The sequence below is a fragment of the Gobio gobio genome, assembly GCF_949357685.1.
Source record: "Gobio gobio genome assembly, chromosome: 21".
Lineage (NCBI taxonomy): Eukaryota > Metazoa > Chordata > Actinopteri > Cypriniformes > Gobionidae > Gobio > Gobio gobio.
Window position 1 is genome coordinate 19,409,463 of NC_137117.1, and position 60,948 is coordinate 19,470,410.

At 37.5% G+C, this 60,948-nt stretch overlaps 3 protein-coding genes across 7 annotated transcripts in view; 2 read left to right on the top strand and 1 right to left on the bottom strand.

The window, feature by feature from the left end:
• Window positions 1-9,565, bottom strand: part of myb (v-myb avian myeloblastosis viral oncogene homolog) — a gene marked incomplete at its 5' end in the record, with an annotated part of 10,725 nt that extends 1,160 nt beyond the window's left edge. Inside the window, 16 exons of one of the 2 annotated variants that reach the window (XM_079801940.1) lie at window positions 1-225; window positions 555-659; window positions 774-857; window positions 1,113-1,235; window positions 2,308-2,419; window positions 2,596-2,720; window positions 3,431-3,592; window positions 3,718-3,909; window positions 4,214-4,318; window positions 4,726-4,794; window positions 4,937-5,156; window positions 5,239-5,459; window positions 5,885-5,977; window positions 6,672-6,743; window positions 7,504-7,621; window positions 9,420-9,442. The exon at window positions 1-225 is cut by the window's left edge and continues 1,160 nt beyond it. In XM_079801940.1, the coding sequence (XP_079658066.1) occupies window positions 112-225; window positions 555-659; window positions 774-857; window positions 1,113-1,235; window positions 2,308-2,419; window positions 2,596-2,720; window positions 3,431-3,592; window positions 3,718-3,909; window positions 4,214-4,318; window positions 4,726-4,794; window positions 4,937-5,156; window positions 5,239-5,459; window positions 5,885-5,977; window positions 6,672-6,743; window positions 7,504-7,621; window positions 9,420-9,442 (1,938 nt within the window). In that variant the 3' untranslated portion in view covers window positions 1-111. Of the gene's footprint in view, window positions 226-554; window positions 660-773; window positions 858-1,112; window positions 1,236-2,307; window positions 2,420-2,595; window positions 2,721-3,430; window positions 3,593-3,717; window positions 3,910-4,213; window positions 4,319-4,725; window positions 4,795-4,936; window positions 5,157-5,238; window positions 5,460-5,884; window positions 5,978-6,671; window positions 6,744-7,503; window positions 7,622-9,419 lie in introns of both variants that reach the window. The other variant, XM_079801939.1, reaches the window with a different exon arrangement.
• Window positions 9,566-15,092: 5,527 nt separating this feature from the next.
• Window positions 15,093-49,516, top strand: hbs1l (HBS1-like translational GTPase). 3 transcript variants are annotated; one of them, XM_079801929.1, is made up of 18 exons: window positions 15,093-15,271; window positions 15,828-15,893; window positions 16,801-16,941; window positions 20,860-21,069; window positions 33,460-33,568; window positions 36,015-36,241; window positions 36,423-36,588; window positions 36,679-36,796; window positions 38,028-38,174; window positions 38,318-38,392; window positions 39,530-39,647; window positions 41,323-41,391; window positions 41,734-41,838; window positions 44,231-44,321; window positions 44,497-44,605; window positions 44,712-44,812; window positions 46,300-46,444; window positions 46,586-49,516. In XM_079801929.1, the coding sequence occupies exons 1-18, from the start codon at window positions 15,229-15,231 to the stop codon at window positions 46,595-46,597; spliced, it is 2,052 nt and encodes a 683-aa protein (XP_079658055.1). In that variant the 5' UTR covers window positions 15,093-15,228; the 3' UTR covers window positions 46,598-49,516. The 3 variants fall into 3 exon arrangements, with proteins under 3 accessions (XP_079658055.1, XP_079658056.1, XP_079658057.1); XM_079801930.1 differs by having other exon boundaries at window positions 15,099-15,271; window positions 33,466-33,568; window positions 46,586-49,511; XM_079801931.1 differs by lacking the exons at window positions 33,460-33,568; window positions 36,015-36,241; window positions 36,423-36,588; ... (9 more) ...; window positions 46,300-46,444; window positions 46,586-49,516 and adding an exon at window positions 21,932-24,698 and having other exon boundaries at window positions 15,107-15,271.
• A 2,237-nt stretch (window positions 49,517-51,753) lies between these two features.
• On the top strand, window positions 51,754-57,885 carry aldh8a1 (aldehyde dehydrogenase 8 family, member A1). Of its 2 annotated transcripts, none has more exons than XM_079801942.1 (7): window positions 51,754-52,005; window positions 52,585-52,732; window positions 53,276-53,431; window positions 53,524-53,673; window positions 53,810-54,066; window positions 55,489-55,650; window positions 55,832-57,885. In XM_079801942.1, the coding sequence occupies exons 1-7, from the start codon at window positions 51,868-51,870 to the stop codon at window positions 56,282-56,284; spliced, it is 1,464 nt and encodes a 487-aa protein (XP_079658068.1). In that variant the 5' UTR covers window positions 51,754-51,867; the 3' UTR covers window positions 56,285-57,885. The 2 variants fall into 2 exon arrangements, with proteins under 2 accessions (XP_079658068.1, XP_079658067.1); XM_079801941.1 differs by having other exon boundaries at window positions 51,763-52,005; window positions 53,524-53,727; window positions 55,832-56,568.
• The last annotated feature ends 3,063 nt before the right edge of the window (window positions 57,886-60,948 follow it).

A 60,948-nucleotide genomic window follows, 5' to 3' on the forward strand; every position in this document is an offset into this window, starting at 1 on the left:
CAGAAGTGAAGGAGTGTTCCTCTTTTACTTCTTTTCAGAATGATTGTCTTTCACTTTCCCTCCTTCTTCTTCCCTTTCTATATTTGTCTCTGTCTCATTCTATCTGTCTCTTTACATGACCAGTGCTCGTGAAGAATAATTGCTGAGGTATTTGTGCGTGACTTCAGAGGGCATAGTCTGCTCTTCCGTCTTCCCACAAAGCACCTGTTCCCATGTGCTCAACTGCTGTGAGAGAGAAAAGGATACAGAGAGAGAGGGAGGAAGTAAAGATGGAGAGAAGTAGAAAAAGATTAGTCAGGTTTTGCATAGCAAATGCATCAGTGTCTAATAAATCATAAATGTACAGTTTTATGGCACAATTCAGCACCTGGAGTCATAAAGTCAATGTTACTACCAAATGAGCTATAAAGTTTTACTAAACAACTACACACACAACTACATATTTAAGCAAAAAGTTTCATTAAAAAGTTTCGTTTCAAAACTGTATCTGGACTGGTTCCCAAGGGTCAATCATTTTAAATGGGTGTTTAATAGTATCATGGTAGATATTGTACCTGCAGAGGACTTCCTATGGCTCTGCGGGGCAGCTGGGCGACTTTGTGTCCATCCTCAGTTTTCTCTGCATTGGGAAGCATCAGTACAGAGCTAGTCAACAGATCCTATAATTCCCAAAGAGAGAACGGTTGTCAAATATCGGAATAATGCTGATAAATGAAACGTATTTACAGAGGCGGCGATCAATCTTCATATACGTACAAAATCAAGATACTCACAGGCATGTCATGGGTGCAGCCACTGGAAGGAAACAGCTGGGTGTGGAGATCTTGCTCCTCCCACTGCAGACAAGCTGACTCCACCTATAGATCCGAATCCATTATTAAATATTTACAAATCCACCAGGCATAAATTTCAGTGTATTGCTTTCATAATCATATAATATCAAATGTCCAATTCACAACCCCACTGTTGCACAGATGGATCAGACAAGTTTGACTGATATTACTAACAAATTCAAATAGCAACCTACAGACAAGAAGTTTTTACATTTCTGCCATTTGAATATCACATTGAGATGTATTCAAATGAAGGGGCGCACATTAGCCCAAACTGACCTCCTGTTTGATCTTCTTCAGGGGGGGCTGGTCCAGATGCACCCCCCCGACGCTGATCTCACACTCCTGAGGCTCCTGTTTAATAGTACCAACCACTCCAGAGTCCAGTGAAGGGCTGTGAGCCTGGAACCAGAACCAGAGTCTTGAGTAAAATATTCCAAAATTAGCGATGCATGATGTATCAGTTCCATATTGGTCGATCTTGAATGCTTTTTATTTATTTGGGTAATATTGGATATTTCTAACTCTCACTTAGAGTTCCTTTTTTTACACATATACACAGTATAGCAAATCTTAAAATGTGCATAGTTTTTAGTGTTTCATTTTGAATTATACACAAAATAGCATAACCTTTTAATATCAAAGAGCATGAATGCTCACACACACACACGCACACATATCAGACAGTGACATGACATGCATATTTTTCTGTCCAAGTGCATTATTTCCATTTAAAATAATTACATAAATTCATGACATATACCACTTTATTCTGAATGAATGAATTGAATTGAATTAATTTTAGTACATTTAAATAATACATATTATTTTATGTTTTGTTATCTTAAACCACCAAAATGTTAGGTGGTGCAACTGTCCGAACAAATGAACAGACAATAAAACTATTTAAAATGGTGTCTTAATAATAAAACATTTAAAACTAAAGACAATGGTATCATTTTAGGTTTGAAACCTTTCATATAAACAAATGTTTACACATGTCAGTAGTTTTAAAGCTGTTGAGGTAATTGAAAAACTTTTGTCCAGCAATTTGAATGTCAGGGTGGCACAACATGTCTCTTTTATAATGAATTTGCATCATCCAGAGGACCCCAACTGATCCTTGTGGCAGGGTGAAAAGGTTTGCAGATCTCTATCAAATACTGGTAAAACTGATAATTTCAAGTATGGATAGGTTGGTATACTTTCCAGTACACTTTCCAACTACAGTATATAAATGTACCGCCTGACATAGTCAAAAAATTAATTTAAACTTTGAAATATTATCTAACCACTGAAACTTTTTTAAACACTGTTCATGACTCAAAAAAATATGCATTAAATTAATTTTGATTTCTTTCTTTCTTTCAAAAACACCCTTTTTGAAGCTTTATTTGTCAATGACCCATATAAATAAAATTACAATTATAATTTTTTTTTTTGTGTGTTTCTCAAAGAAACAAAAGAGTCTCACCCTCTTCAAAGGTCCGTATTTGGCGTCTTGCATTGTCAGTGTGGATTTGAATGGAGTGGGTGTGCGAGGAGAGCACTCCATGATAGACCGTCTCAGGTTGGGGGTCCGGAACCTGAAACAGAACGCCCGTATATACATTATAAATTATTCAGTGTTTTATTAAAAATCACATAAATCTCATTCATTTAATTTACCCTGAGATTATGATTTAAATCTGTATGGGAAACGTCTTTATAAATCACATAAATAACCATTACAAATGCAAAAAGTATTGAAATGGGCCCTTACAGCTCATTTTCCTTCTGAGGCCGAAGAGCAAGGTCTTGCTGCAGTGCTTTCTGGGAGCAGACAGGTGAGGGCGTAACCGGTAAGTTTTGACTGTCTGAGTCTGGGCTCACTGATGCATTAAAGAACTATAACAGAGAAAAGGAAGACAACAATCAGATATTAAACTGAAAACCACATATTTAACATTCAGAGGTGTAGGAGGACCTCTAAAAGGGGTCAAAATCAGCATAAATCTCAAAATTGAGTTTCACATATGATTCATCATGCACAATAAACTAAACTACTGTCGCTTGGCTAAAAGCATTATGGTAGCTTGATGTTATGGTACACTAGCGTATAATGAACAAATATTTGAAATGAACAAATATGCAAATATTTGCTAAGCATAAAATTGTCATTAAAAGTGATTGTATGCTGTGTTTATGCTGTGACATTCCTTTCAATTTGAACTCAAATCTGATATTAAAGTCAAACTCGGTCTTGGTTATGTAGTGTTTGACATCACTAGGAAACTAATTCACAAAAAACAGCCCAGCAATGATTACACAGTCATTCCGAAGGGATACAAGTGTTTGAGTGTCATAAAAGTGTAGCATTAAGAGCTGATGTAATACAATCTAATTTCTTTTCCTCAGCACACACATTATGACACCTTAAAAACAACCATGGGTGTCATAAATGTGGGTTATGTATGTGGACATGACCTTTAGATGAATCCTACGCATGTTGACTAATGCATACTGATTTGTATTAGTGTGAAGAGATTGATTCATGGTGCTCAGATAATTGAGTTATTGGGTGACTGATTGATTATGGCGGAGAAGTTTCAGACTACCTGAGAGGGAGAAAAAGGCAGGATGGCTGAATGTTTGGGCGTTGAGCAAAGAAATGTGAGGGGACTGCTGTCATCGTTGTGGGTGGGCGAACCGTGTTTGGACTGAGTCTCCGTTTTAGGCAACCTCCTATCAGAGTGTAAATTGGCCCAGATAGATGGGGCCTGAGAAGACGAGATCACGTAAGGACACCGAGGGTGACGGGTAACTAAATGCTGACTATCACCTGACAATTATAGGGTCACCGTTCCTTTTAGTTCTAAAATAGGATGCTTTTATGGTCTCTTACCGAATCAATAGCATCAATAAACTCTGGTAAACTAGAGCTGGAGTCGTTGCTTGGGCTGTTTGTGTTGCCATGGGCGCTTTCTTCTGGAAGGCATCCCTGGTCTAGGGATGGAGCCGGGACTGAAACAACCACGCCAACCGAGCTGTCCGTCGAAGAGCCTCTGTTCCACCCACTGTAGCCGTTCATTGAGATCTGCAAGAGAGGGCGGGAAAAATGTATTTTGTATGAGAGTGAGCGGCAGAAATTAAGCAAAATAAAGAGAGGGATGCATGCAGGAACAACAGTCAGAGAGAAAGGGAACTTGCTGAGTTGAATGATGTGAAGTGTTGGGAGGGGGTTTGGAGTTGCACAAGGAGTTAAACAGAGCTTGTGGTGTGATAAGGCACAATTGCATCATTTAGCCAAGCAGTTAGAATGTGAAATAGACCCCCAGATGCTTCCTCCAATTAATCACACACACACACTTAGACAAAAAAACACACACACACACACTTACTGGTGGTGCCTGTTGTCCCTTCAGCTCATTTTCTGTTGACATTAGAAGCATCTCAATCTCCTTCACCCTCTTTTCTTTCTCGGGATCCTCTTCGCTGTAGTGTCTCTATATCACAGGAACGCATAATGAGTAAAACTCAACGAGTTTGCGGATCAGAATGCGCAGCATCAAAATAATAAAACATCAGATTGGTTGCACAATTATTTGATAAATTATTTCATAAAATACAGTAATAACAATAATATTATGAAATATTATTACAAATTAAAATAAGTGTTTTTATATATTTTAAAATGCTATTTATTCCTGTGATGGCTAAGCTGAATTTTCAGGATCATTACTCCAGTCTGATCCTTCAGAAATAATTCTAATATGCCGAAACATTTCTTATTATTATCAATGTTGAAACTTTTATACAAGCATTTATTTGAAATAGAAACATTATAATTGTCAACATTCTTTACTGTCAATCTTGATCAGTTTCAGAACGGTTTCATTTACTCTTTGGTTACCTGGATAGGGGCAGTGCCATGTTGAGGAATGTTCAAGATATTCAATTGAAGAGCAAGTGGAAATGGCACCTGAACACAAGAAAAAAAAAAAAAGATCAATTACTAATTGAAGAATTCATACAAATTCCTTCAAAATGCTGCTTTAAAGTTTACTCTGTGACCAATACCAAAATTTAAAGGGTGAACATTTAAGAGATAAGTTTTCTCGTACCCGTTGTGGGTCAGGCATGTAGTACGGATACTGACTGCTCATGGAAGAGGCAGGCATGGATGTGTTGGTTGGTGTGTGATTGTAGTTCAGGAGGTGAGGTTTAGCGTAGCCGTTGCTTAGTGGAGTGGGGCTGACTTTAGCCGCGTGCTGAAGGTAGCCCTCTTGCTCGACCTTCCGCCGCATAGTGGAGTTCCAGTGGTTCTTTATGGCATTATCGGTTCTGATGATAAGAAAATAATGTAGGATTGTCATGATCACATACAAATACGTAGAATATAAGCGTTTAAGTAGCATTTCCTTACCTGCCCGGAAGTAGCTTGGCAATCTCGGCCCATCGGTTTCCAAGTTTCTCATGTGCCTGATAGATGATTTGATCTTCTTCCTCAGTCCATGAAGTCTTCTTCACCTCAGGGTTCAGGTGGTTGTGCCAGCGTTCTCTACATTGCTTACCGATCCGCCCCTTTAAGTGCTTTGCGATCACAGACCAACGTTTGGGGCCATATTTCTGAACCAATTCGATCACCTGAGACGGAGAGAAAAGAAAATTGTGGTGAGCAAAGTGCGGGAAAAGGAGGTGTACGCAGAAAGAGGGGGTGTACTGGAGGCCAGCACAAACCCAGAGAGAAAGGGAACTAACATTGCATAAGTGTTTTAAGATTGCACACATACAGATAGTGGTATTACGCTGAATATCTGCGAAATACACCTGCTAATGACTTCTGCTAGGTCATAAAAATGACGATAAATAGAGAAACACCTGGTCTCGCAAGTTAATCATTACAACACAACACCCGCTCAATGGATCTTTACTTTCCCCCTCAACTTTCTCCTGGTTGCATGCGGATTAGTTGGTTGCGTAATTGCAATCCTGTGGCTGTATTTTGGTTATCTGAGGTAATATTGGTTGTTGTGGTATGGTTATTTTGAGTCAGATTGTAGATGTCTTACCCGTTGGTCTTCTTCTTTTGTCCACGGTCCTTTGATAAGTTCAGGGTTGAGAACTTTCTGCCAACGATGCTGACACTGAACATCTGTGCGATTCTGTGAAACACACACACACACAGAAGTACAGTGAGGTAACAGAGAATGGAAACTAATTTTGGATTGTCACTGTGGTGTGTAACTTGAATTAAAGTAAATTGCTGTGTTTAATATGAGTTCAATGTTCTGCACATGAGATCCCAGGTGTTTCGGAAACCCCACAGAGTGAATCAGAAATGAAACAGCTTTAGTTTCTTATTCTTGTTCATGTGTTGAGATTGACATGTAGCAATCTCTATCTAGAAATAGATGCACTTTTACTGCATTAAGTTTATAGTATCTGTATATGTGTGTCTGAGGAGTTTTTACATTTGTATGTAAACATATACTTCTACCTGAGTGCACATTTGTCTGTCTGTGTGTGTGTGTGTGTGTGTGTGTGTGTGTGTGTGTGTGTTTGTGTGTGTTTGTACATCCGTGTGTGCTTGCAGGTGCACAGTGGATTCTGAAACCCTGCCATACCCCCCCCATTTGACTTTGTTCCAAACTAGGCCAACCAATGAGGAATACCCAATTATGCAAAATCCTCCAAAACGTGCACACACTTCTACAGTACCTGATCCTTTGGCTATTCACATGCAAATGTACATATATAAAACACCACACCTAACATAACCTAACCTAACCCCCTAAAGCCTAAACACACAAGACATACACACACTTAAATCATAGACACAAACACACACACACTTACAGGTAAAAAGCTGGCAATGACTTTCCAGTCTTCTGAACCATGATGCTCTACCAGCCTCTTCAACTTCTCATCCTGTAAAAACAGTCAACATTGTAGCATTAAATACATAATCAAGTGATCATAATCAAATAATACATTGGTAAACAATACATAAATTATATTGCATTAAATAAACACATCACAAAAGTTACTTGAAGAATAAAGGGTTATCAGTTAAACTGAATGTAATGTGTGATCGGTTTTTTAATGAATACATAGAATAGAATATAAAAGAGCCAAAAACACTATTCTAAAACTTTTGAATGTCAAAAAGGTACAAAAATTAGTAGTAAACTTAGTGTGTACAAGAAGACCATAAAACAATGAAAGATTCTTTTGTTTTGAATTATATATTTAGAATAATAGCTGTGCTTAAACTACATTATTCAAAAATACACACACACACACACACACACACACACACACACACACACACACACACACACACAGTATATATAAAAATATATATATATACATATACAGACACATTTGTACATATAAATAATAGTATATGTATATATATATATATATATATGTATATATATATATATATATATATATATGTATATATATATATATATATATATATTTAAAATATTAATTTAGAATTATTTGTAATTATTTAAAAATAATATTAAAATTATTTAACAAATAATAATTGAAAACAACTAATATTTAAGCTTTAATGCTATCTAAGCTATTAATATTTTAAGCATATTTCTGTTTTTAAGCATATATCAGAAAGTAATGCTAAAAAATAACACAAACAAAGCCAGACTACAGTTTTGCATACCTCCTCACGGGTCCAGCGTGTCTTGCCGAGGTGGCGTTTTCCTGTCTTTGCATGAGGACCATCGTAGTCATGATCATAAATCTCCACATCATCATCATCTTCGTCACTACTGTAAACACTGGAGGGGGGGGGGGGGGGGGGGGAATGAAAGATTGTGAGATAAAGAGAGTAGGGTAATAAGTGTGTGTGTGTGGGGGGGGGGGTGAATAGTAAAAGAGCAAACATGAAGGGTGAGGGAAAACGAGCATATCCTCATGAACATGTTAGATGCGTGATGTTGACATACATAAAAAACACCCTTTCACCCCCATAAGTCTATCACGCATTATAGTGAAATTAAGCGATAACACAGTCAACACAAAACCAGAGTGGATGAACCAGTACAGCCGGCAGGTTAGGGTGCAGGGGGGACACGCTCAGAGAAACCTGTTCTGATGTTTTTGGTTTCCACAGAAACAGCCAGCGTGTGCGTGGACTGGCACCGTTTCATGATGGAAGCGTGTTCAGACCTGCACAGGTACTGTCAAAACCATCTCACCTGGCCAGCTCTTGGCCAATCAGGATAGAGCACAAGCAGACGTGGAGAACAATGTTCTCCTGGCCTTTGTGCCACATGTGTATGTGTATACGTACTTTTAGACCTCACGTTTATCCATACTGCCAGTGCTTAAAGCCAAAGATAAAGATGATAGCTCACTTCCTTGACTACAAATACTTGGAAACTTGAAACGTAAAGCTCAAAACGCACCTAGCTCACTGAAATAAAAACATATTTAGTCAAATAGATACGGTTTCACCTTGGTGTGCAATGAGGGTTGTTGACTAACTGTACATGTCAGTTTAAATATTTGTCAAAATAGACCCACTGAGGCTGAAACCTTTTTCAAAGGAATTTTTTTAGCCTAAGTAGTTTATCATTATCTTAAGTGACTAATACAACAACAAATGCCAAATATAACCTGAACTGCACGATGGCTTTGACATTTGAAACACAAATTAAAGAGACAGTGCATGCAAAAGTGAAAATGGTGTCGTCTGTTATTCACACTCGTGCTAAACCTGTACGACTTATTTTCTTCTTTCATCCTGCATAATATTTCTTCAAAAGAAAAAATTAGGCAGGATGACAGCCAGAGTCACCATTCACTTTCATTGAATTGAAAAACGATGCAGTGAAACCGAGGCTGTCCTGTCAGACCCTCACATTCTGCCTAAAGTCTTTTGCCACGCAAAAAAGAAAGTCATGCATGGGGGGGGGTGAATAAATGATGACAGAATTTCATTTTTGGTTGAACTATCTCTTTAAGGCTATAATACTAACGCTATTTGTTCCAAATCCGACAACTGTAAGGCGGATAAATGGATATAATCCATCCGGCTCACACATAATCTCGAAATTAATCCAAACGTATAATAAAACGTACAAAAGAAACGCGAACATGACGAGATGTTTCTGCCATCGCCCGCTATTTTTCAACCACACTACGTTGCCGCTGACTTTGTGCCTCTCGTCAATTGTTTCTGAATCAATATGAGAGTGTACATTTTGGGGAAGTACCGAATCTCACCGTAACCTGTCCAGCGGACTCGCACGCGCAGGTGGATGAATGAACATTTAAATGAACTCGAGAGCGAGATCCCCGCGCGGGCGCGAGCGGGGAGCGCACATGCCATCCACCTGTTCAGCGCGGCGCAGCCCAGCCAGAAGAAATAACCATTCCGCGGAGGGATGGGTGCGTTCGTAAAAATGCAACCAAATACAAGCGCTACATTTCTGAGCATGCATTTAGTAAATGTAATGGTATCAGCACGAACTGTCTAGTCTTGCGTCTAAATGCCTGCATGTGGCTATGGAGCGTAATATAAGAAACTGCGTGCGCGAAAGTTCATCAAAATGCATACAACTTAAATCTCACCTGTGTCTGTGCCGCCTCGCCATCCCGCTGTTTAAGAGGAGGGTAGAGAGGTGATGGTGAGTGCGCTCGGCTCAAGTGTGCTAGTGGAGTGCTGTCAGCTCCTCTTCGAGGAGGAAGTGCCGATATTAAGCGCTCAAGCAGAGTGTGCGATATTGTAAACAGATCCATCAGACAAAGCTAGGGCTGTCTCTCCCTCCCGCTAAATTTGGCGCCTCGGGTCGTGCGCATGCGCACACCCTATCTACCATTCACTCATTAGAGCGCCTTTTGAGCAAGAGGTCCGCGCTAATCGGCCGCTGTTGTTCTTTTAGAACAATTAAATTGTGTTTTTCGAGGTAAAAAGGCAGGGAGGGGTGGCAGTACGTTTCTTAGAGGACAATGTGGACTCTGAGTGGGAGTGAAAGTTTGGAGAACAGGGGGAAACAGAGCGTGAGGGGTCCGGGCATCCTCTCTCAAGCATGCTCTCAGGCTTAGCGCTGTTTCTGCGGTACTGAAGCTGTAGTGAGCGAGCGAGGGACGGAATCGTGAAGGAGTCCGGTTCGATTCTGTTCAGAATTACTTTTTTTTTTAAACAAAAAAAATATTTAATTTTTTTTAAAAGTGTTCTTATTTATTTTTACCAGGTGATGATCGTTTCATATTTTGACAGAATAAATAAGAAAAAAAATCATTATAAGATGTGTTTTCCTGTAAAACTCAGATTTATGTGACTTTTGGCAGACCCTTAGATGCAGCATAGATGCAGCATAAATGCAAATCAGTAATTAACAGCTGTATTTTAAATACAAATACTTAACAAACATGTGGTAACAATTTATTCGTTTTTTATAAAATACCACTGATTAGGCCTACAACAAAACTCATAATGTGTATCTTTAACACGTTGTCTCTCTTTAAGCCTTAAGAAGTTTAAGATTTCGAGTGAGACATGGCGAAATGAACTGATTCAGTGTTTTCGATTCACTAAAAAGAACCGGTTCACAAGAGTCATTCGTTCGACAATCGGACTACACGCTGGTCTCCGTATGTATCATAACGTGGATTCAACAGAAGTGTTGCGCTTAATTTCAGAGCACAAAACACTGTCGGAGTATTTAGTAATGTGATGATGAACGAATACACGTTTCGGAACCGATGACATCTTTCGATACTTTTTCTAATACGTACAGAGTTCAGGTGCTCTGAGTTATGGAGAGCCAATTACTCTGAAATCTACTTAAAATTATATTCGTTCGAAATATGCTGCCCTGTTATTTCCTAGGAATTATTTTGTATTCAACTACTTTATTTCACTTCTCTCGCTTTCATCGGGCTGCAACAGTTTCACTTTTCCTTTTCAAGAAATAGCCTATAGCTACCACCTCTGCTTCAGAACCAAAGTTACACAATAAAGCATATAGCTCATTTTGTTCCTTAAAGTCACTGTCAGGTTATTTGTCTGGGAAATAAAAGTAGTGGAGCTTGTTTAAGTTCTCCGACATGTCCAACCTGTTGCCATGTGATAGTCTGCGTAATTGCATAATCATCAAGGGTAACCAGTAAGCTCTCTCTTTTTCCACACACCCTTTTAGGGTTGTGGTTTATATGTTTTGTTTTATAGGTTGTCTGCCTTTGCGCTCACTTGGTTGGCACATTGTGACCGTCACTTATCATATCGGTCAGCGCGAGCCATTGTTTCTGACCACTGACGCTCGCGTGCTCAGCAGAGCTCGCAGCTCGTGAACGCGCCTCTGTTGTGTCTGCGCGCTGATGACTGAGAGCGCTCATCCATCCATCCATTGCAGAACAAGGAGGGGTTATTACTGGGATGCTTCATTAAAAAAAGAAGAAAAGAAAAAAACACTTAGTCGCCATTTTATTTCAGTAGTCTACTTCCCTATGAGGACATGTGATTTATGACCTACTCATAGATTACACAACACAGATCGCAACTATGTCACTATTTGCTGGGGTGTCATCCAACAACAACTTAAAAAAGTTTGTATTGCATGGCATAAATAACAGAATCTCAAACCGAGCAGAATCTAAAAACACAGACTGTTTCTCAGTATTTCACAATATTTTGATTAATATTGTACATCAAATGTCCAATTAGGCCTATTTGAATGAAGAATGACACTGACCAACAAAATGAAGAAAGTTGAGTAATAAATTCAAACAATTAAAGTAAATTATGAAATACTTTTGCTTATCTGAAAAGCCATGACATGAGTAAAATTCAGTAACTAATTAATTTGATAATTAATCGGACCGTACAACTCTCTCCAACCCTGTTAAGCCCCCCCCCCCCCCCCCCACACACACTCAAACAGTACATGTCTAAAGCTTTTAAAATGCGTCTAGAAGATCAAATGTACAAAGAGAACCACTTAACATAAGCACGTCTGATGATGTAGTGCACAGTTTTCCATTGACCTCAAAATATTTGTGAGTCATTCTGGAAACATACACCACAAATAGACATACAGACTTGATGTGCGAGACTGAGACTGACCAGTGTTTTTTAATGGCAAATTAAAATGTTGAATTTGATCTCCAATCCCCCCTACCAAGAGACCCAGCCACCGAGACAACCTGTGGGTAACACTTTTTAGAAAGTTGCAGTGAATGAAACATCCCCCCACCGCACACACATACCACACCGAAGGTGAATCCAGGGTGAGTCAAATGTTCATCTCCTGTCGCCTTCATCTCATCTCTCCTCCTACTATTTGCTATCTTCATTTAAAGTCACCATGACTTTTTGTATAGAATATTTCAGTATTTATTATATATTGATCCGTGTACATCATAACTTTTTTTTTAATTCATGTGCCCTCGAATCTTTAATCAAAATAACTTCTCCTCCCTCTTGCAGAGACATCTCTTCTCTGATGACATGTTTACTAGCGTGAGCATGGGACAACCTGTCGCTCACATGACATCACAAAATCAAGTCCCGCACTATTCAAGAAGTAACGTTGCAACTTTTGTTTCATGCTGACTTAAAGTAAGGCATTTCCCCCCAGTTTCACAGACAAGGCTTAAAGGGATAGTTCACCCAAAAATGAAAATTCTGTCATCATTTACTCTTCCTCAATTTGTTCCAAACCTGTATGAGTTTCTTTGTTCTGATGAACACAAAAGAAGATATTTTGAAGAATGTTTGTAACCAAGCAGATTGACTACCATAGTAGGGAAAAAAATACTATGGTAGTCAATGGTTGCTCTCTCTGCTTTGTTGCAAATGTAACGAAGGCCAGCTTGTAGTTGCTGTGCGAGTAAACCTCACTCCTCTGATCAAAAGAGATGCTCTAGCGACTGGTGCTAGAGGTTGCAGCCTTTTGCCTCCTTGTTAGAGCGTCCGACTCTCATGCCGGCGGACCCGGGTTCGAGTCCCACTTGGAGTGGGCGGTTCGAACAGAAGGGGTTACACAAACATTCTTCAAAATATCTTCTTTTGTGTTCATCAGAACAAAGAAACTCATACAGGTTTGGAACAACTTGAGGATGAGTAAACGATGACAGAATTTTCATTTTTGGGTGAACTATCCCTTTAAGAATAATCCCAGACTAAAATGCATGTTTGAGCTGTTTTAACAGAAAGCAACTTGCACTGAGATATCTTAAAATATGTCCCTGCCAAAGTTTTGTCTCAAGATGCAAAAAATTTTTTTTTCTAAGGCACGTTTAAAAAAGCTACTTAAATGTCCTAATTTTATTGAACTAAGGCCTAATCCTGGCTTAATCTAAACCCTTTCTGTGAAACCAGGACTTATACAGTAGTTGTTAAAGCCACAATATGTAATTTTTCGCCACTGGTCGCTTATTCAAAATAAAGGCATAGCTTGATGACGCCTTGATTACGCTGAGCTTGTATTATGTCACCGCTTCAGCTTCTTCCGGTCATGCGTATGTGGGCTATCGCAGCGCTTTTTTTTATCATATTAGATACATATGAGCGTGTTGAAAGTTATGTTATATGCTTCTCTGTGCGTTTGCTCGGCTACTATTAGACACTTGTTCACACTGAATTAAGCTAGATCCATATTAGGCATGGTAAAACATGGTACTCGTGGTAAACCAAGAAAACCAGATTTAAACAATAAGACTAACTGTGTTGAGCTATATAACAATGATTCGTTTTCTGTGGATGAATATATCCAAACAGTTGCTCACCTGTCTAATAAAACACATAATATATTAAAGTGTATTTGGTGTTTCCATGGTTTCCACAAAATAATAATAAAAAAAAAAATTCTGAAATCGAGGGTAACGCAGGTATGATGTCGTTGATAGGTGACGCACAGACAAGGTCCGTGTGCTGGTTAAAATAGCTCTTTTCTCTGGATTTAAACATTCTTGGAAACATTTGGGATAATGCAAATACACAAGTCAACAAAATATATAACATTGTTCTAGGGTTTTTTGGATATTTTAATTTACATTTCCTTATAAATAACATCAGATAAATTCATACAGAATTGCATCGGGATGCTTTTTCTGCACATGGAAAGAACCCCTCCCACCAGTGTCTTTGCAACCTACTCTGTAGACTTGATAGAACTGGGTCACTCTAAGAAAGCATGAAGCAATGAAGCATCTGTATATCTGCAGTGCTGAGTGTGTTTTAAGTTAAATTTAGACATGTTCTCAAAGTTTAAATGTCATGCAGATGTGAATGAAACCTATTTAGCACAAACAGTATCAGATTAGTGACTGTGGTAAATCTCTCACATTATCTATCTGCCTACCTGCTCTACAGAACAGCTTCATTTATACATACCTCACTATTCCTGACTTATAAGACATTACAATGTAAATGGCAATCAAATTAATTCAAAATTCACCTAAACTCCTATTCTCCTCTATATTTTTGATAATTATCCTTACAGCCCAGACTGAACGGCTCCTAGATATGAACAGGGAACTAAACAATAAGCCTAGTTCCCTGTTCATGTCTCCTAAATGATTCCTCCATGTAGGGCCATCAATTTATTGAAAGTATTGAAACCGAAAGATCAAGATCCTTAAAAAATCTGATATAGCAGAGAGGAGGGGAGAGATTGAAGGTGGTTTCCAGGAGTGGGTTTCGCAGCTGCAGAGTCTTGTGTTCCAAGGAGAGATAAACCTGACAGGGGATTTTTTTCTCCACTTGGGCTGCTATGGAGGTCAAAAGATCAATTAAACACATGACAATAAGTGACAAATATACACATTATAGATAAGCTAGTTGGAAAACCCATTTTCAGAGGTTCCCCAACTGTCACGCAACTGTATTAATTTAATTAATCTCATCGTAAATTTAGTTTGGTATAAACTGCATGATGTCATATGTGTGAGTGTTTTATGTTAATGTTTGATTTATAAATACTGTATCATTTGTATTGTAGAACAAAATGTCACTTTTTTATGCTTCTTAATAATGATATTTCACTTTAAGTTAAACACAGACATAGATATATATATTATATACATTATATATCATTTTGTAGGCTGTCTTTCTTATAAATGTTCATACTGACATCTAAGATACACAACGTGTGTATTAATCCTTTACAAAACGTACCGCGTTAACTATAATCTCCGTTTAGATTCCAGTTTTTACTAAAAACACAATTGTTTAATCTGGGATCTCATACATAGAGTTGACTTTCAGAATCTAAATGTGTACACCGATTAATTTCACACTGCGCATGCGCGTCCCTCTTGTTCTGATGGCCGTCAACATGGCGGCTGTGGACTGAGACGCATGTTTAAACTTTGCACTGGCAATTTATATTTTGCCTCGCGTACTTTGTTTACGTGAAAGAAAGCCGTCGAACAAAAAATGTCCCGCCACAGGAATGTCCGAGGTTATAACTACGACGAAGGTATAGACGGGGAATATGATGTTTAACCGCTTTTATGTTAAGAGGCCTGTATGATTTCCAGTTAGCTGTTATTTATACAGAGTTCAGTGCTTGCAGATTATGACAGACTGCTGTCGTGTCACTGTTTCAGATGGTAACAGCTGGACTGTGTACCTGGTAACGAGTTATGTGCTTTTAAACTCAAATATTTGTATTTACTATTTGAAAACATAACTAACAGTTACTTTACATGTTGCCTTTATATATCGGTCTGTTTTGATGATCACAAATCAGCCGTCTAGTTTATGTAAGACAAAAGTAACAGCTGGATTCTTTTTCTTGTTACGATTAATAAATTCACTCTATTTCTTCCCTTTATTAGTGACTTTTGACTGTCACATTGGTTAATAACTGTTTTTGCATTGCTTCAGGTGGTTTGCATTGCTGACTAAGCAAAGCCTTTTTGGCCCCATCAATGCTTTTCTGTTTGTTGATGTTGTGGACTTGCTTTAACTATAACTAGCTTTTGTGGTTTGGACTAAAACAGAATTGTCTCAATTTTTCCCTTTGTTTATAGACTTTGAGGATGATGACATGTACGGGCAGTCAGTGGAGGATGACTACTGCATCTCTCCTGCCACTGGTTTGTGTTTTCATCAAAGTTGCATGTAATTTAAATAATTGTGTAAATTCCTTATTTTGAGGATGCCAGTCATTTAGATCAGTCATTAATCATAATTGCAAAATGTTCCCATTGTTATTTATATTTTTTATTTGAAGATTGTATATTTCATTATCATTTATATTTCCATATATGCTGGATTAAATTAAAAATAAGATTTTTTTGGTCCCAGTAACCTATGTATTTTATTTTACTTTCTTATATGACCCAGTGCTGTGCCATTGATCAAATATCTCCCCATTTGTCTTTTCTCAACAAAAAAAAAATACCCCATGCTTGAACACATTGAATCATGGAATAGTTCACCCAAAAATGAAAATTCTGACATCAATTACTCTGTCATGTCATTCCAAACCCACGAGACTTAAGTCCATCTTTCATTCATCAAAAACCAATTTAAGATATTTTTAATCTATCCCTCCATTGAAAGTAATTTCACAAATGTTCACCCAAAATGATGGTTCAAGTCTGTTGAAGAGACATGATCACTTTATATGATGAAGAGATTGAATTCAGTGACTTTAATTTTATTCACATATTAACATTAAACATACACAGACAGAGTACTCAAATGTGGTAAATGGAAGCTCAAACGTGCTGTGTGACACACGAGAATGAACATTTGTGACTTTTTATGAACATTTAGACGTATTAGAGTTTTGGATGAATGCAGTTTTGTATGAATAGACCAGAATCTCTCAGGTTTAATAAAAAATATCTTCATTTGTGTTCCGAGGATGAGCGAAAGTCTTATGGGTTTGAAACTATTCAAACAAGTGAGTAATTGATGACGGAACTGACCCTTTAACTGTATAATATTGATGTTAATTTTTGTCTTTTATGGAGATGTTAATTTATGTTTCTATAGCCGCACAGTTTATCTACTCACGTCAAGACTCTAGGCAGGCTCGACATGTTGAGACCGTCGAGGAGGCAGAATATGAGGAGGAGGAAGAGGAGATGCCAACCTCTCCAACCATCACAAGCACACTAGACCCACTCCAGCAAGGTACACTGACTTTACTGGTTAACATGGTCACTTATTCTAATGACTAGCTGTCTAGTAAGTTTTTCTAATTTATGCTTACATTTTTTTTAATGGCAGTGCTTTAAAGGGGATTAATATAGAGATTAGGTCCAAAATAATCTAATTTTGCAACAGCCGTATGCGCAAGCATTTCAAATGGAAAGCAATCTTCTGTCAGTGAGTTTCATATTTTTAATATATTAGCCCACTGATTTCCAAACGACATAAATGATGCCAGTGGGCTAGACAAGTAACAGCGTAACATCAAGCAAAGCGCTTCCTGTGCATTGTAGTTGTAATATACTTCAACCTTTCCAAACTTTATGGGAGATTATTGTACGATTTAGGTTCGAGTGGTGTGTGTTTGTGTGAGCAATTTGGAAGCAAGCAGAATAAGGGTGTTTCCAAAACACACGCAGAGTCATCGCACATCTGTGGTTAAAAACGAAGCTCAGAATCAGAATAGGTGAAGAGAGAATCTTTTCTCCCACCCCCATTGTATATGATGAACCAATAGCACACTATTGGACAGATAAGTGTAGCATGTCACGTGACCAGAGTGTAATCGTAGCCTTTGCGGATAAAAAATCTTGTTTTATCATATCGCAATATTATCAAAAATGCAATTAATCGTTCAGCACTAATAAAGATACAAATTCTCAAAGGATTTCAGCCGACAGTCTAAAAGTAGGGCCTATTTCTACTAAGGGTGTGTTCACACTTGGCATGCTTGGGATTGCTCTGTTAGTGCAGTTCATTTGAATGAGTGTTAACGCTGCCACCGAACCCTGACAAGCGTGTCCACTTTCCAAAGGAACTGTGGTGCGCTTTGAATGAAATATGAACGCAATACAGACCAAAGACATGTTAACAAACCAAAAACAGGGCATGATGTCACAAGATGCAACCCTAAATAGGACAGAATGCTCAAGCATACCTGTTTTTTCACATCATAGTCGTGAAGGCATCAGAACCGCGTCCTAGGTCTCAGCTGGTCAAAATACCATCATAGTCTACGGTCATACAACAAGCGCATTTAGCCCAAGACTAGTTTGTTGTTGTTTGAACCAAGCGAACCGAACTACAAGTGTGAACAATAGGTCTGTTTCAGTTAAAATTGGTAATCATTCATCACCTTCAGTTCCTCTATCATGTGGGCTCCCCAAAGGGTCAATATTAAGTCCTATCTTATTTTGTCTGTATATGTTACCTTTGGGGTCTATTTTCAGGAAATATGAGATCACATACCACTGTTATGCCGATGACATTCAATTGACCGTTTGCAAAGACCCGCCCCCTTTAGTTACTGTTGCTATGTCCGACAAGCCATGGCGCTCTCACAACACACACACACACACACACGTTCTCACGTAGAGAAAATACATCGCGGACAAACACGACACTGAAAACACGCCGACAGACAGGACAGAGCAACGAAACAAAGTCTCTACTTTGAAATGTTCATTTTTTTTTAAAAGAAATTTAAACAATAAATACCGTTTTGTGGCTCTTTAATGTGTCGTGATCGCTGTAGCACCTCAGTTAAAGCGGCTCGTGAACCGATTATCTCTTCCTTGTAGTTCATTGATAAGCACGAAATAAACATGAATGAACACTAAAAGAAATGTTGTTTCAGCCGCGGAAAGACGTCAGTACACCAAGTTTCTCCAAGTTCAAGTCCACCAACGTTAATCTACTAACTCTCCTGACTGCTTTGTCGGACAAAACGGCAAATTCGGCGATGTGATTGGTCAGATCGCCTGTCAATCAAACTTGCGGCGAAGGCTGAATTGTACGTTCCACTACATCCACTTGATATGTCCTGTTCCAACATTGCTAAGTGTCTGGATAAGTAAAAGGCTGGATGGCTAAGAATTTCCTTCACTTAAAGCTCTTCGCCACTTATCTCTAGCTACCTAGGGCCGCTCTCTAGAAATGTTCATCCATACACAAAAAATCTGGGTGTATTTCTTGACTCCGAGCTGAATTTTGCTAAACAAGTTAGTGCTGTGGTGAAAACTAGTTTCTACTACTTAAGATTAATAGCTAAAATGAAACCCATGCTCTTATCTAGAGACCATCCATGCTTTTATATCATCCAGACTGGACTATTGTAATGTTGTGTATTTAGGACTCTCTCAGTCATTGGTGAATCAATTGCAGCTGGTTCAAAATGCCGATGCTAGACTATTGACTGGTATAAGAAAGAGGGACAGAATCACCCTGATTTTATCATGATTCATCCCTTAAGATTTTGGATTGACTTCAAGGCCATATTAATAATTTTAAAAGCGCCCTCTTATTTGTCAGATTTTATTATTTCGCACCGGCCAGTAAAGAATCTGAGATTGGCAGATAAATTATTGCTCCATATACCATGATCCTGACTAAAGCAAAAAGGTGACCGTGTTTTGTGACCGTGCCTTTTCGATAGCCAGTCCTAGGCTATGGAATGACTTACCGCTTGCCATCTGCTCTGTCCACACTTTGAACGCTTTTAAAACTGCTTTGAAGAAGCACTTTTATAGCTTGCTGTTTGACTCGGATCCAGGAGAGAACTAAATATTAATTGTATGTTGTGGTGTTTTTGTATTTCCTTTGTTTGGTTATGTTGATTGCTTTGTACAGCACTTTAGGCTGCACCTTGAGGCAGTAGAAATGTAGTCTATAAAAAACTAAACTAAACACACCATAAATGTTGCAGTGTTGGATCTCTAAGAAATGTGTCTGATTAAGGTCTGGTGGACTAAATCAGCCTAACCAGCTAGTTGTTTAGACAACCCAACAATTAGTGGAATTTGAGAATATGTACTCTACCTTTCAAAAGTTTGGGGTTGGTAAAATTGTAAATGTTTTTGAGAATAGTCTCTTATGCTCACCACTTCTGAATTTATTTGATATAAAAATAAAGTAATATTGTGATATAGAATAATTAATTATAATAATCACTGAAATATTATTACAATTTAAAAATTACTTTAGTACTCTACTATTCATTACTCCAGTCTTCAGTGTCGCGTGATCCATCGGAAATCTTTTCAATATGCTGATTTGGTGTTCAAGAAACATTTATCAACATAATCAATGTTAAAAACAAATGCTGCTTATTATATTTGTGGAAACCATGATACTTGCATCCTTGCTGAATAAAAGTATACATTTCTTTTAAAAAATCTTATTGACCCCAATCCTTTAAAAGGTAGTAAAGGTTTAAACTTAAAGGTGCACTGTCATTTTTCCGTCCGCTAGAGGTCGCCTATACAAAACAAAGGTGAAGCTTGATGACGCCACGTTTGAGCGTAGAATCTTGGGACATGTGGTCTTCACCTCACAGCTGGTTGAAAAGAATCGGGATAGGACTCAGGCAGAAATCATGTTCATGGATGCGATTATTAATGTTTCTGTAGTATGAAGCAGAGCAGGACCGAGTGTTACGGGAGTTGAGCAAGGCCGCTGGAGCGATTGTTAAAAGGATGAGCGCAACAGTGAGAGTAAAGCGTTTCTGCAAAATAAAATCGAAAACTGAGGGTAACGCAGATATGACTCAATCGACAGGCGACTCCCTCACACGTCCCGGTTCCTTGGTTAAAATAGCAATTTCTCACGATTTACAAATAGTTGGAAACATTTGGGATATTGTAAGTACTCAACTGAACAAAATATATATAACACTGTCCTAGTGGTTTTTGGATATTTTATTGCAAAAATTGTGCTTTTTTTGTACTGATCTAATTATTAATCTAATCCTTTGTGCCTGTAAAAAAAATCCAGATTCAGTTTATTGTATCAGTTTTGTACCTAACTCTATCAACCCTGTATATCCCTGTATTATTGTATCAGTTTTGTACCTAACCCTAACCCTAACCCTTATTTTACATTAATATGTTTGTGTTTGGACAGGTCAGTTGTATTCCTGTTTGGATCAGATGAGGGCAGTACTAGGAGACTCAATTCCAGAATCCTCACTGACTCAGGCAGCTCTTAAATACGACTGTGACCCTCAGCGGGCCCTTGATTTCATTCTAACTGAGGAGAACACCAATACACTCGCCCCTCCAGCCAGAACCAGCGCACAGCCCGAGCCTACCACCACAGCTGCACCACAGAAAGGTACACACACGCATACACACCCTTCCACCCAAAATCAGAACACAACAAACAAAAAACCCTACACCATTTTTAGCACATTAACTACTCAAAACACATCTGTGTCACTTCCACTTAAAAATGTGCCTGTAATTTAATCCAAAATGAAAATGAAAACCACTCCAGCAAGACCACAGATAGTTAAAACACACAAAGTTGGCATGAGGTCTCAGGGGAAAATGTTAAATTCCAGGGTTTTTCCAAAACTGGGGAGAACCTTTTTTTTTTTTTTTTTTTTTTTTTGAGTTTCAATAACAGAGGCTATAAATAAATGCAAATAATAAAACATTAACAGTTATTTATAAAAGTAGTACTGCTACTACTGATATTTATTATTATTATTTGTCATATGTCATATTTAAGACAAATTTTCTACTTTACCTTTTGTTTAAAACATTCTGTTGGACTGTAATTTCTATGATACTGCTAGAAAACTTTTTATTCAGAAACATGTTTACGTGGAATATTTTGGAATGTCATCTGAATGTGTTTTACATTTTCTATCTTATGTCAAGTTGAAATGTTTTTTATAATTATTTTATGGATTGTGATATTGACTATTTACATGGCATTAAATATTTAATAAACAAACAATTAAAAAATGTAAGATACTAATTTTTCTAGGCTTCAAGTGCTAACATTGTTTACATCAACCAGACCGAGTTTTTATTTGTTGTTGTTGTTGTTTATCTCTGATATCCTTAATTTTACCGTGTATAACGTATTGCCTTTTTCTTGCTCTCTCTGTGGTCTCGGCTAACCATTGATCTCCTTCCTCAACCTCTCGGTTGCACTTTCTGACTACGATTGGCCCTCGTAAGGTAAGGAGCCTTCTTTTCTCCATCACACGATAGTATTAAGACTGTATCAAGTGCACATTCATGCAAACCACTGAAACGAGACGGTGGTCAGTCTTACAACCTCAGTGATCTGTTAGCCATGCCTGAACCAAACACCGAACGTACTGCACTAAATCCTCCCCCTGGTCTGGGAAGTTTGGCAAAAGGTCATATAAAAGTGGTTTCAAGCCATAATTTGGGCAGTGATGGTACTTTAGGACAAAGTTCACTCACCCAAGTAATAGCTCATCATGAACAGAAGTGTACAAATATTCCTCCTTTAGTTGCCTCCACTGGGGTCTCATTGGATTATACAGTTCCTCTTACTACCAGTCCTTTTGGTTCTTTTCTTGGTCCTACTGCCCCACTTTCTGCAGTTCTGTCTCAGGGTCAAAGCATCCCACCGTCTTCCAGTTTGTCTGTTGGCTCTGGGGTGTCTCTCTTTCCTGGTTTCTCTTTGGGAACCTCTGTCCCAGCTGGTCTGGGTGTCACATCCCCCTCATCTCTTCTAACCTGCTCTCTCAGTAGTCTGGCGCTGCAGGATTCCCAGCGGTCCGCCCCTCTTCCTGTCTCCTTAGGAAGTTTGAGGTCTGTCCTTCAAAGCAGTGGGCCGTTAGGAGTACCTGGGCAAGAAAAGAGCTCTGGAAGCCTTTCATTGGCTGAGCTAATTCAGGAGCACCAGGACAGCAGTCCCAAACTCTATGACAGTTTACCAGGACTCCAAGACACCCAAAATTCATATATTTCTGGTACACAAAACAATACGCACATCCAAAAGCCTTTCCAAACATCTGCTGCAAATGCTCCTCCGGGCTTTTCAGAGGCACCATCTCTGTCCGAACTCATGTCCCGACACCAATCGTCAATTGCATGCACTGCATCTCTCAAGAGTGAAAATGGGTCTAATCATCAAGCATCAAACAAATCTGCAAAAGCATTACCTAAGCCCCTCTCACTAAGCTTAAATCGGAGCGTCGATCTTAGCGCGCTTATCTCCCAAACAACTCCTGACAGTAGCTCTCCAACCCTTTTGAGTTTTACCCACGTCTCTGCTAGTCAGAAAAAACGCGTGTTTGCTGAACCATCAATTTTTGCGTTCGCGTTGTGCGTGCCAGGGAGCAGCAAGAAGAGTCGGCACAGTCAAGCGACGCATAATGCATTCTTGTACAGCAGACAGATGGAGAGAGTGAAGGAACGAGTGCAGTGTCTACCGCTCCATCACATCACCCCGTTTTCTTTCGACACGCCCTCTCCAGATGACATGGTCAAAGCAAATCAGAAAAAAGCTTTTACTCGAGACTGACTTTTTTTTTTCCTTTTTCAGTACATTTTAAAAAATCTCCCAAACTGTACTGTACATATAAAACAGTTTGGAGGCTCTTGTTAATTTTTTTACACAAGATTATGATGTTACATCTTAACCCATAATCCAAAGAACCAGGGCTATATCTAGAAGTTGTCTGACTGAATGCAAAAATAATACTTTATAGAATGAAATGTATAGATTAGCATGAATAATTTTAGGAAAAAATTAAATTTCAGATGTTAATTATAGGTCAGCACTCAAATGGTTGTACATTTGAGCCCTGAAATTATTATTGAAAGAACTGAGACTGCTATTTTATACCATTGCCCATATAATTCTTTATGTTTTTGTATTTTCTAATTTTGTGTATTTATTTACAACTAACCATTACACTGGAAAGTTATAAAGGACTTTTGTTCTAAAATATCAAAACCTCAGATAGTAATTCAGTATTACTTTTAAAGTTTTAATTTTTTCATTTTGATTTTTCATATTTCCACTTTTTAAAAATAGTTCATTAGGCTGAATGTATATTTTTGTACCTGATTATGTAGTTTTATGACAAAGTATTGATTAAATTCTAGAGTCGCTCTACATAACGAAAAGAAAATACAGAGTAGGAGCAGATAGAGTGCAAAAGATAAAGGAAAAAAAACAGCAGATTTTCTCTCCAGCTGTTTTGCTGAAATGAGGTGCAGCTCTGGTTTACCACAAACACAGAAAGAAGGAAGGCATTTGGGTTTGGGGGACACCTGGAGTTTTCCCTATTGTGTTTTGACACCCAACACTGTAAAATTGTGTTTTATTGATAATAATTAATGTGTAATAGACATTTTGTTATTTGTTTTTCATTTTTGATTGTCTGCTGCATTTTTAAGTTGTTTTAAAGCACTGATGTACACTGATGTGGCCATGGGCCTGACGTTTTCTATATATTCTGAAATAAAGATTTTCCAGTTTCATTTCTGAGATTGATGTTAGAGGAGTGTGTGAATATGTGGGGGTGGAGGGGAACATTATGTGTGTTCTGAGGCTGAGCTTGTTTTTTGCTCACCTTAAAGGGTGTGTTATCTTGCGGTGTTTATCACTTACGTGTGACTGTGTGTGTGTGTGTTTTTGCGCGTGCATATGTACGTATAAAAGTACATAGTCTTTGTGGCCACATAAAGGTGTTAACACGCCCAGAGCATATTGGAAGAGATTTTACAAAGGCTTTGCTTTTATTGTGGTAGACCATCCACCTTGGGAGATGATACACACATGCACAGATCTGAAGATGGTCTGAAAGCACACACACACCTGCATGTTTAGATTGGCTTTATTTCCTCATTGCACACTGACCTAGTGTCTTAAACAGTATAATCCTGTTAATCACTTGAAAAGTGGGTGTTTTTAGGATTGTTGGTGAATTAGACTTAGTTAAGCTTAAATAAACTAAAAGATTTAATTAAGAGACTAAATGTTCTGGCCATTTAATCACTGACAGTTCCTGTTGAGTTTAAATGCTCACACTGAATTCTAGTGGTGCAATAAGTAGTTATTGCTATTGTACTTAGGGCCAGATTCAATGAACAGAGCAAATTAGCATGAGAGCGCAATTCCAGAAAAGTGTAAAGGGGATGGAAAGTTCTGCGCGTGATCTATTGACGACGTGCAAATTAAAGAACACAGATGCAGCTGGATCATTTGCATAATGACCAACGCAATCTACTAGGAGCAGCGCAAAATAGCGTCTGGTTTAATACGTTCTTTTTTGGGCATAAATAATGGTGCAAATACCAGTAAATTGACTAGCGCAAACCTTAGTAAATCACCTTACAGGATTCATTTAAATACGCTCCTTCCATAAATTTTGCGTCTGAAAGAGACACTCCTATAAATGCATATGCAATAAGGTCAGCCGCAAAAATAACTCTGTCCACACCTTTTCAGCGCTAATTTTTCACTGCGTGTCTTTAGTAAATCCTGATAGTAGTTTTTTAACGACAAAAAAACCCTCTTTTGACGTTAAACTAGTCACGATTTACTTTGGTGCAAGCTATTAGTAAATCTGGCCCTTAGAGTAACACCGTGTCCTAACTACTAAAAGGTATCTTTTCCATGTTAATTTGAGTTTTTGTCCTAACCAGCCGCGACGATTCTATTTTTGAAACGGTTTCTATTTGTCTGTGACGTCGCGGCTGGAACAACAACACAAAACAAATGGCAATGATAATCTCAGATAATGTTTATGTCCTTTATTTAATGTTAAAAGTGTAATGTTTAATGTCCTACTAAAAGCAACAATGGATAATTCACCTTAGAACAAATTGAAACAAGAACGTTCAAACGTTCAAATAAGTATATTCTATGACAAAGATTGTTTTAGTAACTTTTTAGTAATGTTTAAATGGTGTAATATTTGTGAATTGGATTATGTACTTCCTTGCGAGTGCCGTCAAGATTAATCTCAGGTGCTGTACACTTGCCGCGAGAGCCCGCCCACACGCTGTTCTGATTGGCTGTGGTTTTTGATTGATTTGTTGCATCTCGCAGTCGCGTCGCGTCTTGTGTATACCGACATGTTGCTTGTCGCTGGAATCTTATTGCGTCGCGTGTAGTTAGGACACGGTGTTAGATATTTGAGCAAACTGCTAATCCTAAAGATTCTAAAAATGAAAAATGTCATTATTTATTGCACCCTCATGTCGTGCCAAAATGTTCCTTCTCTGTGGAATAAAAAAGATATTTTGAAGGTTTCAACTTTTTTTGTCCAAACATTGAAAGTCAATGGGGTCCAAAACAACATTGGACCCCACTGATTTTCATTGTATGAATAAAAAAAAATACCTTTTTCAATTATTTTGTGTCTTACAGGTTTGGAACAACATGAGGTTGAGTGAATGATGAAAGAATTAAAATTTAGCTGAGAATAAACTTTCAAATCGTGCCATTTGAGGTCAGAGATTAATTTTTGCATTTCTAAGAAATCAGACTTATGATTTTGCATCTGGTGGACAATAAACTGGAAAAAAAAAATCGTATAGACGTCCATTGAAAGAGGGACCTGTGCCATATCTAGAGACCAGAATCTCATGCTGATGAGCTCTTTTTGACAGAACAGGAAGCAGCAAACCTTAAAACCCATTAGAACACCCTCAGCATAGCAATGCCCTGGCAACCACCTGGATTATCCTAGCACCATGATGACGGTTTTTACATAGGCGAACATCCATTCTTCATAAAATGTAAAAGCTTTTTTTTTTTTTTATACTGTTAGGATGCTTTGACTGCACACACTTGTATCTTCACTTCTCACATGCGTTCTTGTTAACTCTCTGTTTGCCGAGCCAAGCGTGGGTGAGGGCCTGCTTTTGAAAAGCATGCTGCAGCTCACCTTTCAAACTTGCAGTCTTTAACTCCTTTTTGTAAATTCTATCTTTTTGCCATCTGACCACCAATTCATCTATCCCTTTTTTCCCCCTCTCTGTTTTCTCTGCCTTCTTTTGCCGCCCACACAGGAAAGAGTGACTGGTTTACAGCTGGCCCTGTTACTGCTCTTTGACGTTTTCTCCCTTTTTTGCACTTTGTGGCTTTTGCAGAAATGGTGATATGTCATTGTGTCTGCTGCGAGTCGTGCAGCACTACATAGATTGGTCAGAGAGCGAGAGAGAGGTTATTGACCCTATTTGAGAGTGTGAATAAAGATCATTTGTAGCTAGTTTTCTCCTTCTCTGTCAGACTGTTTTTTGATTTCTCATTCTGCTGTCAGTAGAGCTAGATGGTTTTACTCCTTTAGAGTAAACCTGCACAGACTTCAAACACAGTAGTCTACATACCTAATTAGGTTAAAGAAATAGAATTGTTGTTTAGGTTTATTAATGGTGTTTGCTAGGTTAAGCATCATGCTTGGAGTTATGGATTTAAAGGAATCCCTAACCCTAAAAATAAAACTTTGGCAGTCAACTTGTCCTGAACTGTTTGTGCTACAGAGATGAATGATGCCTCAAATCTTGTGGCTTGTTTCTGAGAATGGTGCTATTACTTTTCCGAATGATTAGACTTGCATGTTTTTGTTTTTTTTTCTTCTGTGGACGATAAAATGGACGATACATATCTAGGGTACTAAATATCAAAGTCATGGCTTGTTTTTACTTGGTAAAGTAAAAAAAACTGTAGCAATGACCTAAAACTGCTTGGATTCCGACCCTCCCCCATAGCAACACTCTTGCAATGTATTAAGGCCTGTACACACCAGGACGAATATCGCGCGCTTATGGGCTGCGGTTTTCGAGATTTTTTTAGAAAGTGAAAATTCAGTAGATGGTGCTCCCGGTACACAAGGTGGTGCTGCGGCACTTTACGCTTCTGACACGCGCTTGTCATGCAGAAGAAGAAGAGAGACAGTATTTACTTGCCAAAACCATTCACACACTTTTTGCTAACTGGCAGTATTAGCAGCTCATCTTCTTCTTTGTGTACTTACTACTACTACGTCATATCAATGTGTGCTCGGCAAGACCGTTTTGTGCTTGAGCCCCACCAAGTCGTGTTTTACTGTAACTTCAGCAGCTCCAGGCACATAAACAAAAGCGCCAATCTCATTGGTAGGACAGTTTTTAACTCGCCGTGTCAAAACAAAACGAACCCAAGGTGTTTTTTTAATTTTTTTAAATGACTCTTTCATGCCTGCCAGTTTGCGCGTCGGTGTGCACACTCACATTGGCCCCCTTTGTTTTGTCACGAGGCGATAAACGCGTACCAAAATCGTCCCGGTGTGAACAGGCCTTTAGAATACCCTAGATGCAACATAGCAACAAGCTAAAAATAACCATCAAACCAAAAGCGAATACTTCCCTACTATATAGTATCTGAAAAGCATGTCTCCAAAAGAGTAGTATGTCCGAATACATATCCTTCCATACTATATAGTATGCAAAAAACAGTATGTGCATACAATGGATAGGCCCTGGTAGGGCATGTGACAGTAACAACATGGCAGATGTAGTACGTCCGAATTTCATTCATACTACCCGTATAAATGTATTACCTACTCAGACAGTATGCGATATCAGAACGCGGGATCCTTAACCTTAACAATTAGCTGTAGGGCGAACTTTCTGGTTAAGGGGTTTGGGGGGGGCGGGGTCGCACACCTAGAACACCCTAGCTATCACATAGCAACATGCTAAAATTCGACCAGAACGCTCACCCTTACATCATGGTAGTGAGTTTTGTATATGGCAATTTGTATACTCTTGAGAACATTTTGATAACTTGTCTGACCAAAGCTGCGTCCGTAATCGCGTACTGTCTGAGTAGGTACTACATTTGAATTTGAACTTACTTCGCAACCATTAAAAAACGATGTTCTATATAGTGTTAATGTGTGTACTATGAATGTAATCCAGACATACTACATACGCCATATTGTCATTATCATGTGACCTACCAGCATCAATTGCGTCCCTTCAGCTCTATTTATTAATCCTCTCCCGTGGCCTCGTGAGATAGTAAAGTGTTCATCGAATACGCACTTCAGAATCGCACCCAAAGTAGTAGGTCATCCGGGGACTTTTCGCCAGGGCTTAAAAACGGAAAAAAATATCAATCGGTTTACTCCGAGCAAAATTGATATTATAGCGTTTCCGTTTTTGCGTTCCTCAATAAAAATTACTGTTCCGAAAACGGTTTGATTTGAAAAAATACCGGTTAATAACGTTATTTTAATTTAGCCTATACTTTAAACAAATATGTATAAATAGACTTATTTTCACTCAATGATAATATAACGCATGGTAATTAAACTTGAATATTTATTTCATAACATTTTTAAAACCACAACAGAAATACATGCATTAATTACAAAGCATAAACAGCGGACCTGTTTTGGAGCGTTAGACAATCGAAAGTGGCCTCTTATGCCTTCTTTTCAGAAGAGTGATAACATTCTTTGTAACGTTACATAACTTTTTTTCAACACGACTTGTTTTAAAAAATGTATAAATAAAGAATAAATAAACTGGATAACTATTGCTCTTTTAATGCACTGTCAACTGGTAATTTCAAAGCAAACACTGCGCAACACGTCCTTGCATCACATAATCAAATTCAGTCAGCTAATAAAGCTTGATCATTTAATGCAATATAACATACCATTTAATGCGAAGCATCAACCGTCTATATAGAAAACATTGACCTGTATTGGCAATCTGAAAGACTATAGGAAAAATGTTTGATAGATGCTATAGCCTACTTGGATAGGCTTAAACGGAATCCATAAACTAGCCTAAATCAGTTTATTTGAGCTTAAAGTCCGTACTGCTTATTTAAACGTTCGAAAAGAATGTCCTCCAATACCTGCGAAAGAATGTACTTGAGGCATGAAAATGCGCGCTCTGCACTGACGGTAGATTCATAGATGATGGTGCGCGGGCATTTCACTCACGCTTGATCCGTCAACGTCATATGCTGGACTACTCATTTCATGATTGGTCACTGCCAAATAAAAATATTAAAGAGAACGATAAAATAACGTTATTAAGCGGTTAATGGTCATTTCAAATTAACGTTTCTGTTCAGAACGATTCAAAATGATTTTGATTTCGTTTTCGTTTTTGTTCCTCTTAAAATTTCGTTCATTTCCGGTTTTCGTTTTCGTTCCTTGAACCGGTTCGGAGCCCTGCTTTTCGCCTACTGTTACTATATACAATATAGCAGGGAAGTATTCGATATTGAACGCAGCGTAGGTGGCTGCTAGAGGTGTTCTGAATCTGATTGGTTGCTCTGCAGCTGCTTGGGTGTTCTGAGTGTTTACTAGGATGTTGCTGGGTGTTCTGAATCTTAAAAATGTAAGTTGTTCTGGATTTCAGAATGTTGCTATGCCGTTGTTAAAGGGATTGTTCACCCAAAATTGAAAATAAAGTCCATCTTCGGAACATAATTTAGTATATTTTTGATGAAATCTGAGAGCTGTCTCACTCCTCCATAGGCTTTCAGAGGGAATGAAACTTGATGGCCCAGAATAGTAAGTAAAAACGTCATTTAAGGAGTCCAAATGACTACAGTGGCTCTGTATTAAGTCTATCATGCGACGAAAATACTTTTTGAGCGGAAAAACAACAAAAATAACGACTTTATCCCACTATTATTGTTGTTCAATTTGAGCCTCTGACGAGAGTTCGTGGGAGTGCCACGACGCATGCGCGAGAACTGAGATTACGGCGTTCTTCTTCTACTACTACTTGTTACTGGCTGCAGAACGCCGTAATCTCAGTTCTCGCGCATGCGTCGTGGCACTCCCGCGAATTCATAAAAAGATTCATAGAAAGATTTGAATCTCAGATTTCATAAAAAATATACTAAATTATGTTCCGAAGATGAACGAAGGTCTTACATGGTTGGAACAACATGAGGGTGAGTAATTACTGACTTTATTTTCAATTTTGGGTGAACTATCCCTTTAAGGTGTTCTAAGGTTTTGCAAAGGTTGTCTTAAAATCTAGTTTTAATTAGTATTGTATATAGATGGAGGTTTGAGGAGAAAGGCCTAAAAGTTTGCATGAATGGGACATTGTCAACCTTTGCCCTTCTCTGTTTATGAAAGAGATTAAATAAGTGCAGTGTGTGATGCATCTGAGTGCATCTGTCTTGTTCATGTATTGTTTTCAGCAGGTGTGTACCGTAAGGGCAAGGCCGCATGTGAGAAAATCTGTAATAGTGCATGAGATGTCATTGTGAATTCAGCATATCTGAATGGCAGTCTTAAGGTGAGTGTACGGGGATTCCCCATAGTTATGGGACGTCCGTGCTACACTCAACCCAATAAAAATAACTGATATGGAAAAGAAGGGGATGGAAGATAAGCTGGAGAGAAGATAATGTAGGTTGTAAGTGTTTTGGACAGAAGGTTCCTTCTTGGTTTTTTTGTATAGGTTTATTTTGTTTCTTTCCTGGACTTGTTACACTAGTGCCCTCTATTGGAGCAAAGCCCATTCGACTTTCCAGACTGTTTAGTTAGACAATGTAAGATGGAAGAAACATTTTATTTTGTTAATTTTTTTTTTATTTTTTTTTATTTTTATTATTGTTCTCTGTAGGTGTGATTCTATCACTGCTGCACTATGGAATTTGATTCATAATGATTAGCAAACAAGGGCTAGCAGGTCATACGCAGATCTAGAAAGATATAAGGACAGAGTGAGAGATGTGTGTAACAGTCACTGTCAGCTAGTAAAAGAGATGGTAGATAATCAGGTAGGATCATGTCTCACTGGTGTTTAAATAGGCCTGGATCCGTTTTTCTAGGAAGAGCACATTTACATATCCTGAAGGGTGTGTGTCTCAGTCTCAGTTGTTGTGCTACATGTAGACTATTTTTTTTACCTGTTTGTATTGTCATCACAGTTGAGTAATACTCTATTGAACAACAGCCAACACATAGTCAGAGTTAACAATGCTTTATTACATTATAGTTAATACTTACAATATTGCCTAGAAAGTATAGAAAGCATTGAAAGTATTTATAGTGCTGAAAATAAACTATACAGATGCTCAGTTAGATGAAGTATATGTAAAAGTTAAGAATATAGATTAATAGTAAAAAAAAAACAATAGACAAAATAAGATGGAAGTCAATAGGAGTGAAATTAAATTGTAAATGTGGTATTTGAAAATATATATAATAAATGCAGTGTGTTGATGCATATTAACATGTTGACATGCTGTTACTTAATGTCCCACATTTCCTTGTTCCAAAAACTTTTTTTTTTTTTTTTAATTGTCCGTCAGAGTGTCTGTTTTTGTATTTTATAGCTGTATCAGTTTTTCTTTTTGCTGTTGTAATTTTGCGCATACATAGCATTGGAGCTCTTTGTCAGAAACGTGTTGAATTTGGCAGCGCAGAACCTTCTGGTGGCTGTGTGTAGAGATATGTTGTGTGGGTGTGGTTTGTGTGTGAAGTGTTGCTGAATGTGTGTGTGTTCAGATGGGAGATATTTGTGGGTGTGGCCCGAGTGTGTGTGTGTGTGAGAGCAGGTGAACTGCTATCTACATTCCCCAGCACTTCCTTTCCCTGTAGCAGGTGTGTGTGTGTGTGTGTGTGTGTGTGTGTGTGTGTGTGTGTGTGTGTGTGTGTGTGTGTGTGTGTGTGTGTGTGTGTGTGTGTGTGTGTGTGTGTGTGTGTGTGTGTGTGTGTGTGTGTGTGTGTGTGTGTGTGTGTGTGTGTGTGTGTGTGTGTGTGTGTGTGTGTGTGTGTGTGTGTGTGTGTGTGTGTGTGTGTGGTCGTCTTGAGCTTTGTGTGTATAAAGGGTCCTTGTGGTCTGGCCATTCCATCTCAAACACATCTGGGGACTCATACTGTTTATCTTTATATAATTATTAACATTGGTTTATATAACAATGCAAATACACAAACATTTTCATGTTATAACTTATGATACTTTCAAATTGATCAAGGTTTTTTTTTTTTTTTTTCACACAAGGTGAGTCAGACATCTCACAAATTCTCCCGAAATTCAGTGTTTTCTTTTTCCCCGTTGTGTTTCTTTTTCCCCTTGAAACAAGATCTTCCTTATTGACTTGTCTTCTCATCCTTTTTGTTCTTGGAGGTTAGAGGTTTCATTATTTTTTACACATTAACCCCCTGTGTGCTGGAAGTGCACAGTCAGTGTGGGAGTGCGAGTGACGTGCCGGAGTTAACCCTTTCCTGGCCAGAGCGTTCTCTGCTCAGAGCGAGATGACTGGCTGTGGCCGTTGACATCGAAACGGCTCTACTGCTATGACGAGACACCGTGCACACATTTCAGCCATTTACCTTACAGGGACAGAAAAATGCTCATCCTCATTTTCTTTCATCCCTTCCCCCCGCTGGCTCTGAGAGCCTGTTTTGGTGCAGCACGGAGGAGTTGACTCATGAATTTCAGTAAGATAGAGAGAAAATGAGGCTCAGCGCATGTCGAGTGCACTGACACACACATCTGCTCATCTGAAAATGAGTAACCCTTTATACTGTACCAAACAGGAAACTTGACTTTCATAAAATGTACACTGTCATACATTTCTGAATGCAACGGCATGTCAAAGTAGTATAGTGCAAAAAAACATGCTTTGTGCTAAGAAAGAAATGGATTGAACAAAAATCTAAATTTGTAACCTTTATATTATTAAAAATCAATAATATGAATATTATAATATTGCAAATTTAGTGTATACATGTTTTCTACATCCTAGCAAAAGTACGGGATGTTCCAGAGTGTCGTGTTGAAGCGGAGGTTGTCCCTAAGGTTGCCCGGATGACTGTGTCTGGCAAGAAGCAGACCATGGGCTTTGATGTGCGAAGGTAAGCCAATCGAGGTAACGTGGAAGTGGTTTAAATAGGTAACCCAAACATTGTAGGTTCAAACCTTATAAGGGACGCTTTATGTGCTATGATCTTTCACTGTCTTTCACCCTTAAACAAAGCTTTTAACCACAGCTCGTGCCACAGGGACTGTCCCTGCAATAAGTGCACTGCAACACTGTGTCCTAATTGGACATGATTGTCTTGGTTTCAGTTATTTTTTTCAGATCGGACTAAATGTTAGTGAGACACAGTTGTTCACAAGATGTTTGATAATATGTGATGTTATGTAGTTTAAAGGGTAAGTTCACCCAAAAATGAAATTTCTGTCATTAATTGCGTAGGAGAGTGTCACTGAAGAGAAGAGATTGTTGAATGAAGTCATTATTTTTTCGTAGTTATTTGCACACAAAGTATTCTCATCGCTTCATAACATTTAAGGTTGAACCACTGGAGTCACATGGACTATTTTAACAATGTCTTTACTACCTTTCTGGACCTTGAAAGTGGCCGTTGTGTTGCTGTCTATGTGGGGTCAGAAAGCTCTTGGATTTAATCTAAAATGTCTTAATTTGTGTTCTGAAGATGATCGAAGGTCTCACGGGTTTGGAATGACACAAGGGTGAGTAATTAATGACAGAATTTTCATTTTTGGGTGAACTATCCCTTTAACCTCAATATACATTTCATGATGGATATACATATATTTAATGAAGGATACCTTTGTTAACATGTTTTTGAAATGTACAGAACATTTCTGAACTGCTGTAGTGAGCTATCCTCTGTTATCGCTCTTGCAGTTACAGTCCTTAATAGTACAGAATCAATTCTCCGAACCAGGCCAAGTCTGTCTACCTGCATTGCATTCTGCGATGGCAGAAAACCACAGAGATGGCTGGTGCATGTAGATTAATCTCGCACACACAACCATGAACCCACAGCCTATCACTCCCATTCCTTCAGCCACAGACCACACCCGTCAAGCTCAAGAAGAAGAGTGTAGGGTTTTTTGCAGGTGGAGTAGACACTGTACATTCATTTAATAGGTTAAGTTTGTTTAAGTGACTATTAGAGGACCTGTGCTAAAGTTTCCACACAGTCTTTCTTTTTCAAAAGAAATTAGTTGGTTTCTACTATGAATATTTTGAGTTGAGCATAGATTGTACAGTCTGTATATGTACTGATTGTACAGTACATATACACTACTGTTCAAAAGTTTGGGGTCAGAAAGATTTTTTTGTTTATTTTGAAAGAAATTAATACATTAATTAATTGATGCAGACGTTATAAGGATGTTTATAATGCTACAAAATATTTCTGTTTCAAACAAATACTGTTCTTTCTATTCATCAAAGAGCCCTGAAAATAATTCCACAAAAATATTAAGCACCACAACTTTTCTCAACTTGAAAACTGGAGTAATGATGCTGGCTTTGCCATCACTGAAATAAATTACACATTTACATAAATTGAAATAATTTTAATAATATTCCTGTTTTTACTTAATTTTTGATCAAATAAATGCAGCCTTTCTTGAGCAAAGCTGTTTTCAAAAACGTTTAAAGGTCCTGTTCTTCGTGATCCCATTTTTCAAACTTTAGTTAGTGTGTAAGGTAGCTGTTAGAGCATAAATAATACCTGTAAAATTATAAAGCTCAAAGTTCAATGCCAAGCGAGATATTTTATTTAACAGAACTTCCCTTTCAAAGCCTACAGCGAACGGCCAGTTTGGACTACATCCCTGTACTCCCTGCTTTAATGACGTCAATAGAACAGTTTGTTGACTAACCTCCGCCCACTAGAATACGCAAAAAAGGGGGCGTGGTCTTGTTGCTCTCCCACGTGGAGAAGAGGAAGTGTTGCGTTTGTAGAGTGTGTTTGTCGCCATGTTGTCGAGACGCTGTTATTTTCATCCCGGGTCTGATTCCGGCTCAAATTGATACGGTAATATAGACATGTTTACAATAACATTGAGCGCATGCATCTCCCCGTTATGGTAAGAGGCTAAGCTGCTGTCGAATCACAACACGGGAACCGCTGGCACAATCAGAACTCGTTACGTATTTCTGAAGGAGGGACTTCATAGAACAAGGAAATCATCAAGCCGTTTTTAGGACAGTGAAAACAGCGGTATACAGATAAGTAAATTGTGTGAAAAATACTGTGTTTTTTTTACACGCGAAACATGACCCGACCCCAAATTTTTTAACAGCTTTTACCTTTCTACAAATTTCCAATAGATAAAAATACAAAAACATAGGTAGTGAAAATGAGGACAATTAGACATTGTGGAAAATACTGAATGGATTGTACGTCTATCTCAGCCTTATTTTTGTTTGCATCAAATAAACAGATTGAGGTTTAATTTACTTTAAAATCAAAATTAATACTCAACAAACCATCCTAGAAATTCTGAGGTGACATTTGCCTTTGTGTCCCTTTATAGTGCGGAAGAAAATGGCGTTGTTGCCTCATCGGTTCGTAGAGGGCCAAGTCCAGAGGTCACCGCTGCACCAACCACAGATACCCCATCCAAACCCGGGGCTATGAGTGAAGACACTAACGCCTCGACCCCATCTCGACCAGCTGGAAAGAATAAACAGCAGCTCAACATCCGTGCCGAACTAGAGAAAAGACAAGGAGGAAAACTCTTACTCAATCTGGTGGTCATAGGCACGATATCCTCTCTACCACTACCCATGCAGTCACATTATCATCCAGTTCATTTTTTTGGTCACATTTTAATTAATTTTATTATTTTGTGGCCCTCAAACACTTTAGCCACATGTATGAATAGATAAAATATTGTATATGTAGTAAATGTGGGACTTGAACTTTGTTTGTGTGTGTGTAGGTCATGTAGATGCTGGTAAGAGCACTCTCATGGGTCATCTGTTATATCTGCTGGGGAACGTTAATAAGAGAACCATGCATAAATATGAGCAGGAGGCCAAGAAAGCTGGCAAGGCCTCTTTTGCCTATGCATGGGTACTGGACGAGACAGGAGAGGAAAGAGACAGGTTGGTTTAATAGACATTGAGGTGTAATTTCCGTTTTGAAAAATGTGACCCAAACCAAGCTTCATTTGTTCATCGTCTGCTCTTTCACAGAGGAGTGACCATGGATGTGGGCATGACAAAGTTTGAGACGGACTCGAAGGTTGTTACTCTGATGGACGCACCAGGACACAAAGACTTCATTCCGAACATGATCACAGGGGCGGCACAGGTAATTCCATGTGCTTTTTTAGGCTCAGTTGAATGCACCCAAAAGTGAAAATGGTCATCGTTTTCTCACCTTGACCAACATGTCGTCTCAATCTTTCCCTCCAACACTCAAAAGAGAAATTTTGAATATTTGAAGCAGCAAATAAAGCCTTCAGACATCAAAACAGACACAAGTATCAAAAAAGTCCTATACACTATATTCCAAGTCTTATGAAGCCATATGATAGCTTTGTGAGTTAAAAGAGCTAAAGGTTAAATTCCCAGGTTCAGCTCACTGACTCGGTGGTCTGGCCACAGTGGTTAACAGCTCACTAAAGGGGTGAATTACCATTGAATAATGATGTAATTTTGGTCTGTTTCTTACACAAAGCTATTGAATAATTTCAGAAGTTGTATGCACAAGTCATATGGACAACTTTTATGATGCTTTCATGGTAAAAACAGGGGCCTTTCTCAGAATTTCTCCACTTAAGAAAGTCATACAGGTTTAGAGTGACAAGAAAGCGAGTAATTGACTGAATTTTAATTTCTGTTTGAACTAATCCTTTAAAAGAGTCCTCTTTCAGGGTGTTCTTCTTTTGCTTATTCGTTTTTTGCATGCACGCGAGTTGACGCGAGGACAACTGATGTCTGTGCATAATTTCTTGTGCACAGTAAAGTCTCAATGAAACTTGTTCTTTGTGGATTTGGGTGCCACCACCACTAATACTTTGTAAATGAGTGTATGTTTGGATTTGGCTGATACTTACAAATGCAATGAATGAAATTAGTCAGATTGTGCAGGCCGAATTTACTCATTTCCTCCTGTCAGTCTGCTGAGAAAAGGATTTTGGGGGCAAGTGGGTGTGTGTGTATTGCTGGTGGGTGTGTATTGGGTCTAGACTATTTCTGTATGATTTCGGAAGTTGACATGACAAAGCAAAATCAATTAGGGGAACTTTTAATGTTTTGTGACCCCGAAAAGCTATTGCTTGAACGAGAAAAAAAAAAAAAGCCAAGACGATTGAACAAATTTAAACTAGTACAGTCACACCACTTATTTCACAGCTTTTTACCACATAAATAATTATGGGGACAAGAGATAATGATTTGATATTTGAACTGTTTATTATCCATTTACAGTGTGGAAAACAATCATGATGAGCACAAGATGAACACAGCAACGATATTACAGTACTATTAATACAGACGCAGAGCTTTTTTGAGGTACACTATGTGTGTGTGTCTTGCAGGCAGATGTGGCTGTGTTAGTCGTAGATGCCAGCCGTGGGGAGTTTGAGGCCGGGTTTGAGGCAGGGGGGCAGACCCGCGAGCACGGCCTGCTGGTTCGATCCCTCGGAGTCACGCAGCTTGCTGTTGCTGTCAACAAGATGGACCAGGTGGGTAACCATGGGGACCACAACAGCATACAGTAACCACGGCAATGTCAATCATGATTTTATTTGTGTCTGAGAACTCAAATTCAATCCCTCTCCCACCACTTGTGCTCATCACATCATTGTGTGTGTGTGTGTGTTTGCAGGTTAACTGGCAGCAGGAGAGGTTCCAGGAAATCATCTCTAAGCTTGGTCACTTTCTGAAGCAGGCTGGCTTTAAGGTAATGCAGTCTGTGCACATGGGGGATGTTTATATATTTTTCCACTGTTTCCTTTTTGTACTTTGTTAACTTCCCCCAATTGGTTTTATGTTACTCTCATTTAAGTGCATGAGTTTTCTGTTGGTGCTTCAGGATAAAGTAAATGTTTATCTGATCAATGACGCATCCAGAAACTGCAATTCAAACCTAAAAAAATTATGTTTTGCATGTTCTGATTGAATCTGACACAATATCAGCTTACATGCTGATACTTGTCAGACTTTTCTGCCTGATTTTCCATATTTGTGTGCTGCAAATGCATATGAAAGAAAAAACATCATATTGAAATGGTTTTGTGGAACTCAAGTTTTTTTTTACTCATCCTCATGACATTTCAAAGCCATCCGGTTTTAATATACATGTTTATATGTGAGGATGAGTGAAAAATGACAGAAATTTTAATTTGTATAAAAAAAATCATTATTTACGTTTATAAGAGAAGAGAAGATTCTTTCATTGTAATAATGAAGTATGGGCTACGAAAGAGAAACTGACTGCAGGCCTTTTTACTAGTTTCAGCTTTGCTCAACTTATTTCAAGAATGTCTAGTTTCTAAAATGTTATGAGTGCAATTTGCTATTTTTTGCAGACATGAGTTTCCTAAAAGAATTTTAGGACATACAGTGCTCAGTAGCGGTTCTGGCTTTTTTTGTGCACTAGGCAAAATATCGCCAATAAAATGTAAAATATTAAATTTGTAAAAATGGTTTGGAAATGTAAAGCAACATTTCATGGCTCATTTCAACCAGTACATTTGTTTGATCACTTAACAGCACAAGTAAAAGTGACATGTCAAGGCCAAATATGGTAACCCAATTTGTCCTGCGCATTTAACCCATCTAAGTTTGTGCACACACATTAGGAGTAGTGAACACACACACACACACACACACACACACACACACACACACACACACACACACTGCAAACTATGGACACACACATTTTTGCTGGGGCGATTGGGGGTTAAGTGCCTTGCTTAAGGGCACCTCAATCATTTCCTGCTGGTATTGAGAATCTAACCAGTCTCACTCTCTAACCATTTGGCCACGGCTGCTCCAATTAGGCCACGTGTTACAAATGTGCTTGTCTTTGCAGGATTCTGATGTGTATTACATCCCTACCAGTGGCCTATCAGGAGAGAATCTGACCACAAGGTGCAAAGTAGCAGACCTTACAGCCTGGTACACTGGACGGTGCCTACTGGAACAGATAGGTGGGTGTGTTTATGTGGACACATTTGTCCATGTCTATTTGCATGTTTTGTGTATGCACTTCGGAGTTTTTTCCGGCAAAGGAATCATTCACAAATAATAAGTATACACAGATGAGCCAAAACATTATGACCACAATGCTGTTGGTCCTCTGCGGTCATGGACTCTACAAGGCCCCTGAAGGTGTGCTGTGGTATCTGGCACCAAGACGTTAGCAGCAGATCCTTCAAGTCCTATAGGTTGCAAGGTGGATCCGTTGTGGATTGAACTTGTTGGTCCAGCATATTCCACAGATGCTCAATTGAATTGAGATCTGGGGAATTAGGAAGCCAGGCCAACATCTTGAACGCTTCATCATGTTCCTCAAACGATTCTGTGCAGTGTGTCAGGGTGAATTATCTTGCTGAAAGAGGCTACTTCCACCAGGGAACACCATTGCCTTGAAGGGGTGTACCTAATCTACAACAATATTTAGGTGGGTGGCACTCGTCAACTTTACGTCCACATGAAAGGCCGGACCCAAGGTTTCCCAACAGAACATTACCCAGAGCATCACACTCCCTCCACGGGCTTGTCGTCCCGCAGGGCATCCTGTTGCCATCACTTACCCAGGTAAATGGCACACATGTACACTCCAAGTTCCAGTTCTGACACTTGTGTGCCCATAGTAGGCACTTATTGTGGTGGACAGGGGTCATCATAGGCACTCTGACTGGTCTGCAGCTACACAGCCCCATATCAGAGTGTGATGCATTGTGTTGTGACACATTCCTTCCATAACCATAATTAAAATTATGAGAGTAGACCTGTTGGCTCAGACCAGACAGGATAGCCTTCGTTGCTCTCGTGCTTTGATGATTGTCGCCAGTTTGTGGTTTGTCCCTCTTCGGACCACTCCAAATCTCACCACTGCTGGCCAGGAGCAACCCATAAGCCTTTTCGTTTCAGAGATACTCTGACCCAGTCGACCCAAAGTCGCTCAGATCTCTATTCCTGCCCATTTCTCTTGCATCCAACATGTTGATAATGAGAACTGATTTAGATGTTAAACTGTTTGTTGTGGCCTTGTTAGGAGATAATCAACGATATTTGCTTCACCTGTGACTGGTCATAATGTTTTGGCTCATCAGTGTATAATATATTACAATATAAGGCTAAATATAATAAAAATATAATGTAATAGTTGTTTAATTATTTTTAATAAACAAGGCAAATTTGGAGTACAGTAGCTTTGACATTTTGATAATTCTTTTTTCTTTTTTTGTGGGGGAAAATGTTATGTGCAATGTGAGAGAGCGAGAAAATAACGATCAAATGGTCTATAGAAAGTGCAACTGTGTCTAAAATTACCCAATTATTTTTGCACCAGTGTTTTCCCCCCTCAATAATCATGCAAATTAATTAACAAAGATAATTTTTTTTTAGAAGTCTGTCTCAAATCTGTGTCTGCTTGTTTAAAAGTTTGAATGGGCTTCTCTGTATTCATGTACACGGGTGAGTGTGTAAGAGTGTAGAGTGCTTTCACAGAAGTTGTTGTGTCATGATACTGATCTGATTGGTGGTTGAGCTGTGAGAATCCTCAGCAGTTTTACTCTGACTCATCAACTTGATGAGGCATACAGAAAACCTCTAGGCTACTGCATCTTTCCTCATCTCTCTTCTTCTGTCTCTCTGCAGATGCGTTTAAACCTCCTCAGAGGTCAGTGGAGAAGCCGTTCAGGCTTTGTGTCTCAGACGTCTTCAAAGGTCAGCATGGGAACTGACCTAAAAGCAAAATGTATAAAATCTAAACGCACAAATGTTGGATTTTGTGCATATATTCCCTTGTTTAAAAAAAAAAAATTAAACAAACCCTTATTCTCTTTGGGGAAGTTCAAAGATTTTTTTTTTCAATGTGGTTCTTGGGGTGCGGGGGGCGCAGGAGGTCAGCATGTTTTTAAAATGATAAAAATCTTTCCTTTTATTGTAATTATTAGTGAAATTATTTGGTAGTCAGTGGGGGGCGGCAGATTTTTTTTAAAGGTTTAAAGAGGGCTGTGACCGAAAAAGTTTGAGAACAACTGACCTAAACATTTTCACTGTTTTCAGATCAGGGCTCTGGATTCTGTGTGACGGGGAAGGTCGAGGCTGGCTACATTCAAACAGGAGATAAAATGCTGGCCATGCCCCCTAATGAGACCTGCACGGTTAAAGGTAAACACACAGCAGCTTTATCAACTTATAGAGACATGAATTGTTCTAGGTGGATATGCAACAGCACCCTCTACTGGTGTTTTCATAAAGGACCGCGCACTCTCCGGATTTCATTACTAGTTAACATTGCTTTAGACTTGTTTTAGAGATTTTTCCCAGTCCTGTGACAACAACAAAAAAGAATGCTGAATGTAGTAAACGTGTGTATGTATGTATGTATGTGTATATATATATATATATATATATATATATATATATATATATATATATATATATATATATATATATATATATATATATATATGTATATGTATATGTATATGTATATGTATATGTATATGTATATGTATATGTATATATATATATATATATATATATATATATATATATATATATATATATGTATATGTATATATATATATATATATATGTATATGTATATATATGTATATGTATATGTATATATATATATATGTATATATATATATATGTATATGTATATATATATGTATATGTATATGTATATTATGTATATGTATATTATGTATATGTATATATGTGTATATGTTTAATGGAAGCAATAAAATGCAGAACAAATCTTGAAAGGTTTTCCACATATATTCATATTTAATAATTTTTATGCACCAATATAACAATTAGGGCTGTCGATTGAGTTTTTTTTGTTAATTATAATTTTTTGTAGTATTAGTTAATTTAATTAATTAGTTATGGAAAAACTGTGTTAAAATGTGCGCATATAACACACATGCCCCTCTATAGACCTACGTTAGGTCATTTGACATTTCATACAACATGATGCAGTGGCACAACTCACTGTGTCATGAAGCCTATAGAATGCAGTTATATGCTCCTAAAATTCAATATATTTGGTCAAAAATGCCTGTGTATTTGTCTCATAATTATATCATATGATATAGTTAAGCAATATCACACAAGCAACAAGCACAATATCACACAAGTGCAAATGTAATTTTATTTATTGAACTGTTGTTGCAAAAAATCAAGTTAATATTGTTATATTTTAGACATAATATTGTCAATGAAAATACTACATATAAAGCCCACAGCAGAATGATTGTGCCTCTCAGAGAACACAGCTTTGTTTCTGATTGAATTCACATCTTGAACTAATCAATGGCCCATTCATAAAGAGAGCCATTTACTTAATTCCTGAATGAATCAGTCATTTGAACTAATCAAATCCGTGACTTACTCATTTAGACCTTTACCGCCACCTACTGGCAGTATCAGTTTCTTATTTAGAATATTATTTCATTTAAAAAAAATTTTTTTGAAAGCATTAAAGGTATAGTTTAACCAAAAAGGAAAATTCTGTCTATTACTCACTCTCATGACCATTGTAGCCTAAAAGTGTATGTGTAATAAAATATTATATTTGATTCAATATAGAATTTCTTTCTAAAGCTACTTTTTGTAATGTCTGTTTGGTGCTTTTCTCATTTAACACAATAATGAATTGTTATCTTTTGGGGGTAATTTCTCAACCAAATTTGATGTGTGATTAATTTGCGATTAATTAGATTTAATTAATCGCCACATTGTGTAATCAACTAGATTAAAAAGTTGAATCGCTTGACAGCCCTAATAACAATACATAGTAATAAACAATAATAATGTAAAAATCGATATATAGATATGTAGTATGCAATAATATGAAATAATGTGCTGTGCTGGAATTTATTTTCAAGGAAGTACTTTGTCTCTATTAATGGGTATAACTACTTACGATTTTTCCATCAACTTGTTATATCTCGTAAGACTAGTAGTAAATGTTTTATGAGCTGTAGGATAACCATATTCATCTGCACAGTCACGATCTGCCGAAGCACAACCAAAACAATGTTCTTCCACAAAATGCATGCAGTTTTGTGCTTTAAAACAGCTGGAGGGCACAAAGTTACGTTAAAACTATTACCTCTCTTTTGTTACTGAGACTAGTGTAATGACACAGTCTTGATAAACTTTATGGCCAAATATATTTGTGTTAAAATCATTGCAATAGTTATAATATTTAACGAAATTAATACTTTTATACTTTTAAATAAGGACAAATTGATTAAAAAATGACAGTGAAGACATTTATATTGTTACAAAAGATTAAATTAAAATGCTGTTCTTTTTAACTCTTTTTTTAAACTTTTGAATAGAAAACGGCTGTTTTAAATTGTAATATTTCAAAATACTCCTGTTTTTACTGTATTTTTCATTGAATAAATGCAGCCTGGTTGAGCATAAAAGGCTCCTTTCAAAAAATCTTACCATCCCAAAACTTGAATTGTTGTGTATTGCTAAGCTCTAATTATTATTTTTTTAATTGATACACCCTTAAAACACAGTCGTCTCTCTCTAGGGATCACTCTCCATGATGAAGCATTAGACTGGGCAGCTGCCGGTGATCATGTCAGTCTAATTGTAACAGGCATGGACATCATCAAAATAAAGTGAGTGTGGAATGAAACACTGGTGTAGAAAGCATTCCCTTCCGTAGAATATACTGTAATATTGTGGTTATATAATATTTTGATCATGTAATATTGATTACATAATACTTGATTAGAAAACTTTCTCTGGGTGCTTTTGATTCTGTATGATCATGTATAATGTTTTTCTTTCTAGCATTGGATGTATATTCTGTGATCCCAGAGAGCCCATCAAAGCCTGCACAAGATTCAGAGCAAGAATTCTCCTCTTTAATATAGAACTTCCCATCACGCAAGGCTTCCCTGTGAGAAAACCCTCTCTCTGCGTATATAAACATCTCTGCATGTTTTTATGTGGGATGTGCAAGTGCATTTGCCAACACTTCCTTGTGTTTTGTGTTTGATTATCAGGTGCTGTTGCATTATCAGACCGTAAGCGAACCAGCCACTATTAGGAAGTTGGTCAGTATATTACACAAGAGCAGTGGAGAAGTTCTCAAGAAGAAACCAAAGTAAGTGGATGTATGATATGGAATCATGCGTGTTACACAAATTAAAAATAATCCATATGACAGCTTTTGAATGATGAACACACAGAAATGTAAGACATTATTTGATGAAAATCTTTCCTTCTGCAGTAGCTCTGAAATCTTATTAACACTTCCGCTTCAGTAGCTATGTTGTCACCTCCTGGGAAATAGCTGCAAAATACCTGTAAAAAAATGGAAGTTGCTACAGTCGGAGAAACCACAGTGGCTCTTTTTTCCTACATCATAAATGGCTTGTCTCTCAGAGCGCGCAGATGAAACGCAATAAACACTGTCATGTTATCTTACATTTAGATGCCTGGTGTTTGGGAACGCAATCATGTGAGACAGTTCTGAGAGGGAATTAAACCTAATCATTATGATGATAGACTTTGGCTCGGCCATTTCAGAATGGTCAAACCAACATTTAAGATGCTGTGCATGAAATTGATCCGCTGGTTAGTCCAGTTATCCAAATCGCATCCTCTGTTGAGGCAAAGTAACATAAATTTTTTTTTTGGTAAATGTGTTCCTTCACAGTTTATGCACGTCATCTTATCGGATAAAAAAAATTATCCAACCTAAGTGCATACATAATTTTTTTTTACGCATTTTATAAAATAAAAAAAGATGTATGGGATATCCCAAAATTCGCATAAAAATAGGTGGATGGAATCATAGCTAATGTGTTGCTAAAACTGAAACTTAAATACACTTTGGTAATTGAATTAAAGCTGAATTAAAATAAAATGTAAATATATGTTATTAATATTTTAATAAATTTTTATCAATACAAATATTATTTTTAAACAATAGTAATAAATACTATATATGTGACCCTGGACCACAAAACCAGTCATGAGGGTAAATTTTTCTTTAAATTTAAATTTAGATTCAGACATCATCTCAAAGCTGAATAAATAAGTGTTCCATCGATGTATGGTTTGCTAGGATAGGACAATATTTGTCCGAGATACAACTATTTGAAAATCTGGATTCTGCAAAAAAAAAAAAAATTATATTGAGAAAATAAATAGTTATTTGAAGTTGTCCAAATGAAGTCCTGAGCAATGCATATTAATACTAATAATATATATTTTTTTTTTATATATATATTTTCACGGTAGGAAATTTACAAATATTTTCATGGAACATGATCTTTACTTAATATCCTAATGTTTTTTGGCATAAAAGAAAGATCTATAATTTTGACCCATACAATGTATTGTTTGCTATTGCCACAAATATACCAGTGTGACTCATGACTGGTTTTGTGGTCCAGGGTCACATATTAGTATGTATTAATATTTGAGTATTAATTAATATTAAAATACAACTGTCCCTCATTTTCAAAGTTTGTGATTGACATTGACACAAGCAAGGATCAACTGTGTTTGGTGTCATTTGTCACTTTTATGATGGTTCAGAATGGTGTTTTCGCTGAAGATTCATGTTGTATAAATGTTGTGCAGGTGTTTGAGTAAAGGACAGAACGCAGTGGTGGAGATTCAAACGCAGAGGCCTGTGGCTCTGGAGCTCTATAAGGACTTTAAAGAACTGGGGCGGTTCATGCTGAGATATGTGGGCTCGACCATTGCTGCTGGAGTTGTCACAGAGGTAAAACGCAATACATGTCCACCCTTTCACACTAAACGCATCCCTGTTGCAAAAAGCATACGTCTTGTATTCATCAGCATTTTTTGATATTGCATCATGAGAATGTGATGCTTGTTAATGCTGATGTTTATACTGTTCTAGATCAAAGAGTAAGGACCAGTTGGAACTGGATCCATCAGAATAACTCTGGAGAGTGGAGAGAAGTGCAATTTCCCCTCAGAGCGAACAAACACATTGAGTACTCACAGACGGGCGACCTGACAGTGAATCTAGCTACAGTTCATTTCACATTTCACCTGCCTAAAGGCCCTAGAGTGAGCGTGAATGTGTGTGTAAAAGAGAAGAATGCCTTAGTCCTGCTCTTCAGCTTGCGAAATACAACTGATAACCTAATAACACACACAGGATCAGACACAGAAAGTTTACCTGTATTTTGCTTCCATTCATTGATTTACGTAACAACAAACTGAACTCATTTTCTTTTATGCTATATTTTATTTCGATTATTGTAAATGGCATTATTTTTGACTAATATGGCAGCACATAATGGACATTTAGGCTTGGTTCAAATCAAAGGATTTTAAGGTTAGTTATTCTGATTAATTAAGGATAATTATAAGACAATAAACGACACAGCTGGCTGCTCTCATCTCCTCCATCAGTTTCTCACATGAGCGGGACAGTGTGAATGAAACCTGCCCATCCATTGCTGCTACTCAGTCTTTTCCTGATCATTAATGGGTCAGTGACGAGAAAACGGGAGGATTGAGAACCAGTGGACAAAGGGATATGTCGTGAATGGGTGTCTGTAATCTAACAGTAATCACTTTAAGGACCTAGCGGACATGACTCTTACTCGTCGGTTTTTGACTTGATCATCAAGGGGTTTTAATTTAAAGAACATTTGTTTGGGTGTATCAAAGCTGAAGTTGTTCGATCCAGGGAAAGCTTCTTCATCAGAAAAATAAAAATATTGATCACTGTGGAAAACATGAGTCTGTTTATTATTGGGCCTGTAAATGAAAGTATTTATTCGTTCTCACACTTATTTTGCGCTTTTGGAAAGTGCTTATTGGCTTTATGACCCTGCCTAAAATTCACAAACGTATTTTCTCTGGGCAGGAATGTATATTTTTATGTTTATTTTTCATCCCTATAATTTTTTTATTAATTCTTGATTGAGCTTTTAGCCCATTTTGGCCTGATGCTGAATGACATGAATCTCAATGCATTCATGTTTTATTAACTCTTTACTATTGCAGTATAATCTATGATTTATGCAAATCAAGTAATTTTCCACTTGTTCCTGAAAGTGCTCACTTCTTCAAATGCTAATTAGATGTGCTCATAGTTGATAGTTGTTTTCTTCTGTGAGAATGTGGTGCTGTAATTTTCCACTTCACAGCCTGATAATCAAAAGACTTCATGAATGCAGCTTGTTCAGAATAGATGACTCATTGATTTTGAAAAGCTTGGTTTTTAATCAATTTGTTTCTGCTTCTTGGTTGTAGAGGAATACCCTGAAATGCAAATATACTGAAATGAATGATAAATATGCTGATTCGACCTTATCCAACACAAAAAAGTGTAGTTAATAAGACATTACCATCAAAAGGAAGAAATTAGGGAACTTTGCTTGACCTTTACTTCTGGTTTTATAGCATTGGGCTTGCTGAGTGGTTCAATCAGGGTAACAAAATACTTTTCTTTTTAAAGCATCAAAGAGCCTTCTGAATTACTTACAAAGAACATTTTGACACTTTCTCTAATTTCAACTCGATCTTCTCTTCGATCCAAAATGATTGTCTAATGATCATTTCCTTCATCGCTGTCTACAATGGTATTCTCGCTGTAGAGTTGTCTTTTTTCTGCTTGTTAATTCCTCTTATAGATGTTATTTTTCTTGAGGAATCGCATATCGAACATCCACCCACTTTTCTCTAGGGTTTGTCTTTTGATTTGGAAATGCGAAGTCTCTCACTCTTGAGTCTTTTTGCTCTTCATAAAAATGTTATATTTTGATCTAATGCTGCTTTATTCAATAAAACAAAGCAAAGTCCTGTTGTGGATTGGTTAAATATCTTGTTCTAAACTTTAAATGGACAAATAACCCACAAGAGTCTCTTTTATTGGTCTCCCAGAAGATGAACTAATTGAAAGGGGTTATCTAAAAAAGATTTGGCCTGTGTTGCATTGAAACCCTGCAGGCAAATAAAGTGAGTGTGAAATTAAATGTGATTGGATTTCCCGCCAGCACTGCATCTTCAGTAAAGTAAGGAGATGGCAGACTTCCAATTGAGGAAAAAGAGCTAGACTTATATGTTTAAGAACCACAGGCGATGTGTAAAAAATAAACATTCACCTGCCGTGATTTTTCTAAGCATTTGTGAGATTATTCTGATCATTTGTGTTGTGTATTTCACCAAGCTGTGTCCTGACAATCCCTGCTTCATCCTCCGCATCCCGGGTTATTTTAGGTCTTAAGTGTACTGCACTCAAACACAACAACACAAACACTCTGTGTCTAACCCTCTTAATACTGTGAAACATCTACCAGCCTCCATACCTGTACATATTTTGGTATTCATTTCTTTGTCCCCCAAATACATTATCAGCATTGGGTGCTTTTTCTGTACAGGATAAAAGCACCCACTCCAGTTACCCAAATTAACATTTTAGTGTACCATAAACATTTATCACTATATAATCCCTTTAAATGTGGTGGAGTTTAGAATTTTGTGCAAGATGGGCCTTTTTTAGGGTTTCTGTCAGTGTGGGACTATCGTGTTCCTCTGTCATTTCTTAACATGTTCATGTCTTGTGTTTTAAAGGAGATTAGCATTCAAGGTAAAATGATGCCATAAAGAATTGCATGCGCAGGGTACTTGTGAAAGTGTACGAGATTGCTAGCATAAATTAAATTTGCATGCGCAAGAAAAGCATTGTAAAGGTGTAAATTGCCTAAAAAAATGTCCCAGCATTTTACTGTTATTCGTAAGTGTAGGCCTAATTCATGTATTGTGAAACTGGAGCTTCATGCTAACGCAAAATAAATATGATCTGTATTCTTCTGACTTCCATTTTTCCGTGCTTACACTTTTGGCAAGTTTTATTCGCCAAAAATACGGTCAAATAAAGCATTGCAAGCCAGTGAACATTAGTGAGATTAGTAAATGCATGCTCACATTATTAAAGTAATGTGTTACTTTACTAGTTACATGAAAGTAATCTGATTACGCAACTCGTGTTACTTGTAATGCGTTGCCCAAAACTGGTCATGTTACCAATATTCTAAGGTTTATAAGATTCCTGTTGTGGATTGGTATAATATCTTGTTACAAACTTCAAATGGATATACCCCACAGATTGACTGTGTAAAGAAATAAACTGTTGCAAATGTGTGTATGACTTGTGTACGTAAGGCAAAACATTTACAGAAATAAACCGATTTATGCAGTTCCGTCTTTAGCTGCGCTTACAATTTTGGCACGATTCTCTCACTCCTTGAGTTTTGCAAGCGCGAGGAGGAAGGCGGGTCCACCTTCTTGTAGTCAATCAAATGAGCTTCTCGTTGACTCTCAATGAACGCAGTTAACCTAATGTTAAACAGCTTAACGGGATGGTTCACCCAAAAACAAAATTTTTATGTTTATCTGCTTACCCCCAGGGCATCCAAGGTTGTAGGTGTCTTTGTTTCTTCAGTAGAACACAAATGAAGATTTTTAACTCTAACCATTGCAGTGTGATAGTCGTATAATGCATGTCAATGGGGATATTTTAGAGTATGAGAGTAAAAACACATAGACATACGAATCCTTATTAAACCATGCGGCTCGTGGCGACACATTGATGTCTTAAGACATGAAACGATTGGTTTCTTTGAGAAACCGAACAGTATTTGTAAATTTTTTTTTTTTACCTCTTATCAGACAAATGTCATCTAGTTTTCCCAGCGCCATAACTTCCGGTGAATAAGGTCAAAATACTAGCGTGATCAAAGATATTCATACGTAGATGCCTCATTCGACTGATCCACACAGGCACTAATGAGGAATCTATGTATATATATATCTATGATCGCGCAAGTATTTTGCATGTATTTTGACCTTATTCACCGGAAGTGATGGCGCGGGGACGGCTGATGCAGAGCCATATAAAAAAAATAAAAAAAATTTAAATATGGATATTTTTCTTACACAAACCCATCAATTTGATTCAGAAGGTTTTTTTTAACACCCCGGAGCCGCGTGGAGCACGTTATTTGACGGACAGATGCATTTTTTTATGGACTTCAAAAACAGAGCAACTATTACTGCTATTATAATGCTTGGATTAAGCTGAACATTTTTAATATAACTCAGATTGTGTTCGTCTGAAAGAAGAATGTCATATACACCTCGGATGACTTGAGGGTGAGTAAATCATGGGATCATTTTCATTTTTTGGTGAACTATCCCTTTAAGCAATCGTGCTTTATTTATTTTAACATTTACGTGTGCATTAAAAGTAGGCTATCATTTCAGAAACGAGAATGATGCTGAGCCAAATGAAGATGTTCTGGCGTGTTTATTGAACCAATCAGGTGAGATTAAATCGAGAGTTGGAGAGAAGCTCATTTGATTGGCTACAAGAAGTTTGGCTCTTGTAACTTTTTTTGGGGGGGGGACTTTTTTGCCCTATGTACACAAGAAATCATTTAGTACCCGTTTTACGCAGTCAATCTGTTTTGCGGTTCATGACTTTTTTCGCTTATAAATCGATGTTCACAGGCTTGCAATGTGTTTGGACGTACTTTTGGTGGGAAAAAAACGTGTCAAAAAGGCGCGGAAAAATGGAAGTCAGAAGAACACAGATAATATTTATTTTGCGTTCGCATGAAGCTGCAGTTTCACAATACATGAATTACACTTACAAATAACAGTAAATGCTGCAAATATTTTTTTCTTACACTTGAAAGGCGATTTACACATTGACAAAGCTCTTGCGCATGCAAATTTAATTTACGTTTGCAATCTGATTTATGCTTTCACAAATCTTACCCTGCACATGCGATTCTCTATGGCATCATTTAACTTTCATGATTGTGTTGATGTGCACACAAACAAAACAGATAAAAATGTCAGTTTCAGATGATTCCCGCCAGATTATATTTAGTTTATTATATTCCTTTTTCACTGAAATGTGCATATCACCTAACCTCCAGCAAATTAAGGTCTTTTAATGTCGAACTCGTGCTCTAATTAATCAGTGTTGGCACATGTGTCTGCTGGAGGAGCCATTTTCCTATACAACCTCTCATATACTTGAGTAAACAGATTGCAAAAGAGTCCGGTGAAAGCTCATGTGTAACAGTGTGCTGACTGGTGCGCAAACATCTCGGATCCTTTTGTTTGCAAAGCTGAATTTATTCAGATTTTTCTGCAATGTCAAAAGATATGAAAAATCTAGTTCTGGAAAACTATATCGGTGGGAAGTTTTTACCATGTTCAAAGCTAATAGACTCTTTCAACCCATCGACGGGAGAGATTTATTGCAAAATTCCAGACAGTGGACCTGAGGAGGTGAGGTTTTTCCTTGATATTTCTCTTTTAATTTCAGGTTTTGTTCAATATTTTAAGATATCTCTTGTGAATGTTCAACTATGCTCTGCGTTATAGATATACTGTCTTTCATTCATCTGCATGCATATTTCACTAGTTGAAGTTGAACATGTTTTTTTTCTAGTGTACAAAAGTGCAGTTTTAAAGGTAAAACTATTTAACTACTTGCACCATTATTTGGCTGAAGACACAAATTCTAAGTAATTTCAGAGTAATTATGCTTGCTGAGTCAGGGTGACATACCTTTGGCCTCATATATTTGTTGCTGTAAACACTTTGGTCATAAAAAAAATTGGGCAACGCTCAAGGTCCAGTGTCTAATGATTAAGCCAAATAAGCTGGAGCTCACAAACTCGTAGAGAAAAAAGTTTATATTTATTTTTTAATATTATATGTTATGATCATGCTCTTAATAAAGCTTTTAAATACCAAAAAGGTAACCTTGCCAATACCAAGCAAGACATCTCCCCTGGGTGTAAAATTGTGAAATATATTGGTTGACATTTACAAGTGAGTTGTCCCTTTTCTCATTGGTCATAGGTGGATGCTGCAGTGACGGCAGCCAAAGAGGCCTTTCCTGATTGGTCAGCTAAGAGCCCAGCAGAGAGATCCAAAGTATTGAATAAACTGGCTGACCTGATAGAGGCTCGACTGGAGGAATTTGCCCAGGCTGAGTCTAAAGATCAGGGTAAAACACTAGAAACACTACAGCATCATAGTACAGGACACACTAAACAGGTTAGACTAAATAAGGTCAAACTGCACAATAAACCAAAGGTAGACAGAATTGAAGTGACTCGGGAATGTACTTTTCTAGCAGTCAACAGATATGTTTTTTCAGTAGCGGATAAAATACTGTGTATAAAGAGCTGTGTGGCTGATAATTAATCATATAGGGTTATATACAATATATAATCATATTGCGTGTGTTCACTGTATCCATCTGCCTATCATTCTGTCTACCATTCTCTGTCTGTCTGTCATTCTTTCTGTGCCATTCATCCGTATGTTTGTCTGTTGTTCTGTCTGTCATTTTGTTCATCGTTCTGTCCATCCATCGAATATTTTTAACAGTATTAGACAATATTTGCTAAAATATTTCAAAACAAAGAATTATTGGCCGATATATCAGTTTGTTTCTCTGTGTCACTAAACAATTTAATTTGGTTTAATTCGGTTCTCTAGGGGCTCTTAAAGCATGAAATGGACTTTCTCTTCTCTTTTTTTCCAGGGAAGACTATAACTTTTGCCCGAAATGTGGACATTCCTCGGTCCGCGTACAACTTCCGTTTTTTTGCTTCATCTGTCCTGCATCACACTAATGACTGCAGTCAGATGGATCACATGGGCTGTCTCAACTACACAGTTCGCTGTCCTGTAGGAGTGGGTATGTGTCAGTCTCTACATACAGTACTATTGCTCTCTATTGTAAATCACTCTTTTTGGATGGTTTATGCATGTTAAATTCCCTGTCTATAGCTGGTCTTATAAGCCCATGGAACCTGCCACTGTATCTCCTGACCTGGAAGATTGCTCCGGCTGTTGCTACAGGGAACACTGTGGTTGCGAAACCTAGTGAAATGACCTCAGTCACTGCCTGGATGATGTGTCAGCTATTGGAGGAAGCTGGTGAGGGATTTGTGTGTGTATCTGGGACAGATTTCTTAGTTAGCTCTTCTCAGGGTACATTGATAGTTTTGTTTTTTTTCTTATTACATCTGAATTGAGTGAATGTTTCTATATAATATGTGTGTGCGTCTTCTAGGCTTTCCACCCGGTGTGGTCAACATTGTCTTTGGTACGGGCCCACGAGCCGGAGATGCATTGGTGTCTCATCCTGACGTGCCGTTGATCTCATTTACGGGGAGCACGGCTACAGCAAGACTGATAACAGAACGCAGTGCGCCGTATTGTAAGAAGCTTTCATTGGAGCTTGGTGGCAAAAACCCGGCTGTTATATTTGCTGATGCTGACATGGAGCAATGCATCAGCACTACTATACGATCCAGCTTCTCCAATCAGGTGAGCTCATGCACAGCTTGACCAATCAGGTTATATTTTCATATAGCTTTGTCAGTTACACTAATGCTTCCTGTTGCAAAAAAATGTATGCCATTACAGAGCTCATCCAATCAAAATCTTGCAGATGTCTGCACTGGCATTGGGTTTAACCGACTTTAGCCTAGTGCAGAATAACATACTACTATACTTCTCGAAATGTTTCTATACAGTATGAATACTGGGTGTAAAAAGTTACTTTTATGTAATATAATGTAATAAATATAATATAATAATATAATATAGTAATAGCCAGTGTTATTTTAGTATTATTTGCACTATTACAGTATTTATTAATATTTTTGATTGGCCTTTATAGTTTTTAGCATTTTAACATTTCTAAATTTGTTAATGTTCATCATATTTTATTTCAGCTTTATTTATTTAACTAAAACATTTTTTTTAGTTAACAGTAACAACACTTATGATAACCTGACTCAATTTGCTGAATTAAACGTGCAACATATTACAAGGAAGTGTAACAACTTTGAAGCCATTATATACTTTCTATAAACAAACTGAGAAAGTTTTAGATAAAAAAACAAGGAGTTACCATTGCATAATCATCAGAAATCATAAATGATTGATGTTTGACAGTTTTTTTTATTCTTTGCAGATATGTGTTTGATGTATAAGTTAATTCATGATCTTGCGCCACCACCTCTTAAACAATGTGTGACTTTCTGTGAAGACAATTCTAGGGAAACCAGGGCATCTGATAGAGGCGATTGTTCAGTTAAATTTAAGAAAACTGCCTTTGGACAATTAGCTTTCTCATACAGAGCAGCAGAAAGATGGTATTCAGTGCCTGTTTATATTGGAGAGTGGACATTATTTCGTATTTTTAAAACTGAACTTAAATTATGGTTTAAGAAAAATCAATCGTGATTCTTTTTATTTTTTTCCCTGCTTTTCTTTTTCTTCTATGTGATTCAATATCTCTGTGATATGATATTGTTATTATGTTCTTTCTTCTGGATTGTAATGGAATGCTGTACTTTTATGTAACATAATCCTGCCCAGGGACCACAGATGCAAATTAGCTATTTAGGGTTTTGTGTATTGTCCCTGTTAAATAAATTAAATAAACTAAACATATTGGGGTAATTGGGAAATGTTTATTATACTGTCTCAACCCTTTTGTAATGGGATAACCCCATGTAGTTCCATTTTCTGCCACGCTGTGGTGCTCAGAATACAGCATTGTACATTGTGTTCTCTAACACTCTTTCCCTCTCTTTTTCTCTCACTCAGGCCTTCACACCGCGCTCACACAAACACATCATCGCTCTGCTAACATTTAAAGTGTCCATATATAATTAGTTAACACAGCCCAGTGATAATTGTGAGATTTACTTATTTGCATCTTTTCCTCTTCTGTCTCAGGGAGAGATATGTCTGTGTACCAGCAGAATCTTCGTTGAGCGGAGCATTTACCCAGAATTCCTCGCTCGTTTCGTGGAGGCGGCTCGTCGGTGGAAAACTGGAGTGCCCTCTGACCCCTCCAACGACAATGGAGCGCTCATCAGCAAAGAGCATCTACAGAAGGTCGGATGATAATCACAGACATGTTTCTATTGTTATAACATGCAGCGTTTTCAATGTTAAGTGCATGTGTGGGAATACAGTCTTTATCTCTCTCTCTCTCTCTGTTCGTATAAAATCATATTTAGGTTTACAAACAGATATATGCTTTTAAAACATCTAAATTGCCTGCTAACTTCTACAGGTTAAAGGTTATGTTGCTTTGGCGCTGGCAGAAGGTGCGCAGGTGCATTGTGGGGAGGGTGTGGACAACCTTACACTTCCACAGCATAATGCGGATGGCTATTTCATGTTGCCCACTATCATCTCCGGGGTAAAAGACTCCTCCGCATTGATGCAGGAAGAGATTTTCGGTCCGGTAACCTGTGTGACACCCTTCGATGAAGAGGAGGAAGTGATATCACGGGCCAACGGCGTACGCTACGGCTTATCCGCCACGGTGTGGTCCCGAGATGTGGGGCGCGTACACAGGGTTGCTAGGAAACTGCAGGCTGGGTTGGTGTGGACCAACTGCTGGCTGGTCAGAGATTTAAATCTTCCATTCGGTGGCATGAAAAACTCTGGCATTGGTCGAGAGGGGGGGAAAGACTCATACCACTTCTTCACAGAGGTTAAAGCCATCACCATCAAACACTGACACAGGATGAAGCAATGCACTCTGTGATTCATGAGTCATTTCAAATCTGTGTGAATATTATATAGAGGAAGCAATCAGACATAATATGATTGGGAATAAAGTTCATGAAAAAGTGCTTTATAGTATTTTTGGTGATCGAATGTGGGTGAATCATTTTAGTAGTTAAGACAAACTGGTGCTAAATTGTATTGCTTGGAAGTTGCAGTTTCATAGAGACCTAATGGAGTTTTCAGTTCTGTTTTAATTATCGGCTTTAAATGTTTTCCCTAAAATATCTTAGGAGCAACAAAAAAAGAGAAATGAATTGGATGAATGTGTGACTTGATTGAAGTCTGCTGCTCTGAGTTTTGAGAAGCACGAAGGCTCCATTTGCTCTCCGTTTCATCGTAATGCTGTCTAGGAGAAACAACTGAGATATCAAAGAGATCTTATATGGGTTTTTAGATCCTATTGGAACGTGTAATCCATATGTGTGCAAAGATTGGGATTAATCCGATTAGGTCTGCAGACTCTTGTGTGTTACCTTCCCACAGCTGGGTGCATGTATTAATGTGCCGTTTCCAAGAATTATCGGAGTGTGAGTTTTACCGAGTGTGGGAAGTGACTATCTGACGCATAGCACAACACACACACACACACACACACACACACACACACACACACACACACACACACACACACACACACACACACACACAATTCTGCATAATCTCTGCAAAGTCCCACAACTGTTCTGTGCTTCAGAATGTTTCATATGAGTCGGAACACCAGCTAAAGTGATGGATCTCTATTCAGGCATCTCTGCTCTTCAGGGTAAATCTCGAATGCCCTAAAAAATGGACACTAAGTAGCAGAACGCTTCCCACAGTCATGGAAAAACATTAGGGAATTTTAAAAATGTGATTTGTAGGCCAGGAAAAGTCATGGGAATTAATACAAACTGGAAAAGAATTTCACTCGTTTAAATGGTTCTGGTGAATTTTCTTGGTATGTTCAGCTCTAAAGTATTTCTATACATTATATCTTTAAAAAGTATTCTTTAAAATGGACTCTGTGTTTGAAAAAGACAGAAATGCCAGGAACAGTCTACATGTCTTCTGTGGTGCAGGAAAGCACAACAGAAGCAAGTGATATCTTGCATCTATATTGAAAAGTTTTCTCAGTTAATGAGGGGTGTGTGCACATTTGTGTGGAAAAAACTGAGGGAAACTTGTGAATGTGTTCAGTCACGTCTCTGCGTGCTCACATAGCATCCGTGCTCAAAGGGCAGAGCCCTCACTGGCAGCTTTTATTTTGACTTGACCACAGGCAAAGCCCCGTACCACCCTGTATGCGCACACACGCATACAAAAGCTTTTAACCCATAATAACCATGGACCTAGGTTCTTAAACTTTTACTATTATTATAGAGTATCAGTCAAAAGTTTGGAAACATTCATGTTTTTTAAACAAGTATTTTATGCTCATCAAGCCTGCATTTGTTTGATCAAAAATACAGAAAATCAGAAAATCTATGCTGAATAAAAGTATTAATTTCTTTCAAAAAAAGAAAGAAAAAAAATACTGTCCCGAAACTTTTGAACTGTAGTGTATATTTTTACAAAAGTAAAAAAATGTTTTTTAAAAAAGCTGTTCTTTTTTAACCTTTTATTTATCAAAGAATCCTGAAAAAAGACTCACAGGTTACACAAAAATATTAAGCAACACAACTGTTTCCAACATTGATAATAAATCAGCATATTAGAATGATTTCTGAAGGATCATGTGACACTGAAGATTGGAATAATGGCTGATGAAAATTCAACATTTCCATCACAGAAATAAATAACATTTTAATATTAAAATAGACAACCATTATTTTAAATTGTAATAATATTTCACAATATTACTGTTTGTTCTGTATTTTTGATCAAATAAATGCAGGCTTGATGAGCATATACTTCTTTCAAAAACATTAAATTTTTTATTTTTTCTAAACCAAAAGTTATTTTACAGTTACTGTAGTTAATAGTTAAAATATGAAACCTTATTGTAAAAATATATATGTGTGTGTATACCAGTATCTGTTAAAATTTTTTAAACATTAGCATTTTTTAATGTTTTTGAAAGAAGTCTCTTATGCTCTTAACAGGTGCATAAAAAGATGCGTTAGTATTATGGTTAGTCTATAAAAAAAACAGACACCTATGGCATGTTCCCATTAAATATCCAGATAAATGTGTGTGTAAAAGCGTGTGAACAGAACAGCAGGTCATATCAGGGCAATTTTCCGTTGAGGCTCTCGGTGGGTGGAGGGCATCTAATGTTCCGATGAATATTGCTGAATTGTGAGAAATATCACAAGTATAATCAGGTTAAATAAACTCATTCTAACTCTGTCTCTCCACATTCATTAATTTGTCTCTGGTGTGCGTGACCCAGGAAGAAAATGTCGGAAGATCACGTAACTAGTAAAACTTCCTGCAAAAGAAAAAAGTATGGAATACGTGTATGTGTGTGTTTGTACCACCCACCCATTCAACCCTTCTTGCCAACAGAGGCGTGGAGAGGGGTGGGAGAACGAAAGAAACGGTGATTGCTAATGATGAATATTTGTGACTTTATTTCTATATAACAATTGCAAATTTATCTAAAAATTGTGACTTTATATCTCAAAATTAGCTATTTCCCATAATTTCTGGGTTTTGTTTCTCACAGTGACTTTAAAAAATAAATGTTTAACTATCTTACTAGTATTTTTACTCTGAGGTGGAAACAGGCTTTCATACAGTATAAATAATTATTGTATTCATTAAATATTATGGTTATCTTTAAAGCGCTCTTTAATTTGTTGTAGGTCTTCAGAAATGAAGTTATGGTGCCTTTGAAGCCAGATATTAGTTTCCATATATTGACGGCTATAGACATGCATTTACTGTCCAAATTTCTGTAAGCAGTAGTTATGAAACTCATGACTAGGCCTGTATGTAATCTGTGTCTGCATATCTGTGTCTGTATCTGCACCTTTCCATTCATAAAATTCTATGTGTCCCTTGCCAGTTTGTTTATTAGATATTTTGTCTAGTTTGATCATGCCAATGCTAAGTGGTTGTGGTGCACAGATTTAACATTTAACACATTTTACCATAATCCATCTCGGCGATATTTCCCACCACAATTATCACAGAAATTGTGAAAAAAATGTGCTTATTCCATTCCATGACTCGGGACTTATGTAATTGTGTGTCTGTTGGCCTATTACTAAACGTTAAGCTCCATGTGACGCAAATAAAATGCCAAAAAAATAGATTTGGGTCAAACAAGTCAAACATTAATGATAGTATATTTGAACATGTTTGTGAACCTATTTGGATTTAGTCTGGGCAAACATGGCTTTTAAAATGCGTTTTCCCATAATGCTATGTCAGGACACATTGTTTTTATATAAGAGAGAGGATGACCTCTCAGTTCTGACATCCTCCTTCATTTATCAGTCATATGGGGGCCGTAGTTCTCAGCATGACCACGGGTCTTGTGACATGCTCTGTGGTGTCGATGCACAAATTAATCCGTGTTGGATCACTTTCTGCTGACTAGTGTTTTACCATTTAACCAGATGGTCTCGCTCCATGGAAACAACACACTACACACACAGCAACAGAAAAGACAATACACACACGGACACATTTTTGCATGATGATGAAATCAGGAAACAGGCTTTCTTCTGTTTGTATCTGATTTGAATTTCTTAGATGAGAGATGTATACCGAATGTGAGGACTTTATGGAAGTGAGAAAGAAATTAAGCTAACAGAAATACCAAAATAAGTGTTTTATTTGCCCTCGTAACACTGTACACCCGAATAAGTTGACAAAACTGATGCCAAAAAAAATCTTATGCAAACAGTTTAACGTTTTAAGTTAACAAATGTAAAGTTTAAGTAAGCAGAACTTGCTAACTTTAATTTGGTACACATACAGCTTAACTTGAAATATTTGAGTAAGCTTATACATTTTTTATTGAAACATAATTTAAAATGATCATGTCATCTCAGTTTAAATATTTTTAGCTGCTGAAACTTGGCTAGCTTTAACTAGCTAATTGAATACCTTGCTAATTGGTAGCACAATGCTTTGATAGCATTAGCATAGCACATTCTGAATGATTACAGCAATCATTTAACACACATCTGTTCAGAAACTAAGCTCATGCACCACTCATCACCATGATGGTTTTTGTATTCAAAGGTTTATAGTTTGGGAGACTTAATGTTAAGTTTTCAGTTATGTTTAACTTCAGTATGAACTCTGTAAGATTTTTTTCTTAAAATATAAGACATAGGTGTGGACATTACATTGAGATAATAAAATGTAATTTAACTATAACATTTAATTGGGAGTTTAATGCTGAATTGAAATGTTTGAGTTCACTTTGAAATTTGTGATTGCTGGCAATTTTAAGCACATTTTTAGATGTTTTTCAGAAGTCCAGAGGAAGACCCATGTGAGATTAGGAGACAAATCTGAGAAGCAGAAGACTTAAAAAAGTCTCAATTAAATGTCTATGTAATTTCCCTATTGTTTAGGAGAAATAGTTCAGATCTTCAGCACCATGGTTTTATTAAACCACTTTGAGCTTTTACAGATTAAAAAAAATTTTTTTAGAATAGGGTTTTTAGATTAGTT

Coding starts and splice junctions, on each gene's coding strand:
- hbs1l (XM_079801929.1), top strand. CDS start 15,229: ATGTCCCGCCACAGGAATGTCCGAGGTTATAACTACGACGAAG. Junction 21,070..33,459: donor CACAGCTGCACCACAGAAAG/GTACACACACGC, acceptor TCTACATCCTAG/CAAAAGTACGGGATGTTCCA. Junction 44,606..44,711: donor CCATCACGCAAGGCTTCCCT/GTGAGAAAACCC, acceptor TTTGATTATCAG/GTGCTGTTGCATTATCAGAC.
- aldh8a1 (XM_079801941.1), top strand. CDS start 51,868: ATGTCAAAAGATATGAAAAATCTAGTTCTGGAAAACTATATCGGTGGG. Junction 52,006..52,584: donor CAGACAGTGGACCTGAGGAG/GTGAGGTTTTTC, acceptor CATTGGTCATAG/GTGGATGCTGCAGTGACGGC. Junction 53,432..53,523: donor TCGCTGTCCTGTAGGAGTGG/GTATGTGTCAGT, acceptor CCCTGTCTATAG/CTGGTCTTATAAGCCCATGG.